Source organism: Sphaerodactylus townsendi, linkage group LG10, assembly GCF_021028975.2.
Source record: "Sphaerodactylus townsendi isolate TG3544 linkage group LG10, MPM_Stown_v2.3, whole genome shotgun sequence".
Lineage (NCBI taxonomy): Eukaryota > Metazoa > Chordata > Lepidosauria > Squamata > Sphaerodactylidae > Sphaerodactylus > Sphaerodactylus townsendi.
In genome coordinates, this window is record NC_059434.1 from 44,816,707 (window position 1) to 44,869,602 (window position 52,896).

General features: G+C 39.8%; 1 protein-coding gene across 2 annotated transcripts; it reads right to left on the reverse strand.

The window, feature by feature from the left end:
* Window positions 1-3,233: 3,233 nt before the first annotated feature.
* LOC125440300 lies at window positions 3,234-46,928 on the reverse strand. 2 transcript variants are annotated; one of them, XM_048510051.1, is made up of 20 exons: window positions 46,657-46,928; window positions 42,685-42,785; window positions 40,370-40,439; window positions 36,565-36,695; window positions 35,645-35,730; window positions 34,679-34,778; window positions 32,681-32,724; window positions 30,704-30,781; window positions 28,469-28,665; window positions 25,120-25,184; window positions 22,286-22,392; window positions 21,137-21,248; window positions 19,979-20,078; window positions 13,517-13,556; window positions 12,991-13,042; window positions 10,967-11,099; window positions 7,796-7,879; window positions 7,333-7,456; window positions 5,346-5,436; window positions 3,234-4,037 (listed from the first exon to the last, which is right to left on the reverse strand). In XM_048510051.1, exons 1-20 carry the CDS (start codon window positions 46,823-46,825, stop codon window positions 3,963-3,965), a joined length of 1,959 nt encoding a protein of 652 aa, XP_048366008.1. In that variant the 5' UTR covers window positions 46,826-46,928; the 3' UTR covers window positions 3,234-3,962. The 2 variants fall into 2 exon arrangements, with proteins under 2 accessions (XP_048366008.1, XP_048366007.1); XM_048510050.1 differs by having other exon boundaries at window positions 3,234-5,436.
* Window positions 46,929-52,896: the final 5,968 nt, after the last annotated feature.

Here is a 52,896-nt window from a genome sequence, read left to right on the forward strand (position 1 = left end):
TGTCATTCTTCTTCTCCACAACATCTTCAGAAAGCTGAATATGATTCATGCAAAAGATCTACCTTTACAGTTAGGGACCTGAAGAACCACTCTGAAGCAAAATATTTTATTTCTAGACCCATGGATCCGTCTTGTGGTGTAGTGGTGAAGAGTGGCAGACTCTAACCTGGAGAACCAGATTTGTTTGCCCACTCCTCCACATGAAGCCTGCTGGGTGACCTTGGGTTAGTTACAGTTGTTTTAATTATTTTCATTAAAAATAGAGGTTTAAAGTTCACACAAGATCCAGACAGGTCCTTTTCCCTTCTGTAAATTAGATACTGTCTCTGGCTCATTATATATATATTTAGTTACAGTTGTCTCAGAACTCTCTCAGTTCTCAGTTCCACATCCCTCACCAGGTGCCAGTTGTGGGGAGAAGATCGGAATGTGATTGTAATCCACTTTGAGTCTCCTTAAGGTAGAGAAAAGCAGGGTTTTTAAGCTTCTTCTTTGTCTCTCTTCTTGAGATTTCTTAGTCTGTTTTGTATACAAAAGGGTTATTTGTGTTAAGAAGGAGAGGAGGAGGGGTCTGGATTTATACACTACCTTTCTCTCCTGTAGGGAGACTCAAGGTGGCTTACAAGACCTTCCTCTCCCCACAACATACACCTTGTGAGGTAGGTGGGGCTGAGAGAGTTCCGAAGAACTCTGACTCGCCCAAGGTCACCCATCAGGAATATAGGAATGTAGGAGTGCGGAAACACATCTGGTTCACCAGATAAGCCCCTGCCACTCAGGCGGATTCCCAGTTCTCCAGTTCTCACAGGCAGATCTAAGGCACTACCCACCACTCCTGCTTTTCCAACAATGTATTGTTTTTAGAACAAGCACCAGTGGCACATGATGGAAGGAAAGACTACACACTCATGTTGGAAGACAAAATACTGGGGATAAGATGCTGGGGTGGGAGAGAATGAAAGCAATTTCAAAATCTAGATATTAAATGTAAGGTATGATCCTCAAATTTTAATTTCAGAGACTGCTGGCTTTCTTTAACCAGTTTTAGGGGATGTTTTCCAATCAGTTAAATGAATGGATGAAAATATTTTACAGCCCCTCAAGAAAAGTATTCTCAAAGGCATAACAATAGAAGCAGGAGGGACAAGTACTCAATGGGAGATCTGGGCCCAGGCACAGTGGCAGAGAAAAGGGCAACTAGGTTAAATTAGCACTAAAAGTCAAAATATGCAGCATGCATTGCATGCTTCTGTTGATGATAGAGAGAGAGAGAGAGAGATGGAGATGGAGTGATAGAGATAGAAATAGAGAGAGAGAGAGAGATTGAGGGATAGATAGATAGAGAGATGGATAGATAGAGAGAGAGAGAGATACGGATAGAAATAGAGATAGAGAGAGATGGAGAGAGAGAGAGAGATATATCAATAGATAGATCGATAGATCAATCTTCTGAGGGTCATTTAGGTAGGCATGATTTTTTTAAGGTTGTCTTCCAGTTTTCATTTTTCCAAATGTAAACTTATATAGTTCAGTAGCTTGTGTCTTTTTGCTTTTTACCTTCAGGTACTCAAAACAAGGTCAACTGACTAATTAATCTAGATCTGTAGCTGGTGGATGTATAAATTAATCTCCCTAGTGTTTCTTTGTAAGGGAAATAGTTGTATTGGCCCCCATTTGATCTGGGGCTGTGGTTTGCTATCTTTTTTCTCTTCCATGGCTACTAATCCCTGGCCAAGGAGGGTTTTATTTTAATTGGTAAAATTACACAGATTAAAGTCCCTCAGCTCATACACTGGGACCACATATTTGCCTTCAAATTATGTTAAAAGATCTGTAGACATATTACTCAGTATATCATCTGTTTAGCCCTCAGATTTAGTTGAGGCCTTCAGTGGAGATCAGGTAAAAAGAAACCTGTGCTGATTCTTAATATGTGCAATGGGATGTTTTCAAAATGTTTCTCTAGCTATTTAGACAGAAGCACCCTTGTTTTCTTTTTAAATGGTATCAAGTCTTAATCCTCTTGAAAGCCTAGCTACATTACAAATAAATCTGGTGAGGAAATGCATCATGAAACCAGAGAAGATATTTGGAGTTTTAGTCAAAAGCCCTGATTGCTTGGGTGAATCTCAAAGGAACACAAGAAAGGCTTAACATTCCTTTCTTAGCTAGTGAAACTCCAGGTTACCTAGCAGCTCCTTAGCAGAGATGGCTAGAACATCAGGAGGCAATAAGAGAAATAAAACCATGAACAGCCTTCTAAGAAGGTATAAACTGCCAGCTCCACAGAATTCAACTTCTAAATGCAACCAAAATGAGTTCAAAGACATATTCAAAAAATCACTGTAAAATCACTGTATTCAGTGTTCAAAATTGTGAAGTCACCCTAAATAGAGACTGAATAACAACATATGTAGTTATTCTAATCCACACCCACAATTATTTTACCTCATAAAGACAAATGGTATAAATTCAACATGTATTTAACTCTGTATGTGGTGTGTGTAAAGTACTCTAAGTCACAGTCAACTCATGGTGACCCCAGCAAGGAGCTTACAAGGCAAGGGAGAAGCTGAGGTGGTCTGCCACTGTCTTCCTCTGCAGAGTCTGCCTTGGTGGTCTCTCTTTCAAGTATTGACCCTACTTAGTTTCCCAGGTTTGACATGATCAGGTTATATTATGCCACCTTCCTTCCCATATAACAGTATGGGAACAGTACCAGTACAAAACTATATTGTATTCATGTTATTACTAGCAATCTTGGCTTTTTACTCTGGAGATTTAAATCTCACTTAGCTGTGTGGGGTATGTCATTCCCAGGCAGCTTCAAATATCACTGTGAAGATAAATACAGCAGACCTTGATTTTTGAGAATACCCTCTAACGCAAGAGATCCTGAACAACTTTTTCTTCAAATGTTCATGTATCCATCCTCATTTCAATTTTGCCACCTCTGTGTGTTTGAGTGAATTGTCTGTTAGCTCCCTCAGAATGCTTTCCTTGAAATGCTAATTAACTTAGAGACCTTTGAGAAAATGATCCTAAGAGGCCCATTTCCCCTTAATCATATTTTTATTTGGTCTGACATTTTACTCCCCAAACATTGCTCTTATTGCCACTCTCTGTAATCTGTTTGACTTGTTTGACTTAGGGAAGAATAACTAGATTTTGGAACTTAAATATTGCAAATCACAACACAGGTATTTTAAAAAGCCAAGTAAAAACAATGAAACTTTTAAAAAATCATTGACTTTTAATAAAGTATTTTACAGTTTTTTACAGTGATCATGTTCAAATCCTGAAAACACATACATGCTTTAAAAAGGCACTTGGATTCTTCTATAAAAGGCACTTGACTTGTATGGTCTGTTCAATCAGTGTGTTTTGTACAGGTTTAAGAATCTGCTATGCAACTAATATCTACATGATTAGCAATTAAAAATTACATTATAGGTTAAAATAATTATGAAACATATGCAATAATATCCTTCTAATGACATTTTGACATACAGTTACAAAAAGTAGAGATCATAACAGCTCTTGGATACCATAATGTAGAATGTTTGCAATCAGAGATGCTCTAATAAACAAATATTCTATATTGTCAATTTATATATTGTCACATTAGAATTACTACCATACCAGAAAGCAGTGTAGAAGGAAATGCAACTTTTATTTGGGAACAGTGATTATTGTTTAGAATGATAATCTGTTATTTATTGCTTAAGCAGTTTTTCACAGGAAATAAATAGACTCTTAATCCATTGCACTAGACAGGAAATACCAGTCACAAAAAAAAAATCTGGTATTACTCACAACATCGTCTTATCTTTGCATTACAAGCCAGCTAAGCTTTTGCTTCGTAACTGACATTTTAGAAGTTTCTTCATTCTACGACTGAATAAATTATTTAAACTAATATTTGCTTGACATTGTTTCAAAAAAGAATGAGGCCAATGCTGTTATTCTATCAAAGACTTTAAATTTGGAACATTTTTTATCTGGAAGTCCAACAGCATCTGTCCAAATGATTTGCCCTGTTTTAAAAAAAATGCATATGCATTGCTTAAAACAACAAATTTCATCTCATATTCAAATTGGTCCCCTCCCCGCATACTTCTTCAAGAATAATTCTGCATCGTGACAAGTGCACAAATCCACATGCACAGGTTCGTGCCTCCACACACCACTCCAACAGTTACATCCTACATTATGCTGAGTCATATTTGAATCAGAGACTAGTCTTCCCTCTTATTGTGCATTTTAATTCAGTTACCTTAATGCCACATTCTGAAATGGAAAACCTTCCAGCTGCAAAGAAGATCTACAAGCTGAGATGTGTTTGTTAACCTCTGGACATAGTTCTGAATTTCATTCTGGGATCACCTCTTTATGAACTGCCTAAAAATTTGGAGAACTATCTGAGAGCAAGAGGGTAAACTGAGTTTATCATCCAAGCCATGTAGTTCCATATAAATCATTTAGTGAGCTACCAGTAAGTAGAACTTCGGCAAATTAATGATTACAATAAAATGTGTACCGGAAACTACTTGATTAAACATGCACTGATTGTCAGGAAGACAAAGGTAATCAGAAACTGCTAAATTTTATTTTTTAAGTTCTGAACATTTACATGAAAGCTAGCTTGTTTTGAACAGATGGAACTAAATTGCATACAAAATAGCCTATTTTTGGTGCAATTGACCTTTTGACATTCTCACTTAAAGAATGAGGAACATTTTCTTTTAAATTTGGACATCCAGCCATTTGAAGCTCAGAATATGCCAAGGCAGGAGAAGTCCTGAGAGAAAACTGTCTTCCAAAAAAATGCAGATACTATCTGTGGCCACATGATTCCAAATTTTCTAATTCATCAGGTTTAAAGCTAGGCATAACTGGATGTCTGCTTCCTTCTTGCCATCTCTCAGAAAACGAAGCCTAATTTTTCTCTCTGTTGAACAGCTGGCCACTATATAGACTCTCAGAAGTATCATATGCCCCACTGAAAATGAGAAAATATATTGTGTTCATATAAGCTTTACTTTAATATTTGCTGTTGCTGTACTAGTGTATTATTGTATTTACTAAAACTCGTAAATCTATGTAGTTGTGTGCATGGTTTGTGTTGATACTACTGGACTCCAGAAAAGAACATGCTATTGTCTGAGCTACCTGAAGGCATGATGTACAGTGTGATTTTTGAATCTGAAATTAATGTTATGGCATTGGTGCCACAAGACTCTTTGCCATTATGGGATTAATATTTTAGCAGATATACTGGTGAAATCAACTAGTTGGTCAAAAAGAATGATGTAATAGAGGAAAAAAGCAAATGAATAACTTACCTGTGGGTCACTTCTCAGAGATGCTATACCCCCACCACCAAGTGAATTTTTCAGAACAAAATTTAATCCACATATTCCAGGTAACTCATACCTGTAAAGGTAACATTTAGATGTTTCTTTCACTGATATAAAATTTCATTTTACTTTTGGTACAATTTTGAAATCAGTGTAAAATTCCATTCATTTCAAAAGGCACCTCAGGTGAACATAAAATTATACTTGGATTGATCCAGGAAAACAACTAGATTTAAAGAACAAATCAAATCATTAGTAGAGCAAACAGTATATAGTTAACTGTGATTCCCTTAATTAATATATTTTATAATGAAATTACGACCTTAACGTAAAATCAGCAGAATACATCCATAAAATCAGCAGACTACAGAAACTACAGTATCTGAAATAATTTCAAGTGAAAACTAACTTAATATTCAGTATTCAAATTTATTTAAAAAATTGGAAAGTAATGAATGTTGGCTAGCCAATATTTCATATAATATCAGCATCTACAATTAATGAACATAATAATTTGGATAAAAGTGCAATTATCTTCTATTCACTATCAATCATTTGCTTCTGTTGTTTCCAAAAGCATGTTAATAAAGCAAGTTCATCAATTCACATTTGGGAGGTTATTATTACCTTAATGAAAACATATTTCTGCTAACTGCATAACAATGGATACTAACAGTAGAACCCTAAACAGTGTTAAACTGTTCTAAATCTTAAATCTTGACTGTTCTCTATTTTAAACTCTATTAAGGATACTATTGTCAATATTTTAGTCCACTTTAGTTCAATACCATTGGAGTATGGCAAGGTACAGGTGAAGACAATAGAAGTAAGAGACAGCTACTTCTCAGTCCAAATACTGGTCACAATTTTTGCTTAATAAAATGCTATATACTGTTCTAAGTGAAGGCAAAATAATTAATTGAAGGGAATGATCTGGCCAAAATGAAACACTTTTGATCCATTAATTTCAGTGAAAGAGTTAAATACGTACTTAAAAGTGAGGCCTTGACTGTAAGGAAAGTTTGTAAAAAAAACACCAGATCTTAAGCATGTGAGCATAATTCCTTCTAATTCCCAAAAGCTACACACAAAAGTGTCCTTTCTTCTCTCTTGCTGTTTTTCACTCAGTTCATATTACATATATACATCATTAAAACACACCAACTCAAATTCCTAGTTTATGGTAAATTAAAGAAATAAGTTTATTCAAAAGCTCTAATCTTTGAGAATTCATTTAACTGAAGCAGCAAATATCTCAAAGTAGGAAGGACAAGTTCAGTGCTTTGGCTGTAGCAATTGCATTTGCTCAGTGATAGATATCTGTGAGGCAAAATATATCTTCACAGATAAAACTCAAGTAGATGGTACTTATATTTCTTTTTAACATGCAGAAGTCTTCGAACAAAGAATATTTTGAAGAAGCACTGAGCACTGTTGTTTACAGATTACCAAAGTGAAAATTGCTTCAGGATTTAATCATGGGAAATCCCAGAACAAATCCATGGGAGCAGTCTGCAGGGGGATGACAGAGAAGGGACGGTGGAAAAGAGGGTGAGTTGACAGCAAAGGTCAGGAGGGAGAAAAAAATAGGGAATTGGTAGAGAGAAAGAAGCAAAGGCAGGGAGAATGGGATGTCTCCTTCATGCAATTTCTTTGCAGATCCTCACTTATTACCTAGTAAAGGCACTCAAATCTAGTACTCTGCAAATAAGGAGATCTGGAAAAAGAAATATAGTATTGCAGTTTCCATTCCTACTTGATAGTTTATATCTAATGTTACATACACTTTGTTCATGGGTTACTGCCAAAAACTATTGCTCTTTCTTCTGCATGGTTTCATGACAAACCATAGGTTGCAGTTACATGTTAATCTGACCAGCAATTGATCACGGTACTTACTCTCCAGATGAGAGTTGGAATCTGTGATCAAAGTAAATTTTTACAAACTATGTTACACTGAATGATCACATACCTTATGACCAAGTTCTCTCCAGGTTTTTCTCTTTCTAAAATATGTTCGAAATAATCTTCTACAGCTTGAGCAGTTAACGTTTTCTTCAAGTATGGGTAGTAAAGAGGATGCCGGGCTATGACACCTGTTACATACAAGTAAATCCATTATTTGAAAAAAAGAAATCATTCAGATATTACATTGATAGCAGCTCAGGACCAGAATAATTTGTGCTATCAACCCCTTCATTGTTAAAAATTCCAGAGAGACTGATGTGTTAGTCTGTTATAGCAAAAAATAAAATAAAATGAAGCCTTGTGGCACCCTAATGACTAAAACAATTTTATTCCAGCAGAATTTTTCATGAAGTACCATTCATTCTGGACTGTAGTCCATCAACGAACAAGGAAGTTTATGATTCAGGAATGTTAAAACAATGCACATGCGTACACAGATATATTAAAATTTTAGAATAATATAATACCTATATTTGCTGAATTGCCTTTGTCTCCACTTCTGGTGTAGGCAAGATCTTCCAGGCGATATGCATGGGGACCACTTGGTAGATCTACATATAACAGATTGAAACAAATAACTCATTTCTCACTTATAATAGAAACATTGATTTTGGAGGGTTTATATTTGAGTATATTTCTTTTTTGTATCAACTCATTCTCCATGTAAATGTTTAACCTTGCAGAAATTCTGATGTTTCACAGAAGCAGCCAGAAGAAATATAAGTAATTTGTGTTTCCAATTTTCACTGTGCCATACCAGATGTAAAGAGAAGAAGAGTTTGGATTTATACCCCACCTTTCTCTAAGAAGATTCAAGGTGGCTCACAAACTCCTTTTCCTGTCTCTCCCCAACAGACACCTGGTGAGGTAGGTGAGGCTAAGAGAGAGTTCCCAAGAACTGTGACTAACTCAGGGTCACCCAGCAGGCTTTATGTGTAGGAATGGGGAAACAAATTCAGTTTACCAGATAGGCATTTGTCACTCATATGGAGGAGTGGGGATTCAAACCCAGTTCTCCAGATTAGAGTCTGGTCTTAACCACTATACCACACTGCTCTTAACTACTACACCACACTGGCTGGTGTAGTGTTTGCACATTCCATCTTCACATCAGGAGAGAATAAATGTCACCATGTGGGTTTTATGTCATGTCTAATACTCTATGCTTATTCAGATTATGGTAATTATGGTATGTTGTTTATTGAATATCTCCTCCTGTTGACTATGTTGACTTGCACTGCACAATCCACTTCATGTTTCAGTGAGAAAGGCTGACTACAAATACAGTGAATAAATACTTCAGTGACAGGTGGTATGATGCGCCGACTGAAGTATTTACTGAAGTATTTACTGGTCGTATCAAATAAATGCCAAATAGACTCAAAGGTTCAAGACATCCTAATATTAGGATGTTCCCTATACGTGATGCACATCACCCAAGCCTAAGTGATGTGAAGAATAATCAAATGCTTCTTGCTCATAAATGGAGCAGGCTAATGAAGCAAGTTCAAAAGTCAAAGCTACTTTACCTGGCAAGTCTTATTGTTGGAACTTTAACTGGGCTAAGTCATGAGTTTGCTGACATGTTTAAAACCAGAAAAGTGGACATTGCCTGCATCCAAGAAACCAAGTGGAAGGGTGCCAAGGCGAAAGATATCGGAGACGGTTACAAACTGTTTTACCATCACACAGGTACAGCCAGAAACGGAGTGGGCATTGCCACCCATGAACATTTTTGTGATAAAATCACTGGTTACCCGACTAAATTACTGACTCACATCTATCAAGATTACTTCTGAACAAACTGTTGCACATATCATATCATGCTATGACCCCCAAACTGGATGCTGTGATAATGAGAAGGATACATTTTGGAACAGTTTGGATGCCAACTTGCAATCATTACTTTCAAATGAACATATTATCATTGAGAATGATCGAAATGGCCACGTGGGAAAAGGACGACAAGGATACGAACACTGCCATGGTGGGCATGGACTTGGCAGCTGAAATGATGATGGATGCAGAATACTAGACTGTGTAGAAGCCTAGCTGTGACCAACATATATTCTAAGAAACTATTTACACAGCTAGATACATATAGTAGAGGCAACCATTCCACTCAAATTGATTACTGGATGGTGCGACAACAAGACCTGAAATTAGTCCAGCATATAAAAGTGATTCCCTATGACAATAGAGCAGCCCAGCATACAACCAGACCAGCAAGGTTTAAATGGTGGGAAATTACGGAGAATAGTCACTTGGCTACTACTCTTGCCAACTTCAATGTGAACTCCAACCACTCAGTGGAAGCTATGTGGAACAAAGAAGTGCAATAAATCTACCAAGCAGAAGAGACAACTGTGTGGGGGTGGGGGGGGGGAGATCAGGAAGACAATATCTTGATAAGCAGGCATGGTGGTGAAATAAGGAAGTACAACTTGCAATCAATGAAAAGAAACAAGCTTTTCTGAGATGGCAAAAAAACACCTACATTCTGATGGGGAACTTTATAGACTGCTGAAATCAAATGCAAAGCAGGCAGTATGCACAGCAAAGAATAATCATTTCCAGGAGATGTCCACCAAACTAGCAACTTCTGAAGGAGTGAACATGGTATATCAACTTGCCAAATCATACCAACAACTGACACAAGATATTGGCCGTATCAGGGATGCTGGTGGCAAGATGCTGAGCAAATCTGTAAACATCCAGCAATGCTGGTGTGACTATTTCTCTAATATCAGCTGTGACAAATTCCCACATCCACCCATGATGAGCTGTCCTCCTATCTTCAGCCCAGTTCCACAAATAACAGCCATGGAAGTGAAGGAATCCATCAATAAAATGAAGAGTGGAAAGGCAACTGGCCCTGATGACATCCCAGTCGAGATCTAAAAGATGCTTAGAGAAAAGGGTGCCACTTTTCTAGCATCTCTTTTCAACCACATTACTGCACAGAACAAACTTCCAGAAGCTTGGACCACAAACACAACTATACCCATTTGGAAAAAGAAAGGAGACGTCTGCAAATGCTCCAATTATCGACCAATCAGGCTACTTTGCCACGCCATGAAATTTTTTGAAAGGATACTGGATCAGAGGCTCAGAAACTATGTAACAATCACACACAACCAATGTGATTTTGTTACAGGAAATGAAACCACCATTGCCATACATGCCACACAACGGTCAATGGAAAAACACAGGGAGAAAAATAAACTATTGCACATGACATTTTTGGACCTCAAAAAAGCATTTGATCGAGTGCCACATGCACGTACATGGCAAGCACTCCAGTCTCATGGTATTCCTGAAGAGTATGTTTGATGGGTACAATTACTATAAAGCCACCTTTATGCTATAAAGCCACCAGTCAAGTTCTATGTCCAGCAGGCATTTTACCACCATTCACTATAACTTGTGGATTCTGTGCATTCTGACCCTCGGATCAGACTTCTGATGCTGAAACCTGACTCTTGAACTGGTCTCAGCTCCCTGCTGTAACTTGATATCTCTGCCTGGCAGCTCAAGCCAGGACATAAAGTTCCATTTGAAGACTGTTTCGAAATGGCAATTGGTACAGCATATTTTTAGATATAGGACAAAATCAGGGGTATTAATAACAATTGTACCTTTTAAATCATCTTGTGTCTGGAGAACATCAGGTGAAACTGGTGTATCTGAAGGTGAAACTGGTGTATCTGAAGTGAAGGAAAGATCTTCCTCGAATGTTTCAACATGCTGGCCATTCATAAATATGTTAATCTGGAAAAAAAATCCTTGTTTAAACTATAAAAATGAAAATGTACTTCCAAACATATGTCCTTCATAAAAATACTCTTCTGAACAAAATGAAAACAGTCCTCCTCATAAACATCTAATAGCCAATATAGCTGAGTCAGCAGAATTTAGAAGTTAATGAAATTCAAAGAAAATAAGGGCTATCACTGATTTGAATAGAAGAGTAAATATCTGGTTTGAAACAAAAAAATCCTTTGAAAAAATATATCATGCATTTCCCACTAAATACAGAAGCAGATATTTAAGAGCTTTTATAAAGCAAAAAGGTTTCTAACTTGTTAAGTTATGAAACTGCTAATATCCTGCACTGAATTGCATAAACGTGGGAAGGAAAGTTCCAACTGGCTTTCATTCTTCATTAAAACAGAACAAAGATTTACTGCAAACCAAATAATAGCATCTTTGTATCAACATTCAAAGTCTTCAGGAAAAATCTTCTTATACAATAGGTTTACTGCAGATCAGATTCTGAAATAGTACTTCAACAACACACATAACAGGACTGTTGAAAGCGGATTCAAAATAAGCCACAGAATTGTGCAGTTGGTACAGCTGCAGAATTCATGTGGACTCACGTGTGTGTATACCTCCTTGTTAAAATATCTCTGCTTATGCAAAACTGGCACTCCTGTCTCAACCTTCTCTCCGACATGCTATGCGCACAGTGAGATTTTAATGAGGGGCTGCTTTCAAACAAGTGATGTGCTTATCAGGAGGCTGAAGTTGGTTCCTAATTACCTTTTTAATCCAGACACAACTGCTTAAAAAGATTGCTTAGCTGTGACTATTGGTCTCTGAGTAATCATCTGTGCATTCAATACTGATGGGCTTCACAGCTGCACAGAGTTTTGACTCAGAAACCTCCACAGCCAGCTTTTCAGTGCAAAACTCCTCTTTCCACAGAGGAACAGCTGTACATGTGGGAGGGAGGGGGGTTACATCTTCCTGCTCAGTTCCTTCCAAAAGGGTATGCAGCAGTAACTTAGAGGCACCTGCTGCAGGGAAGATGCGTCACCCATTTAATGACACAAATGACCACATGAAAAACCATAGTTACAGTTCCCTACTTACTTGAAGAGCCACCCTTATGATGCTGCCCAACCAATATGAAAGTTCTGCTTCATGCGCCCCCATCTTCTGAAATTAGGTGGATGACAACCTGGGAGAGGGTTTGCTCAGTCATGGCACCAAAGTTCTGGGGATCTGTCTGTCCTTTTCTGTTGCCCTCTTCTGCCAAAATTTGAAGACTTCTTTGTTTTGTTTGGTATTCCTCAGGGATCCCTTCTTGCAAACCATTATTTTAATGGCTGTTTGAATGTCTTCTGTGTATTTTGATTCTGTGATTGTTTAAATTATGTATATTTGGGGAGAGGTAGTTTTAGCAGTTTTCATTTTCACATCTAAAAAAACAGCTCTAGAAGTCTCCAAAGTCTTTATATGTAGAGTCTAATACCTCACAGTACCCCAAAATATATTCAGCCCAGTGACCTTACTAATATAAATGGAACTAGAATGATTGTTATAATGCTATGGTCTCTCTTCACAACATATATTAATCTGTACTGGAAAGCCTTTTGAGACAAGGGCATGTTAATATAGGATGCCTATGATGTTAAAGAATGAAACTAAGAAGGAAAGTACTAATCAAAAACTTTCTTACAAACCTCTAAGCACCTATTCTCTGCACAGGCAGTAATATGTATTGAGAAATTTTATTATTACATTTAAGCAAGTAGGACAGATTTCAGTTCTACACCTGTATTTTCAAATTGACCCAATTTTTTCTTTTGATGCAACAGCTGTAAGATGGCAAAGGATCAGGTTTGTAAGTATTGTATAAAGCAGAAGCTCCTACCTTCACATTCTTTTTTGGATAAAGGAAGAAAAATGGTTTCAAAACTGGAGATCTGGAAAAGAAACCAGAGGGAAAGATACAGGCTAATTAAGAGTAACTCCTCATGTATACCTTGTATATGATTCCTGTCTTGTAAATGATCCTGGTTTGCATCACAAAATGAATTACGATCCTTAGGTGATTAGGAGAACAACTCAATTATTGAAATACAGGAGTATGCCACATCCCTAATATTTCTAAGAAACTTTCATGTCACCAAATGATACCATAATTCCCTAAAAATATAGTGATTGCTCTTTCTAAAACCGTCCAGCATACAGCTTGATAGATTTTTTTTAATACAAATATGAGTTTCTTATCTAGACTTTCAGTAAGGCAAAATATACCATATTAACACATAGAATTGCCCATAAACAATAAAACTAATAATAAAATAAGACAAATTATTGGCTAGGAGATCCACAAAATCATCTGAGGATAAAGGAACAGAAAATACCGATACCATCTCATCTTATTAAGAACTTACACTTTTGGGCGTCCTCCCACAAGTCCAGTGATACCAGGTGCTAAAAAGGAAAAATTTTAAAAGTAAAATTCTAAGAATTGTTCTAAGTTAGAACTGAATATTTTCCTATGTTCAGATATTAGTGTACTCCTACCTCATGTTCCCCTCATGAGCTAGAAAACAGAAATCACAAAATTACATATTCTCAAATATATGTTTCTCAAGTGTACATGGCTGACAGTGGCCAATGTTTACATGGGGGTAGGGGTCCTTTGGGACTGAGAACTTTATTGGAGACCAGATGGAAACATCTGGGTTGCCTATTGCCAATCCCACAGTGATGAGAAAGATCACAAATGCTCAGATTACCACAAACTAGGAAAATAACAATGTAATTGACAAGGGAACTGTTCCTGTCCATCATGAACCAACACTGTTTTTATAACCGGGAATATCCCCCATGTGACCAAAACTGAGTGAGTGGTTATGGGGCAAATGAAGGATCAAGCTGTCTAATGAATAAGGCCTTTAAATAACTCATGTGAGAGATGATGCTGAGATTTGTTTGGTAAATGTTTTGCTGGGAGTGATTTCTGAGAGAATTACATTCTTAATACAACTTGAATTGTCTTGGAGCGGTTTCTCAGGCTAACAACCAACCTCACAGGGTTAGTGTAAGGAAAAATTAGGAAAGAGAGTTGGTGGGGAAAGAGCCATGTATGTTTTGCTGGGGGTGAGAGGTGTTTTGTGAGCTGGTGCAAAAAATCATTGTTTGGTCATTAGTGGGAGAGGGTGGCCACCCATACCGGGGGGGGGGGGGGGGGGCGCCAAACTCAGGTTTTGTCCCTGGGCTCCAGTTTCCTAGATACACATCTGCAGACGATAGTCCTATTCTCAGACTACGCATTAGAACTCAACATAACACTAATGCAAGCCCAAGCCTCTGCCCTTCCTTAACCCTAACACTAACTTATTATTTTTATTAAATTTATTCAGTCACAAATTGTACCCAAAATAGTAACAAACACACGAAACCTAAAACTGACCATAGCCCAAGTTAGGATTAGGGTTAAGGCAAGGGAAGGGACTCAGGCTTGCCTTAGTGTTATGTTGAGTTCTAGGGTGCAGTCCAAGAATACGGCTATGGTCAGTTTTAGATTTCAGGTTTTTGTTACAATTTTGGGAACAATTTATGACTGAATAAATTAAATAAAAATAATAAATTAGGGTTAGGGTTAGGGTTAAGGGAAGGGAAGGGACTCAGGCCTGCCTTAGTGTTATGTTGAGTTCCAGGGCACAGCCCAAGAATAGGGCTATGGTCAGTTTTAGGTTTTGTTTTTTTTGTTACAAGTTTGGGAAAAATTTATGATTGAAAATATTAAATAAAGATAATAAGTTAGTGTTTGGGTAAAGGCAAGGGCAGCGGCTCAGGCTTATCTTAGTGTTACGTTGAGTTCTAGGGCATAGCCCGAGAATAGGGCTATGGTCAGTTTTAGGTTTCGGTTTTCGTTACAATTTTGAGAACAATTTATGACTGAAAAAATTAAATAAAAATAATAAATTAGGGTTAGGGTTTAGTCCAGGACAGAGGCTCGGGTTTGCCTTCCTGTTACGTTGAGTTCTAAGGCACAGCCCAAGAATAGGGCTATGGTCAGTTTTAGCTTTTGGGTTTTTGTTACCATTTTGGGAATAATTTATGACTGAATACATTAAATTAAAAATAAAAAGTTGGGGTTAAGGTTCAGGCAAGGGCAAGGGTTAAGGCAAACCCCTAATACTTGAATTTGACCATACCCCTAATCTTGGACAGAGCCCTAGAACTCAACGTAACACTGAGGCAAGCCCGAGCCCCTGCCCTTGCCTTAACCCTAACCCTAACTTATTATTTTTATTTAATTTTTTCACTCATAAATTGTTCCCAAAATTGTAACAAAAAATAAATTAAATAAAAATAATAAATTAGGTTAGGGTTAAGGCAAGGGCAGGGGCTCTGGCATGCCTTAGTGTTACGTTGAGTTCTAATGTGCAGTCCAAGAATAGGTCTGTGGTCAGTTTTAGGTTTTGGGTTTTTATGACAATTTTGGGAACAATTTATGACTGAATAAATTAAATAAAAATAATAAGTTAGGGTTAAGGCAAGGGCAGGGGCTCAAGATTCCCTAAGTGATATGTTGAGTTCTAGGGCGCAGTCTGAGAATAGGGCTGTGGTCCGTCTCAAGGTTCAGGTTTTTATAACAATTTTGGGAACAATTTATGACTGAATAAATTAAATAAAAATAATAAGTTAGGGCTAGGGTTAAGGTCAGACCGGGCAGGCGCTCAGGCTTCCCTTAGTGTTACGTTGAGTTCTAGGGCGCAGCCCGAGAATAGGGCTATGGTTAGTTTTAGGTTTCAGGTTTTTGGGCTCCCTAGTTTAAAAAAACATTGAAAGTTTGGGGGTGGATTCCACTGAAGGTGTTTTGTGAGAGATGATGCTGACATTTGTTTGGTAAATGTTTTGCTGGGAGTGATTTGTGAGAATTACATTCTTAATACACACTTGCATTGGCTTAGAGATGTTTCTCAGGCTAACAACTTAACTCACAGGGTTAGTGTGAGGACAAAATTAGGAAACAGAGTTGGTGGGGAGAGAGCCATGTATGTTTTGCTGGAGTTGGGAGGTGTTTTGTGAGCTGGTGCAAAAAATCATTGTTTGGTCATCGTGGGGGAGGGTGGCCACCCATACTGGGTTGGGGGGTGCCAAACTCAGGTTTTGTCCTCAGGCTCCAGTTTGCCTAGATACACCTCTGAGCAGCAGCAAATGATAGTTCCAGTATGGTGATACCTTTTCTTCAGCAATGGGCTGTGAATTGGGACAAGCAACTGAAGAACAGATGTGAGGCAAGTCTTCCACAGAGCTATGGAGAAGGGCTCCTAGTCTGGGGAGGGGGGAAGGAATTGGAAGCAGCCTTCTTGCACAAAGGATCAGGCAAAGCCATCCCTATCCACCCAGGCTCCCCCTTGACCTAGGCAAGCAAGTCCATGGTATATGGAATTTGAAGACTTGTCCTGAAATAATAGGTTTTTTTGATCCTCTAGATCCATGATGCTTCAGCCACAGAACTTACTACTAACTTTTCAACTCTAAATCTGCAGACATCTAAAATCAAGTGCTCTATGGTCATTATAACAGAGTACACCAAACACAAATAACTTTGATAACAGAGGTCAATTATAATTGCTCTGTTCATTTCCTCTCAACCCAAAGAGATAAGAAATATTTTAGAATAATGTATTCAAACTACATGAAGACTGGTCTACTTAATCTGTTGAACCTAGGACATTTCTTGAAGTGGCTTCCAACACAGTCATAATATTTACATATATTCAGGAACTTTAAAATCTCAAACTGCATTAACCAGCTGTCATTATGGTGTCAATCTCCGGTCACTGAAATGTGAAATAAGGGTCAGCACATAAATTGTTTCAGCTTGCAAGATCTTTTACAGCTACTGAGCTGAGCATGTACTAAGACTTAAAAAAACCATAGCATTCCTTGTTAATACTGTCAAAACAAAATATGATAATCAGTTTTACCATTGGTATTGAAATAAGAAAACTCAGTCAACATGGGAAATATCAGATAGGTCCCTTTCCATTAATAACGGGGATTTCTTTTTTTGGGCCACTCGAATATGCTGATGTTTGGGCATTCTTAGATAGCAAGTAATGGAGAAGAAAGTGAGAATAGGCTCAGAAACTAAAATATTATAGTATAAAGATTATAATAAGGTACCCTGTGGTGACCAAACAATAACCTGTATCCAACTATGAAAACTTATAAACATTTGTTTTCTTCTGGGTGGGTAGTGGGGATTTCTACCAACTGCCCTGTCTCACTGCAGCCTAGTGAAACCCCAAAATTTTGCTCCTGAAGGTCACTGAGCCCTCAGAAACAGTCCAGGTATCCAAGTCAGAATCTGCAGTGACAGAGAAAAACCACAGAAATCACCCTTTCATTTAAGACAAGTGTCCTTAGGACTGTATGGCTGGATACAGGTCACTGTTTTATCACAGTTCTGTATTTCCTGGGAGAACATTCAGATTGCTGCAATAAGAATTTATTAAGGAGCACATTATGGCCCCTTCCGCACATGCAGAATAATGCACTTTCAATCCACTTTCAATGCACTTTGAAGCTGGATTTTACTGTGCGGAATAGCAAAATCCACTCACAAACCATTGTGAAATTGGATTGAATGTGCATTATTCTGCATGTGCGGAAGAGGCCCTTGTTTCTACATCAAATCAAAGATGACGAACTGAAAAGGATTGAAGACTAGCTGATTTTCTTTTTTCTATTTCAGGGGAGAACACTAACTAAAAATGTCTAACTAAAATTATATGTTTAGAAAATATTTGAATCTCCTCTTTCTTGCTTCCATGAACAGGAGGATTAAATGATGACACAGAGTCATCAAACTGATTCACCCTATACTCCATACTTCTCCGTGTGGTTTTAGATGTTCAAATGCAATTATTTGTATGCATTTTAACTCTGGTTTTAATTGTTTCAAAGATTTGTTTTTTGTTGTTGTTTTGGTTGTTTTACAGCCCAATCCACAGAGAGGGGGATAGTTTTGTGGCAACTGGGGAGAACTGTCACCAAAGAGGAATGGAGAGGTGTGGCAAGGAATGAAAAAACAAAAAGCTCAACAAAGGTCTGAAATTCACTGGTAGATTATGACATCCTGGGTCCAGTCACTCTCAGGATACCAAATCCGAGCCTAATGTCATAATAAAGTCTGGGAATAATGAGCCAATATTTAACAAGACGTCCCATGTTTGTAATGTACTTTTGACTGTTGCTAATACTTAAGAGTATTGTATTTACATTTATAAGTGTTCAGAGTATATTTAACAGTATTTATGCAAATATGCTTCAGAAGGAAATAAATTGCTAAGGTAAAAAAATTCTTCTGAAAGCAAACACCATCAGTAACATAGGTCAAGATGGTACTTCTGCCTCGTATTAACAACATTTAAAATCATATAGATAAGTATGCCTTTACTTTGCTCTGTTTGGTAGAAGATAAATTTATTGTCAGTTACAGACTGTGACCATACACTGACCCTGCTTCTGTAAACACAGGTTTAAATCAACAAAGTGAATTAACTCTGTCTCTGGGTCACTGCGGAAGCAACAGCAGTGTATTCACATGCCTACATAGATAATGCTGTCTCAAGCAGCATAATTATTTAACTGCAAATTAAATTCAGAGTACGTTAAGACCTAAAAAATAATTCCACATTCATAATGAAAACATTTTGAGTATTTTAACAGTGGAATTTGCATCACTGAAGAAGTTCAATAGATAAAAGTAGTGTTGTAAAAACACACTTAAAATGATTAGCAATTAGAATATCAACTTATATGGTTTGAGCTAAGGGCTATTTCATATTATTTTCCCTCTAGGACAATTTTGCACTCCAGAGTTTCCAAGTATAGATAACTATTTAGAATTGAACTTTAAAGGTGGCTTTTTCTGAGGGAGATTACTCTCATTTTAAATCAAGTTAAATGTTATAAAGGACGTTTATGGTTTGGCATTTGAGCTATGTTTAACTGCACAAATGGTTCAGTGCAACTGTGTTAATGTCAATGTCTCCAAGTAGATGCTACCATTTGGAATCAAAGGTAGCTTGATCAAAGATGACACAAATTTTTGAACTTACAACCAAAGAATAATTCTGCTGAATCAGACCAGTGCCTAGTCTAGCATCCTGTCTCACACAGTGGGCAACTCTGGAAGGTCAAAAACAGAGCAGAGAGACCAAGACTTTCTCCTTAATTAGAAATAAATCAATCACAGTTGTATGAAAGTATAAAACCTGGATTGTATACAGCTACTCCACCTAGCTAACTGCAAAGACTTCCTCCTGTAGAAGAGGCTCTTCTTCTAAGAAGCCTTTTTCTGGAGGAAGGCTTCATACTTAGCTGAATTGAATGGTAGGATGCAACCATAACAGTGCAATCCTAAATAAAGTTACACCCTTCTACACACATGATTTCATAACCCTTTTAAGTGCATAGTAAATCTGTTTAGGATTGAACTATTAGTTTTGCAGCTGCAATTAATCTGCCTTTCACAGAAAAAACTCTTTGTGTTTTGAACACCAGCTACATAACTAGCTCTAGTTCTGTATTTTAAGTAATATTAGTACATTTAAGATTGACTTTAAGCTGCCATCTATGTTTAAATAGTTGTTTAATGAATGATTTAATGCTTTCATATGATGGAAGTTGCCCTGAGCCTGTGAGGGAAGGGTGGCATACAAGTGGAATTAAAAAAACAAATAATGGCATGATCTCAGATAGATGAGAGTAAATACAGCCTAGCGATTCTCATTTTTACCCAGTGAAATAACAAAACTGCTTTATGAAAAATGACAACAACAAAAACAAGATATCCAATGAAGACAGGAAAAAGATTCAAGGCATACCCATTCCTGTTCCAGCGGGCGCAATCTCTCTTGAGAAAATTTCAACTGCCTGTTTCTGCTTATGAAGAACAGCAAGCCAAATAACAGCTTCCCGAGGACCCTGTTTCCAAGTATTAGAACTAAGTGAATTTTCTAAGCATAAAGTCAAGGTTGCTCGGAAATAAAACACAGCACATAGTAAACCTCAGCCTCTTGCTTTACTCTGTCCTAAAATTTGAACAGTGACTATTCAGATCTTTTAAGTGCCTTTCTTAAGTATGCCTGTAATGCTGAATTTACACAAAAATTAAACTGTTTGGCAATTCCTTTGCAACAAGTAAAAAGGACCTTTCTTCCCTTTGTGCACACATCTCTGTTCCTTCCTGCCTTTCCAGTAAAATGTTGAGCAGAAATGGGAATTAAAAAATAGAGGGTAACCATGAATAAAAGGAATGCTCTTCACATATGCAATTCTTTTTGTTGTTGTTGTCACTTCCTATCAATCATCCCACCAGGAAGTATCAAACTTATACGGCCATCTGAAGGCCACTTCCCTAGGAGTTATTCCCATGGCACTGTAAAACATTCAAATAAAAAGAACATCTCTCCTTCTCACTTATACACTCCTTTTTGTCCTCTTTTCCTTTCTTTCCTTTTTTTTGGGAATTATGGAACAAGTTATTTATTTATTATGTCTGTCATTTATAGTCCACCTTTCTCACTTGGGCTCAGTGTGGATTACACAGAATGAGCCAATATAATCGACAGGATGGGGTATTCAATAAGTGATGCGACTAGCCAAAAGTTACAACAGGATTAGGGTTCAGAACCAATCAGAAATATAAATATAGAATTGAAGTAAAGCATAAGACTTAACATGACAGACTGAATGATGTAAAATTACGTAGCAGAATCCCAGTTTCAGTAAGGCAGACATAGAAACATAGACCACAGTCCCTAATAATTTATAGAACTAATTTTGTGAATCATTTAATACAGTGCAGTTCTATTGCTTTCATAGAAAAGTTCTCTTGAATAATACAGTTTTGCAAAGTTTGCCAAAAGCCAGGAGAATGGGAGCCTTATGAGACTAAAGCAACTCAAAGCAGATAAGTAATTGTCTTCTCTCACATATATTCCCATCAATACAATGTTTGTTATCTTCTAGGTGGTACTTACCCCATCTAGGGTCCTCTTGGCATGTGGTCCATACGTTTCTTCAGAACCTAAAATCTGTATGTTCACTGCACTGTAGTCCTCATATCCTAGTTGGCTGAACATCATGCGAGTTCTGAAATAAGAACAATATAATCAATAAATGGTTCAAAAGAAAATTTGCAAGTGCAAATGAATGCAGTGAATTAATTGGCCAGGCATATTGAAACATATACTCCTTCCTCCTCCCCCAGTCCATTATGCCAGGTGCTTTTCTCTTTGGCAGCTCCAATACAAGAAGGAAATCAGTGTGTGTGTGTGTGGGGGGGGGGGTCCTCTTGGGAAGATTTAGTAGCTGAGCTAGTTTGCTCCTTTAACGGCACTCCCCACCCCCAGATTCTCACTTGAATGGGCAGACCTGTATTTAACCATTCACATCTGCAGTGATCTTATCTCGTTTGAGCCTATCAACTTTTAGATTGGTTAAATGTAACCCCAGGCAGCCAGAGAGCCAGCATGATGTAGTGGTTAACAGTGGTGGACTCTAATCTGGAGGACCTGGTTTGATTCCCCACTCCACACTGTGGACTCTTATCTGGGGAACTAGATTTGTTTTCCTGCTCCTACACACTTTCTCAGCCCCACCTACCTCACAAGGTGTCTGCTGTGGGGAGAGGAAGGGAACGAGTTTATGAGCCACTTTGAGACTCCTTACAGGACAGAGAGGTAAGGTATAAATCCATACTTTTCTATTTTTACTACTAACTGCGATAAATAAAAGATATTTCTATAAACAAAACCAGATCAATCTTACTGTCCTTCATTTAACATAGTGCCGAAATTCTAGGACACTGTCCAAGTGTTATGATACTAAGGTATCAATAAATCATCATTGTGAATTGATTTAACAATCACTGTGGCCAAGACATTTATTTAACTTCACTTGTACTCTGCTTTTTTTCCCTCCAGACCCATCTGATCTTCCATTTTATTCTCAGAAGTGTCCTGTGATGCAGATTAGTCTGAGAGTGGTGTAACTAGCCAAAAATCACACAGCAAACTTTCACAGCAGAAAAAGAACTCAAACCTGGGACTTTCAAATCCTAGTCTGATATTCTTACACTATACCACACTGGCTCTCACATACAGAACTACTCTGCTTTAGATGCCAACCTTTCCAGAATATTTTCAGCCGTTTGCTTTCCTTTTTCTACTGCTCTTGGTCCTGCCACTGGGCAGCACGCTATACCTCTGAATCCATCAAGGTAAGTGGCATTTACCTGAAAAAAAAAAAACAGAACATATGCCAGATGCCGTAAAATTCATAAGAGATACATCACATGATCACCTATTTACTTAGAAAAATGTGTGTTTACTGTTCTGGTTTTTTGCAGACCAAGCCTAAGTCCTATATATATAAATGGTTATCATAAGAATGTTATTGCTTTTCTAATGCAATTGACTCAGAACCTTCTCTGCTTGTTAGACAAGTATGTAGTAAAGATAACCATGGTTGCGAGCAGTGTTATAGAGCCTGCTGCCAACGTAAACAAAGTTTTAAGTAAATTCATTAAATTGTATGCTGCAGTGATGGAACGTTGTTCTGTGATGAAGCTGTTGCTGATCAGATACATCCAGGATGTGACAGAAAGGCTGGGAAAAGTAATTGAACCCATAGATTATTATCCCGTCTTGCTCATTCATGTGGAAATAAATGCTGCTGCCTAGAATGTATTAAAAAGTGGATTAAAAATGAAGGAGCAAAGGTTGTGATTTTGTCACTTCTTCCTGTCAAAGGCTTGGCTTAGGAAGCGAGAGCAGAATACTGGTAATAAATGACCGGTTACACAGATGGTGCACCTCACAACAGTAGGAAAAATGTGTTCACTAGAGCCTTGCAAATCTTATAGGGAGAGACTTAATCCTGTGGGGAAGGGAGACAAAAATTCAAAAACTAGCGTGATGTCAGTTACTGTACACTAAATGGCCACACAATCAGCCAAGGAAGCTTTTCAAACCTTAAAGTGCAGATTAATCAACATCAAACACCAGATCCTCAATAGCACAGCCTATAAGTCATGTTCCCCTCTCTATCTGGGGATCCCTCTAAATGTAACTCAGATGGCCTCTTTTCTCCATCAACTTACCAATGCAGAGCCCTCTCTCTTGCTAGGTGTAAAGTGTTGCCATTTGCAATTTTAACAGGAAGATTTTAGAAAAACCTTTATTTAGAAAGGACTTGCCTTTGTAAGATGAATTGTGTAGAATCTATTTTCCATGTATTTATCTATTGTCCCTTCTACTATTCAGATAACCTATTCATTAGCTAAAAAGAAGGGGCTTTTGAATGTCCAAAAAGTATCCTTCCTCTTAAATAATGGCATCCTAGATATAACCGAAATAGTAGCCAAGTCTTTATACCTCACCATAAAGTTGCCACTATGTAAGGTGTTGGCATGAGTTGCTAACTGTATTTGGTCTTATACCACTGTTATTCAGCTTACATGCTGCTGGTTTTATTGGTCAATTTTATCCAGAGTGATTTTCTTATCTGTTTTATTATGTTATGCCAATAAAGGAAATCTGAATCTGAAGGAAGTGACATGTCCATGCTGCCCTTTGACCCATGGGGGTTGGAGGGCAGTGTGGGCGTGTCCTCTCTCTGGAGCCTCGTAGGGAAGACAAGGTAAACAACACATGCAAACAGGCAACGCCTGAAAGTGGCACTCTCATGCCGGTGCCCTTCACACGGCGCCGGCAGGAAAGCACTGCTTTCCAAAAAACATGCTCATGGAACGTGTTTTGAAAGCAGCGTTTTCACGCCTTTGCGGGAGTGGGCATGGCGCTTCTGTGCTGCAGCAGTGGCAGCTGTGTGAACAGCGCCCCAGGGATGGTGTTTTTACCATCCCTAGGACACTTTTTTTGGGATGTGCAGAAACGGCCTCAGTTTGTCTGCATTAAAACAAATCTTGACATCCTTAGGCTTATAAATGATGCAGAACCTGCTTTAAATGCACTGTTAAAGGTGTCAGTTAAAATGCAGAAGAATATAACACTGTGTTGCATATGAACAATCCAAGTCTTGGCATTTGTAACATCAACGGGATTAATATTTTGTAATATTTATATCCTTTGGACAAATATGACTACTTAATTTTAACCACTATCTGAATTGCTACAAAATTGTTATGCATTCCAATAAATGTATTGTTTCATTTCCAAGTGTTTGCTATAGCTAGATATTTCAGGAACTAATATCTTTTAAATTTGAATCACTAAAATGAAATTAAGCATTATGCAAAGCAGAGGCATACAAGAATTTCCTGAAAGAGTTATCATTTCAGTACAATGACGCAAGTAAAGTCTATTTGTATATTTTCGTCACGCAAAGGCCCACTGCACACAGGCCAAAAACAGTGCCCCAGGCACAATAAAAACATTCCTGAGGCACAGTTTGCATGGCTGGCACCTCCAAAACAAGGCAGCACTCTCTCCCCCCCCCCCCCACAACCAGCGGGGAAACACTGTTTTTGATACCTTCTCAACAAGCGAGGCTTTTCAAAAACAGCGTTATGCACCTGGTGCCATGCAAAGGCATCAGTTTTTAGGAGCCTCCTGTTTTTTAAAAACCTATCTTCTCTCCCTGTGCAGCTCTGAAGGGACAGGGAGACATGCCCATGCTGCCCTCCAACCCCCGGGGTGTTATCATGGCTGTGGGGATGTGTCCCCTCATCCAGTGGTGGGATTCAGCAGGTTGGCACCACTTCAGCAGAACTGGTTGTTAAAATGGTGCTTGTGAACAACTGGCTATTAAATTATTTGCATCCCACCACCAGAACTGGAACACGGCAGCTCCAGGGCCGCCCACACGGAAGCATGCAAACAGTTCCAGGGCTCCATCAGTGAGCAGTATGCCAGCGTGCAGCTGCTTCACGGGCCTGTGAGGAATGGGCCAAAGTCTTTTCTCCAAATTTAAACTGTATTATTATTAAAGTAATTTTTAAAACCTTGTAAAATGATGAAGGAGGTAATCCTGTAGCTCCCTGAACTTTCACTGCACCACCGTCAACACCTAAAAGTTCAGAATTAGTTACAAAAATACATACATTAACAAATATTTATTTATACTTGCAAACTTCAGATATTATGCTACCTATGATCTTGTGCCCTGAACTCCTCCCACCTCCAATTATAGATCATTTATGAAATTAATATATACCTCTAGTCCTAATAAAAATCCTGTGACTAGCCCAAGGTCACCCAACTGATGTGTGTGGGAGTGCACAGGCTAATCTGAATTCCCCAGATAAGCCTCCACAGCTCAAGCGGCAGAGCAGGGAATCAAACCCGGTTCCTCCAGATTAGAATGCACCTGCTCTTAACCACTACGCCACTGCTGCTCCTAAGCAAATTCCACTGTGAAGCAGCAAAGACCATTTCCCACAAATTAAGTAACTTAACAGCCCCTTAGAAATACAAATTGTAGTTAGTAACTGGTACCTCATAATTTAAACTTCATGTACAGATAATCAAATCAGCTATTCCCATGCCTTAGCGAACAAAATAATAATTGGTCCTTATTTTTCCCTATCTGTGTAGTGCTTATTACATTCTGGCTGTGATTATCACATAAAGAAAAATATGTGTTTATGATCATTATAACAAAATATGGAATCTTAGATCATACTAATTATTTAAACATTAAAAAGTATTGTAGAATAAATCTGATTGGTTTGATAATGATTTAGTATATTTTTACATAAGTACAAAATATTTTTAAGTACTTGTTTTGGACAAACAGAATGTTACGAATCTAAATAAAAATAATTTTCAATAGTCTCAACGTAGAATGAATTCAAAGTATAAACTACCACACAAAGAGCTGTTGTTTAAAATCACAAAAGTTGGTAGGAATTTGGCACCAGCTATACAAGGAAAGCTACTGAAATGACAAAAAGAGCATTGCTAAGTTCAACCAACTAATTTATCTAATCCTGCCATACAAAATATTTAGTAGAGTAAACAAATGAAAAGTAGATAGGCCTGCAGTTCTTTTCCTGATATATGTGTCAAAGCATTTATAACTAGAGATATTTGAGAATCTGCCTACTTCCCATCTGTTATATTTCTAGTAGAATAGCTAACAGAGTTCATGTGAAAGTTCACTGGAAGTTCAAATGTGTCATATTGGGCCATTTACAAAGTAAAAGTTCATTGGAAGGCCACTATTGCTTTTTCGGAGAACAATGTCTAAAACAAGCTAGGAAATGTCTAGCTTTACTTATTGAACAAAATCTTTCTTATAAGCCAAACATTATTGCACTGAGGTTTTTCACCTTGAATCCTAGTAATCTAAATAATCTCCAAGATTTCTTGGTGTCAGGTGAGTTGGAAGCTGGTGAAAGCCTTTCTTATTGAAGGCCACAGATGAGCATTTTTTTTAACAGCTGAACTGGTAGTTAGGAGAATTTCCCTGTGGATCTCAAGACCACTGCAGGGAGATCCTTTGCTTTAGTGTTTCAAGTCCTTGTTTTCCCTTAGTCCTGGTAGGGATGATGGCTGGCTTCCCACTGCCCAGACAGTTGCAAGAATCTAAGAACTCTAATTTCAATCTAGTCTTTGCCTCCAAAATTCCATATTTCAAATTCAGAAGGATGTCCAGTGGTTCCTGGCTTTACAAATTATTATCAGACTACAGTTCCCTTGACACCATTAATCTAAGTCCACGGAGCCCTGAGAACCAGAGGGTTTTCCAAACACCAACAACTGTTTTCCTTTGATGCAGTTCTTCGACAGTTCTATGTGTTGAAAACTGAGGCCTCCAGTCTTTCCACCGGTGCCATCTCATCTAGCAAGATCAGTTGTTGAGCCATTAAGATCATGCACATGTCTCTTGTGACAAATGCCCATATTTGGGAAGTGGTTTCCGGTGAGAAACTGCACTCACTAGTTAAGTCCTGCTCGTTCCTGATTGGCTGAGAGAAATTGAGAGAAAAAGAGGCAACTGGAGTGCTTGGGGGGGGGGTGTCTCTTTGGGGAGAGTTGGAGTGAGAGAGACTCCAGAAAAGGGGTCTGAGCCCAAAAACCTGTCAGGGCTACTGAAGATCTAAAATTAGGGTAACCCTAGGAACGTGACTTTGGGGCTTGTTTACTCTTCCTTAAGGGGAGGTCTCCTAGATATGGCTGCAGGAAAGTGCCTGAGGGAGACTGATCAGTTTGAAGTAGAATACCAGCTTCCTGAGGAGAGAGCTATGATCCTTCTTAGTTTAAGCCAGTAGACACGGGAATTCTAGGCAGGGACCCAAACAACTCACCATTGGTCACTGGACCATTTGAGAGCCTAAACAAACTGTCTGAATGACTATACTTACTTCTTTGTGTGTGTGTGTGTTTATGTGTCCCTCAACCATACCAAAGAAATGTTTGACGTTACTGTTTATTTTAAATCAAACCTTTTGTTGTGGAGCTGTGAGCAATATGGACTCTAGTGCTGATTTTGAGGGAGGTCCTTAACGTCAGTAAGGAATAATTCCTGAGGTAATAATTCCCTGGGCTTGGAACATGTGAAAGGGTAATCCTTTCCTCCCCTGAAAACGTGCTCCCACCAAGAATAATTATACCATTGGGATAAATAATTACTAGCAGATTACTAGATCCTGGAACATCTTATGGTTTCAAATACCATTCCTACTTTGCATCTTACAAAAAAGCTTCAAATTATCCAAAAAGATCTGCTGCAGGTCCCCATCCTTTAATAAGTCAATACTGAAGCATTTCAGTGCAGTTGCCCCAACACTACTGATGTTCCACTAACCTGTATTGGTTTTTGCTCTTTTGCCTTGCCCATTATTGACTTCACAAGCTCCACCCACTCAAAACAGGTCAGCAAAGAAGAAAAATTATAAGTACTTAAAATGCTACTTGTATCTACCATGAGCAATTCTAAAACCTTGAACAAAAGAATTGGTATGGTCCTACAGAGCAGTCATGGGAAGCAGCACAGAAGTAAATATTTGTTCTTCTCCAACAGTTCCTTCACAGATCTAGTCTGGTACCCAACCAACTGATACTGTGTATAAACCCTCATCCTTCAGACTGGCAAAAGCTATACTTCTGTGTTCTATCTTCAAAGAAAATCGCACATATTAGGAACATGCTTTTCCAGGCAAAGTGAATTGTTTGTTACAGACTTAAAGATTGCTGTTTGTAGTATACAAAACAAGAATAGACCCAGTTTTTATGTACCTCTGTGTGTACCTTAAAATCACACTTGGAAAAAACAACCATCAATAAAATTGTGTAAGAAACACTGCACTCATATTAAGGAAAAAGTATCGATTAACAGAAAACACTAACCTGGAATTTCAACAACAGAAACTTGGGAGAAATCACATGTGACATCTGGTAAGAGGTATTCCTTAGGGTTACCAATTTCATAAACCAACTGTTCTGCCACTGTGCCAAAAGACAACAGACCTCCTGTTTTGGGTGGTTTGGACACAATAACACTTCCATCAGCAGAACATTCTACTATGGGAAAGCCAATGTTATGCCTAAAATGTTGAAAATATTGAACATTTTAATTATTTTTAAAACATTCTGTATTAATAAAAACAGCCAATACAGGATGGCTGTAAAGAACCTCATTAATCACTAGTACATATACAAAGAGTTTTAAATATTATAAAAGGAATTTATAATATTAATATTACATTATAAAATATTATATAATATAAAATTATATTATAAAAGGAATAAAGGATGTATGAACCTTTTAAGGAAGGGGAGGGCTTTGGCCAGGGAGGCAGGATATCAAATAATTAAATAAATTCTACTGACACAAGGAAGTACAAACTGGCACAATGCACTATTTTCAGAAGGCATTAATTCTTAGGGTTCACCACCCATTATTGAATTTCCCAGGAGATGGTACAGCACTTCAGCTTTAATTTCTGGTCAAGGTTCCCTAAAAAAAAATAGCAGCACAAATTTCCCTGAAGATAGCACAATAAGCAAACTTGCAATAATTTTTGCCATGCTCCCTGGACAACAGAATTGTACTTAAACTCATATACACAATATTCAATGTTTAAGTCCCCAGAAATGCAGGAGGGCAACAAATCTTGCATCACACAAAAAAAAATTTACTCCAACAGCCAAGTTCTTGGAATATAATTATAATAACTGAAGGCAAGCTAAAAGTACATTAGAAAATTTATGTCTGGCTTAGCCTTTCACAGTGTAACTATATCAGTTAATATAACTTTGAAAGGAAATTAACAGAATTCATATAAACTACGTAGCTGAGTAAAATAATTCCAAAGATCTTTTAAATGTAGTACTTCATGATGATTGTAGACGTTTCTTGTCAAAGGCTGACCGAGAAACATATTCAGCTGGTGAACAAATGAAAAACAAGATAATTTTGTCGACAAAGTAATATCATCCAGGTCTACAATAATTTTGTCGACAAAGTAATATCATCCAGGTGCCTTATGTTTCTTTCTTTGAGTGAACTTGTGACCATCTCCTATCCAAATTCTTGGTTCTATGGAGGACTGTGAGATCTTTATTATACTTATATCATATTTTCTAGATGCAACTGGTTACAACAGAAATTAAAAACCCATCAGACTCAAAATAATATGTGGTAGGTAGATGGAATGGAAAAAGGAGAGAAAGGAAACTGTGGATCTCACGATCCTCCATTTGCTTTTCCCAATCAACACTTTTTTAGAAAGCAACAGAAGGACACATGACAGAAGAACCCAGTGATCATCATGGAATCCCAGCAGTCTCCATAATTTAGAAATCTCACAGCAGCAACGTGTTCTTCAGCAATCTGGCTTCCCCTATTTCTAAAGACTGCTTGAGATATAGTGTACTTTTGACAGCTGTAGCTTCTGCCAGGTAGCTCTACGTTGCCAAGAAGAACCACATGATCGCCACTGCTGTAACATCAAGGCCCCTAAAATCTCCATGGACCAGACAACAGAAGCATCCATCAGATCATGCTACCCTTATTTCCACAAGACTTTGAGATCTTGTGTGATGTAGTCTTTAAGGCAGTGGCTGGAGCCACTGCTTTCAATGTTTTATGCTTAATAAAGAAGGGGAGTACAGGTTGCTTCCTCAGGAAGTTCAATTGGCAGCAAAAGCCGCAGAGCAAATTGGGAGCAAAAGCCGCAAAAGGCCACTGCTTTCACATCCTGCATGTGAGCTCCCAAAGGCACCTGGTGGGCCACTGCGAGTAGCAGAGAGCTGGACTAGATGGACTCTGGTCTGATCCAGCTGGCTTGTTCTTATGTTCTTATGTTCTTAATTGAAGTCTAATGGCTTAAAAGATGTATAATAATACACTTGTAGAAAATGATTGGATGATCCCAAAAGATTTTTTACACAAGTAGGCATTTTCAACCAATAAATTGCCTAGTATTGTCTAAACAAGGCCATCTGTATTCTGAAGTTCAAGAAAAGGACAGCTGTTTGTAAAGATCAAGAAAAGTAAGCATAAATAAAAGTTATTAAATTACCATAACTGAAAAGCAATTAAATTTTCTTTAAACAACTATCATGACAGAATTCACCTACCAGTCTGGTACAGAATGCCAGTCAGTGAATATTCCACCTGTACATTGAGCACCGCATTCAATTAGATGACCTGCAAGACTGAAAAACCAAGAGTAAAACTCTAATAATAAATTTATCAGATTTTTAATTTAACGCTAGATACCCTAATGTATACTCATCCAGATTAAAATTTTATTTATTACAAAGAAAAATTTAAAGTTAACATCAATTTCAGGATATCATCCAGAGATTGTCTTGATGATACCACCCAAATTTGGTGAAGTTTGGTTCAGGGGGGCCAAAGTTATGGGCCCCCAAAAGGGGTGCCCCATTCAACATTGTTTCCAATGGGAGATAACAGAAGATGAAGGGCTACCCCTTTGAGAGTCCATAATGCACCACTGACAGGCACCCCAAGAAATTTGCCCAGATGCTCTGCTTTGCAGGGCCTTGGCTCCATTGTAGCCAATGGGGAATTTCTGTGTAATCAGGCTGCACATTTTTGAAGATAGAGGCACCAGACTTTCAAGCTGGCTCCAGGAGGCCCTCCTGGTAATAGCATCCAGTCTTGGTGAACTTTGCTTCTGGGGGTTCAATTTTATCCTGTACGTGAAGGCTCTCTCAGAACTCTCTCAACCCACCCCCCACCCCCAGAAGCAAAGTTCACCAAGCCTGGATGCTATTACCAGGAGGATGCTATTACCTCCTGGAGCCACCTTGAAAGTCTGGTGCGTCTACCTTGAAAAATGTACAGCCTTATAACACTCAGAAATTCCCCATTGGCTACAATGGAGCCACTGCAGAGCACAGAATCTGCCAGGTTCTTCAGCAAGTTCTATGGTGGGAAAAATTAATTAACTTTTCCCACCATAGACTTCAATGGGGCTTGCTGTTATGCCCAGCTGGCTCTGTGCTGGAAATTTGGGGGGGGGGGCTCTGGGGTAGGGGCACCTAATTTCCAGCAGGGCTGCTGGTATGAGTCTCCTGAAAGGAACCAGCCAACTTTGCTAAAGTTTGCTAGGGAGGGGCAAATGCTGTGGGCAGCAGGTTCACCTTCAACTGCATATGTCCCCCTAATTCCCTCATATTTAGTGCAATAGAAGAGGGAATGCCACCTCAAGTTTCAGCCAAGTCCAAATTCAGCCTGCGCAGATTAAATTTTGCGCTCCAGATGTGTGCTTGCTCGGCCAGTCTGCCACTCTGGCTGGGGCGGTGGGGTGGGCATGCCAAATGCAGGTCATGCAGCACCCCTCTCTAACCCTCCGTCCCCTCAGCCATCACCCTAAGGAGGGTAGGATGGCTGGGGCCGCTTTTCTCAGCTGCAGTGGACAGTCATGGTGGACCAGCCTGGCCTGCCTGCCTGCCCACTGCCATGGTAGCAGCAGGGGTGGCGGCAGGAGGGCAGTGGCGGCCAGTGTGTCCCCAGGTCACTGGCACTCAGGGCAACACTCCTGGCTTGCCCCAGGGTAGTTACACCCCTGGTATTATTGTCTTTTCCAGTGACTCTTTTCTTCTCATAACATGACCAAAGTACAATAACCTCAGTTTAGTCGTTTTAGCTTCTAGGGAAACTAGGGGCTTGATTTGATCAAGAATTTACTTATTTGTCTTTTCGGTGGCCACAGTATCCATAAAAACTAAGTTCTACATCACATTTTAAATGAATCAAATGTCTTCCTGTCAGTTTCCTTCACTGTCCAGCTTTCACAAAAATGGAAAATACTATCGACACAACAAAACACACAAGCCAAAAAAAGTTCAGTGCTGCTAACACTGACAAATGTACAGATTTTCTATGCCAAAGTCAGGAGCCATACATGCACAAGATCTAGGAGCAGAAACAGTCCATATACCATACTGTTTTTATACATATTTTTCCAGCACAGCTGGAGATACCTATGTGGAAACTTGCTTTCTTCTACAGTTTCATTGGTGAGTAAATATCTATTGTGGTGTTTATTAGGAAAGCAGAGTGCATGCTGATTGCATCAAATTTACCTTCCAGCTGCTAAGAAGTTGAATTCATTTCTCTTCCAGCCAAACTATTTTTTGAAAAAGTGAGTGGAGTGTTAAATGCCATACAATTAAATTATGTACTTAATATCAAGAGGACATAATCCATATCACAATGGGTGCGGTACTTCCCTGTTATATACAATTAGGTGAAACACCAAACTGTTGTAAGCAATTCAACATCTATACAGGCCTCCCCCACATCTCCTCAGATCTCAGAAGCTAAGATTTAACAGGTAAAATATTTTAGAGATATAAATAAGGGCCATCAAAGTTATCTTTAAAACCGAATACCCTAAAGCATCAGAGTATGCTAGCAGCTTAAATACCCATATGGCACCTGCTAACACCTTTCCTGGAGCCTTCCAAGTGCTTATAGAAAATGGGTGGGCATAGGTGAGCAGTGGCATAGTGGTTAAGAGCAGGTGTACTCTAATCTGGAGGAACAGGGTTTGATTCCCTGTTCTGCTGCCTGAGCTGTGGAGGCTTATCTGGGGAATTCAGATTAGCCTGTGCACTCCAACAAATGCCAGCTGGGTGACCTTGGGCTAGTCACAGTTCTTCTGAGCTCTCTCAGCCCCACCTACTTCACAGGGAATTTGTTGTGAGGGGGGAAGGGAGCTTGCAAACTCCTCTGAGTCTTCTTCAGGAGAGAAAGGGGGGATATAAATCCAACTCTTCTTCCTCTTCTTCTTCTTTCAACAAGGCTTCTAATTAGCTATGTAAGATTTGAATGTCTTTGCAGATTTTTGAAAATGTTGCCTTTGTAGCAGCTGCCACCACAACACTGTGTGACTGAAAGTAAGCTGAGGCAGCCAGTTTTGTGGCTGGCTCTGCTGCCTGTAGCAGCCATTTTGTGGCTGCACCCATCATGCTGCACCCATCATGCAGTATCAAAATTTCATTGATCCCAAAAGTTCGAAAAAGATTAGTGACTTGTGCTGCAAAGCATAAATGTAACTTTAACGTTTCTGGCAATGTTTAATTTTTAAATTAAATTCAGTGAAGATGCTATGTGCCTGTTTAAGGAATACTTGTTTGTGTTAATTTTTTTAACCTAAAAAACTCACATTTCAGGAAAAAAATCAACAATTTAAAAACAATTCTGAATTTTTGGTGCCACCTTGTGGAAAGTTGTATTATTTATATGTTGCAAATGGAATGAAATATTTTTGTACTTAAGAAATAATTAAACAGGGGGTTGAGTAAATATCTACAGGTGGAACCATGAGAAAAACAACAAAGAATAAAAAATGAAAAATGCTAAAAGCTCGTAAATATCAATGTCAAATGTTATGCACTAACATGTTACTGTTGTTCTACTGAAAGAAGTGAAGGAGAGGAACTCTCACCAAATTTCCTTCCACTTCTAGCCCTTCCTGGCCAACACTTTTTGTCTGAGACAGGCCACTGTCTGATCAACACTTTTTGGAATGATATAGGGAAAGTAAAGGCAGAGCTTCTTGCAGTATCAATAGAGTACATTAAAAAAAACTAACTAATGCAATAATATGTGGATATGTTTGTTTGACAGAACAAAACAAATATCCTAAAATCTTTCATCGAAGCTTTCTATGTCCTTTAGAAAGGCAAAAAGTACATCCATCTAGAAAGCCAAAATTGGTAAATATGAAAAATACCACAAAGAAAAATCTAAATAATCTCCGAAGGACAACTTCCTAATGGAGATATTTTATTTCAGCATGTATCAAGGATTACTCAGTGATTCCTGATTGCGTAATAGCAATCCCCATCCAAACGGAAGGGGGGTTGATTTTTTTTCCAACTACAGTTTAGCAAATGTCTACAATCAATCACACTACTCTTCAGCTCATATAAACTCATGAGATAGGTGGGGTACATAGTAAAAAACTTATAATAATGAGCAGTAATTATATATTATTCACCAGTAACTTACTTCTGTTAATTAATCAATCTCAGTCTCATATTTTTGTGATGTAAGAAGCATTAATTTATACGTACAGAATGGATTAGTGGTCCTAATACAAGGCTGCTGTCAACACATCTGCCAGTCACCACAATATCAGCTCCTAGGTCAAGAGCTCTACTTATTGGTCTTGCACTGAAGGAATAAGAATTGCGGTTATGAATGCACTAGCTTCATTTTTTTAATCTTTTCACAATTTACAGTTATCATGAAGGTAAATCTATACTAAGTTGATTTTATCTCCATTTTATCATTAAGATTCAAAATTCATTTGTTACATGGTGTCCTTTCCACTAAAGAGAGATTCTGAGAAAAAATAGTGTGCTGGACTTCACTGTGACCATATTCAAAGGATTAAATGCAAAGGAGAAGTGGGAGGAGGAGGAAGAATGATGAACTTCAGTGACCAGAATTTATGTCACAACCTAGCCATAGAGTCAAGCCATTGTTTCTTAGACTACATTTTCTGCCAATTGCATTAAGGCAATAGCAAATTATATCACATATGGAATATGAAAATATTGATTACAGCCCAGTACACTGAGAACAAGTACATCCAGACAAACAAAGCAATCACTTGCATTCTAAAATATTTGAGAATGAAGGTTCAAGGTGGTTCTTAAGTCCACTAAACAAATGGCATATCATACAATCCTATTGATACAAAATCATCCGTATTTTTTTAAATGAAAATTCTTGCTCATTGGCTGTAGGTGCGCTTGCTGGTTCACAAAGAAACAACTAGAAACTGTATGAGTTTCTGTCAGCCTGACAGCTAGAACACTGGCTACTGACCCTACAAATATTTTTGAGAATTTATAATTGCTCTTTAGTGTGTGTCATCAGACAAACCATCTGTCATGTTAGGAATCCATGTTAGGTAAATCAAGATACAAAATTGTTCTGAGTGCTCCAAAAGCTAACTTAAGGCAGGCAAGCAAATATGTACAAAGTCAACCATCAAAAGCACCTTCTCAGATACCTTTAAAAAATTAACTTACCCCAAATATGCATTCATGCTGTGAATACTTTCTGGAAATAACCTCCCATTTTCTGCTTCTAGGACAGCTTCTTTTACATTTTTTACCTGTTAAAATATTCCAATGTATTAATGTAATAAAAAACATTTTTACACTACAGTCCTACCTCTAAAGTGAATAATGTTGTGCAAAGTTGATTAGAAAACCATTTAACCAATAATCAATACTTTAAAGTCAGTGACATGTATTTCACTTTACCTTTCTGACACATAAACTATAATGGATCTGCACATTATGTCATGATTGTCTTTCACCTTGATCCACTAATGAAAGAATTACCTTGATCGTCAACTGAAAACAAATCACAGATTTCAAAGGGACATATTTCCAGGTACACTTAGAATTGCAGCCTTATTGTATAGCTTATTCATACTGAACTCCCATTTATTTTAATGGATATGTCTAGAATTCACATCATCGTGTAATGTCACTAACAGTTTGCATTTTTTAGTATATTTTAAGGCCTTCATTCAAAAATACTCATGGCAGTTTACAACTAAGAATATAAAAATTACAGTATATTTAAAGTTAATTAACTAATGATGACAAAGCCAGCATAAGGGTATTTAAAACCAAAATAAAATAGATTTGTTCAAAGGTCCATCACAACAAATATATTTTTGAAGAACACCCCCAAGCCTGAAATGATGCCAAACATCCTGCCTGGAGTAAGGAATTCCTCAGTCCTGGATGTTATTTTTGATAAAAGTAGCGGTTGCTTGCTACATAATGTTATCAAATACACAATTGTTGTGGAGTAACTCAGCCATACAAAATTTTCATCAATACAATTTTTGGAATATTAGTAAGGGTAGTTTTTTTTCTATTGTACAAACTTATAACTCAAATAGAATAGTATTTTTTAAACCTCAACAGAATACCTCTTCAATTAAATTATCGCCAGTAACAACTGCAATCTTCATATCAACACCAGCCTTTTTCGCCACTTGTTGTAGAGCAGCAGCACATGCAACTGGATTAACTCCACCAGCATTGCTCACAACACGGACACCTAAGCAAGACACAAGGTTCCAAACCATAAACGCTGCATACACAGAGGCAAAGCAGAGCCCTTCGGGGATGGGGTGGTATAGAAGCTCAATAAATAAATAAATAAATAAATAAAATATGCCAAATCAATTTCTTCCTCAAGTTATTTTGTTTGACACAGCTGGGTGGCATATGTATGTCTGATTTGACTAAATTGTGCATAGCTATTTGATTGCTTCCCTGCAGTGAAACTGGATTAGCATTGATTCTTTTTTCTTTCTTTCAGGCCAATGATGTGTAATAAATAACACTAACTTGTTTAGGTAGGCAAACTAGCCCATTTTTGTGAGCTTTTGTGGATTATTAATCTGCATGACTACTACAACCATCTTCTGAGGCCGTGCTGCAAGTACCCCTGGTATTCCCTCAGTGATCCTTCTTTCTTGTCCTATGTTTAGCTTTTTGACTAGAAGAAGATTTATACAGTTATTTTGAGGTTTCACACAAAATATAAATATATGAGTTTAGCAAGATACTTCAAAAATAGACATCAAACCATCAATCTGATCAGGGAAATAATTTGTTTAATTAACTAGCTAACTTTGTTCTTCCATCCTTTCAGTAAAGGTTTCCCATAATGTATCAATTATGGGAAATATTCCCACCCTGCAAAGCAGAAAACTTTAACATCAAAGATGATTCAGAAATTTTATCAGAAAACCTCTTTCATTCCAAACTCTAGTGAAGAGAATTTTAGCTGCTATTAACTAATTTAGAACCACCAACTGGTAATTCTTAGGAACCATGGGAACTTAATTAAGTAGAAGGGTTTCGGGGCTGAGTGGAACCTCAAAACCTAAATCCTGCCTTAGTTTTCCTTAGTTTCCAGAAGTTTTTGAATTATCACATTTCTACCATACAGGTGAACACTCCAAGTTAAAAGATGGGCAACCCAATCCGGATGGGGGCGGGGAGAGGTTGAACGGCCACTGGAGTCAGATCAGGCTTGTACTTGATGCATTTGCCGGAGTAAGTGGCACTTATGCCAGGTGGGAAGGCAAATATGGAGGAGAGCAGGTGCTGCAGAGCTCTGCTCAACTCCACAGCATTTAACCAGCTTCCAGCTGCTGCTTCCAGAGTTGTGTTGGCCTCATGTGGAGCCCAATTCAACTTGAGGGTGTTTCAGGGGTGTTGCCAGAGGCAAAGCAGACATTACTCGGCTCCCACTAGGCTTTGGTCCCAGGAATGCTGATGGCAGGCAAGACAGACTTACACCAGCCTTTTGGGTTGAGTAACTCTGTTTTCCCTTATGGAAGGCTTTTAGGCAGCCAAGGATTCTTGGGATTCTCCTGCCTCCCTTCACCACCTGGAAGCTCTCTGGAGGGGGAACAGCAGCAGCTCCCTCCCCAGCCACCTCCAGGAACTGGATTGGCCTGTTACAGTACCAACGTAAGTTTATTGAAAATGTAAGTGGTGTAGGATACCATTAATGTATCATTTATACTTTTTTGCCATCAAGTCACAGCTGACTTATGGTGATCCTGTAGGGTTCTCAAGGCAAAAGATGCTTGCAGGTGGTTTGCCATTGCCTGAGCCTACATCACCCAGGTATTATTTGGAAGTCTCCCATAACAGCCAGAGTCAGGCTGTCAAATACCAGCCAGAGTCAGGGCTGAGAGTGTGTAACTGATCCAAGGTCACCCAGAAAACTTTCATGGCTCAAGTGGGGATTTTTGCTAGCAAACATATGGAGAAGGAAGAATCTGCTTAGAGAGTGTTTTTCTACACTTCCTCCAAAATAACAAAACCAAGATCTTTATTCCACTTTAACTGAAACTGTAGTTGATTACCACTATTAGAATTAGGTAGTAAGCCACATATCTTGTATCATGCTGCCCTTCCTGAGACATCAACTCCTCAAACTGAATGAGTTTCATCGTCTAAATAGTTGTGAATTTTTTAAATCAGCATGGTGTAGTACCTGTAATTAAGACTCTAATCTGGAGAACCAGGTTTGATTCCCCACTCCTCCACATGAGTGAACTGGATTTGTTTCCTCCCTCCTGCACTTGAAGCCTACTGGGTGACCTTGGGCTAATCATAGTTCTCTCAGAAGTCTCTCAGCCCCACAAACCTCACAAGGTATTGTGGGGAGAGGAAGGGAAGGAGTGCACAACAAGTTGTTAAGAACAGAACTATTATAATTTTAAACTGTTTTCCTCTCAGATTTTTTTAATCCAAAGAAAAATTTGTAATGGTAGTTGAATATATCCTTGGCCGTTTCCGCACGGGCGGAAAATGACGGCCTGGAGACGGTAAAAACACCGTCTCCAGGCTGCCATTCGCGACGGCGCGGCTGTAGCGCCAGCAGCGCCAGCCCGCCGCCCGGCTGGTTCCAGCAGCAGTATTCGAGAAAGCTAAGAAGCCGTTCTTTTGAATGCGCCCGCCGTGGCCGCTGCGGCGAGCGGCAGCGGCTTCACGGCGACTCCCCGACCCAGCACTCACCTTGTCCCTGGGCCTCCGGCGCGTCGCTGAGGCCTGGGGACACGCCCCCCTGCCCTGTGCTGCTCGAGCAGGCGCGCAGGGCCAGGGGGGCGTTCCCCAGGCCTCAGCGACACGCCGGAGGCCCAGGGACAAGCCGGGTCGTGCGGGCGCCGGCGCTCCATGGCACCGGCTGCCTGCCTCTTCCCGGGACCGTCCGTGTGGACGGTCCCAGCGTCTTCGGGTCGGCGCGAGAAGCGCCGACCCAGCCGTTTCCGCCGCCGTGCAGAAACGGCCCTTGTTCAAGAACTATTTCAGAAGGATTGGCATTGTTTATAATCCCCCCTGCTCACCCAGGTTAGTTTCACACTGTCCCGATATATTTTCATAGATGTCATTCCTAACCCTGATTGGACCATTTACATTGTGCAGCTGACCAGTTAATCCAGGAATTCTTTTCCTCCCATGCATCATTTAATATTATCCGCCATTTCTTTAGACTTTTCTCTTTTTACCACTAGGTTGGCTAAAAGACAATTTAAGTAAAAACATCATATTGACCGCATTAATGTGACCCATTAGAAATACTTCAGAAGTCTCCCACAAAGATAGTTTAGTTTTAATGGCTCTAACTACTGCTTTGACATTGTTTTTAAAATGTTTTGACTACATATGTTTTTAAGTGTGTTATGTCACCTAGGTGGCCTTGCTGAGGGAAGAAAGGTAGGGTATACATCTTGTAAAATGAATTAATTACATTAAAGAAATCTGTGGGCTTTTCAAAGAGGGGAGGTAATAGCCAGGCAGCCTTCAATCATGCCAAGATCAAGCTAAGAACTCCTTGCTCCCGAAACATTTAGTACTGAACTTGAATTGTGATTTGCACAGGAATTGGACTGATGATTCTTTGGGAACCATCTTGGGGGAGAACAGCAATTTAAAATGTAACTAGTAAATAAAACAACATGTAGACTAACATGGCAAAAGTCTAGTATTCTAGGATGCTAAACTATATGATAACATTGATTTTGATATACTAGCAACACACACACAATTTTAAAATTGGCCATTGTGGGTTTTCCGTGCTGTGAACTACCAGACCATGACCACATATCCTGGAAAACCCACAACAGCCAGTTGATTCTGGCATTGAAACCCTTCGACAAATTTTTAAAATATTGCAACAATCTGAAGCATAAATGTGTTTTATCATACCTTTCTTATGAATATCTTTTATATATGGAGACATTGCAGTTAATACAAAATCAGGTGTATATCCCAAATCCTGAAATAAATAAAACCAGAGATGTAATGCTTTTTAGATCACAATCCATTAGAAGATTAAGTACACATAGGTACAAAATACACTAGTATTTGTGTATCTTGGTAACTTCCATACATTCAGAAATATACAATTTCAGAAATATATATATTTCCAATCCAGATGAAAAATATCAGGCACATAATCCAATTGCTAGTTATCAGTCCTACTGTTATTAATTTGTTATGATCCCACAGTGCAAGCATCATGAAAGTTGGGCTTAAGAGGCTACACTATAGTATAGTGCATCAGTAAAATAGCAAAGAACTTGTTCTAACCACTCATTTAGGACATAATGTTTTCTACTAACCTATTATTTTCCCACCTTCATCTCTGGCATGATTCAGTTCAGTGACACTGTGCTCCAAAAGTCATAGAACTTTCTGTGGGTGGTATTTCCTAACAGAAAGATATAATTAAACCTAACCTTATGTCTAACTGATGCTTCTGATCAATGAAAATGCCTGCAAATGAGGGATAGGTACAATGTAACACTTTTTCTATTTCAGAAACATTTGGGACAAACTCCGGTAAAATACTATAATGGATCATCTTGTGACATAATCCATGCTTGTGGTTCTGTCAGCACACAAAAGTCATATATATGCAAATTAGCTGTTCTCAGTGTGGTTGAATATAACTAGGCTCCATCAGGCCATTCACAGACAAGGGAACTATTCGTGGGAATCTCTACACACAGAGAAAATATGACTTCATAAAATTAAGAAAAAATAAGTTTAAAAAACACAGGCTGTCAAAGACTAATGGTGCTCTCCTAAGAACACCTTCCTGGAAGTAAACTCCGTTAGATAGATTTAAGTAAAAGTCTAAGTAGACTTACTTAGTATGGCAATGTAAATATGCTTTATAAGAGAAAGGAGGCTGAGAGCATCAATTAAATAAATCAGCTTGCTCGAGTTCCTGGAAACTTAGACAGCCATAGGAGCTAAAAGTCTGAGTAGCAAAGTAGGATTTTAAAATCTGCATTCCCTTCCCCACTATTACTTCTCATGGGCCCAAGCCTGTAGCTGATAATACAAGTGACTAACCCCCATTGTTATGATAATGAAAACAACATTCTAGATGCACACCAGCAAGGTGATTTTGCACACTTGTGGAACTCCAAGAAAATAAATTAACCCAAAAGAGGAAAGCTTCTACAATTGGCCAGCTGATTACTATATCAGGTTTATGAACATGGATTAGGACAATACAGAGAGAAGGAGAAATCAGCTAACTTAATAGGATTACCAGGTCCAGTCCAGCAACCAGCAGGAGACTGAGGGGAGACAAGAGTAGAATCAGCCAATAGTGTGTACTGGACATGGCCCACCCACCCTAGAGGGAAGGGAGGGAGAGGGAGGGGTGGCATGCAAGGGAAGGGGAGTGAGGGAGGGGAGGGGTGAGGGATAGTATGCAAGAGAGGGAAGGGAGGGGGCCGGCATCTGGAAATGGCCCGCCCACCCTAGCGAAGGGAGAAGGGAGGGAGGGGGAGGGGGCCCGGCATCTGAAAATGGCCCACCCACCCTAGCGAAGGGAGAGGGAAGGGAGGGAGGGGGAGGGGGCCTGGCATCTGGACATAGCCCACCCACCCTAGCGAAGGGAGAGGGAAGGGAGGGGGGGAGGGGGCCTGGCATCTGGACATAGCCCACCCACCCTAGCGAAGGGAGAGGGAAGGGAGGGAGGGGGAGGGGTGGCATGCAAGGGAAGGGGAGGAAGGGAAAGGAGTGGGTGAGGGGTAGCATGCAAAGGAGGGGAGGGAGGGATTACAATTCCTAGGATTACAGTTATCCAGGCAAATGACTACTTTGGAAGATAGATCATGTTGCACTGAAGTTCCTCCCATCCCAAACCCCGCCCTTCTCAGGCTCTACCCCTAAAGTCTCCAGGTATTTCCCAATTCAGAGCTGGAAACCCTATTGAAAGGTACTTCAGTCAAAGGGAAACATTATGTATCATTACTGGTCTTAAATGTACATGTGGAAGACCCATTACTTTTAAATATAGTCCAATGAGTTTTCTGGGCTCTAATATCTGCATAATGATGGAGCAAGAGTACACCTTAGATTTAGGTAACTAGAATTTTCACATAAAGCAAATTCAAACAGTTTTTACTACTCTAGCATTTTAAAAATTCAAACTGCTGGGCTCATTTTTCAATATGATATTTGTTTGACTGTTGCTTAAAGAACAGAATAAATTTACTTACTGGAGATTTGGCTTTGGCAGCAGTTAGCAAAGACATTGTAATTTCAGAAAGGTAATCAAAAACCAGGAAATCCAGCTTCCCTCCATACAATAACTGGGGAACTAATAAAAATAAACAATTAACTTTAAGAACCTAACTGTAAGGTTAAAAAAATCAGAAATAATTCAGAAAACAGATGTAACAAAGATTAACTGCTAATACCACCGATAGTGAACTGAAAATTGGACCAAAATACGTGCATAATTATGCTTGGATTTAGGAATTAAAGGAGTGATTATGCAAACAATTAAAAGAAAATGTATACCCAATTTCCAGTTTTTAAAACCGAAGGCAGTAGGTTCAACCCCATCTGAAATGACCAGTAAACCTTGGTCCTTATTTTCTGATGTATACACCTGTCTCCAATGTGGTGAAAGAAATACACTATGAATATACTCAAAGACATTCTTTTATTTCACATGCCAGACTTGAACCTGCACTGAGAAGAGGCTTGGACTCAAATTTTTCATCAATATATCTAATTCTCAGAATGGCCAAATAAGGAGAAATCAGAAACCTTTGATGGCATTTCTTTATATAAAAAGGGATTGCTTCTGATCACCTTACATTTAAAAGACATGATCAATTTGTCATTATAATTTTATAACTCACAATTCAGAGAGTGATTGACTGGACAGTTAGTCTGATCATAATTGATCATTTGTTATTTCCAAAGTAGTCCTGGTGGGATCTTTCTGTCAGGCCAGTGGCCAGAAAAGATGCCACCATTACAGTGACCTTCTCATTCTTGTCATCCTGGAGAAACTGTATACATGACTTATCTGTATTATACTTCATTTTAGCAATTAGGAAGCAAAGAATGTGAGCACTGGCTTCCTTATGTAAACAGCAGTGTAAAATGATATGTGGTATTGCATCAGATAGTATAGAACTAGAAGAGCAGATCCAATCAGAGAATGAAATATGGCGAAATCTTCTAGTCATCAATGCTGAAGGGAAGGAGTTCAGTCTGGCTAAGAATATTTATATTTGGATAGTGGAACAAACCTGAAAAAAATGCCCCAGGCAAGGAGATACAACCAAAATCTTTTAAAAGTTGGGCAGTTAAATTCTCCCCTCCCCCCAGATAAGAAAAGCAGCACCTATAGCTTTAAGAAATGTATGCTGGCCCCTGCCACACATGCAGAATAATGCACCTTCAATCCACTTTCAATGCACTTTGCAGCTGGATTTTACTGTGCGGAATAGCAAAATCCAATTGCAAACAACTGTGAAAGTGGATAGAAAGCACATTATTCTGCATGTGCAGAGTGGTCTCAGTGGTTGTTGAAGGCAAACACAACAGTATTGGCAGGTGAGTGCGTCCCCCCTCCAAAAAAATCCTTGTGGGTTCTTTGTTGTGTAACTGGGCCATAGTTTTCCTGAGTAAAGAATTCCAGGGTGATTGTCTAGTGGGAAGAAAGGAGAGAAGGAAGAAGGAAAAGAGGAGAAGCTATGGGGGCTTTCAGCAAAGGGAAATAGGAAATTGTGAAGATAAAATTATATGCACCTGCATTTCTGTCTAAACTATTAAGAAACAATTTCTATATCCATTTACATTAGTGTCATCTAACGGAAATCTCTATATTTCCTGATTCGCTATACACTTCCACAAAAGTAAATATGAATGAATTTAATACTTTTCCATGGAGTGGAAACAGCAGGATTACAGTCAAAGCTCTGCTTGTGCCCTGAGCTTGATCCCCATGGAAGCTGGTTTCAGGTAGCTGGCTTAAAGTTGACCCAGCCTTCCAAGGTCAGTAAAATAAGTACCCAGCTTGCTGGGGGTACAGTATAGATGCCTGGGGAAAGGTACAGCAAACCACCCAAGAAATATAGCCTGCCTAGTGAATGTTGTGATGTGACATCACACTATGGATCAAAAATGACCCAGTGTTTGCACAGTATTAATACCTTTACCCTTTTAGACCCTCCCAAGTAAGCTATCTTAAAATTGAAGCCCCATAGCTGACTCTAGCGTATATATTCCCTGGTGGGGGCATGAGTTCTCCTAAATTAGCTTTGAACTACAAAGAACAGTTCCCCTGGAGGAACCATACAGAAACAGGAGTCCTAGAGTGGTTTTAGAGAGTCGATACTCTCTAGCATAGCCTCCAACATGGTGCCCATGGGCACTGTCCCACCCCAACCCCCTTGTGTCTTGCTATGGCCATCCAGGGGAATCCAGAAGACTGTGGCACCAAAGAGTTCCTTTCTTGTGCTTGTGCTTTGTTTAGGTACTAGTATACCCTTTCTCATGGTTGTGTACGCTGCAGCAGAAGTTGCAGCAGTGCACAACCGCATTGTAAAGTAGTGCAGATTCTCTTTTAAGATTAAAGAGTCCTACTTACCCGCCGGCTTCATCAAAACCATTATTGTCTGTGCTGTGAAACATCAAATGTTGATGAAATAGTGTTTCTATTCCTCTGGACGACTACTAGCAACACTTTTGCTTTTCCACAGTTGCACCTGCCATTTTGTAGGTTCCATACTGCTGTGGGAAACAAAATGGCAGGAGCAACTGTGGACAAGGAAAAGTGTTGCTAATAGCTGACCGAAGCAATAGAAAGGATCTTTTATATAAGGTCAATTCCGCACACGCAAAATAATGCGTTTTCAAACCACTTTCACAACTGTTTGCAAGTGGATTTTGCTATTCCGCACAGCTTCAAAGAGCACTGAAAGCAGTTTGAAAGTGCATTATTCTGCATGTGCGGAATGAGCCAAAGTTCAATGTTTCACAGCACAGACAGTAACGGTTTTGACAAAGCCTGTGCATAAGTAAAACTCTATAATACTAAAAGTATCGGGGGGGGGGGGGGGACAGAAAGATGTGACAGATTACCTATAGGATGAAAAAGGTTGGGATTCCTGCTTTATACTGTACCATACAGATTAGGAGAAACTGATAGTCACCTGAAAAGGCAAAGGGTTAGATGCCACTTTGGGACTGAGAGACAGATGGGAATACTGTTGGCTGGTGTCCTATGGATCTTCAAATTGGATTTTTTCACCCTTAATACAGCATAGTCTACAATTAGCAGAATGCACCCATATTATGCAAATTACATTAATATCATGCCATATATCCAGCTCTAAATCATGTCCATGCTTCAATGTGTTTTCTAGGGAGTAAATCTGGCAGGGTGCCCCTTCTATTCAAATATGTGTAAAAATTGGGTTGCATTTGTACGGCTTTGAGTGGCTGTACGGAGTAAATATGAACTTTAAGACATTAGCGCCATCTACAGTTTTATCCCTCAGCCACTTTTCCCGCATTTCTCAAAGAACAAACTTTGATCTCATTATGAAAGCAAAGCTCTCATGGAGGTTGCTTGTGAAAGATTTTGCAGGGCCCTCCTTTTCAATTCCCCCTGCTGTGTTCTCCACTCCATCCCTAAAGATTGCAAGGTCTTATTTTTGCAGCCTAATCCTATCCATTGTTGGAGGTATTCAAGTTTCAATCGGTGTGTTTTTTCCTCCAAGTGAAGTGTCGGTGTGTCAAGAATTATGTCAAGCGAGCCAATGCTTAACTTGGGGGCATGATAGGAGCTCCTACAGAGTGGAGAAAAAATCGGGGAAGGAAACGATTAGTGGATTACGTACAGCGTATTTAGAACGAGTTGCAATTGTTATAAATGAATTCGTTTCCCCCTTTTTATAGAAGGAAAACGAATTCATTTATAATGATTGCAAAATGTACTATGCAGAATCCACCTATTGCAGCAGATTAGCTAGCCTGGCTTCCCCCAGAAGAAAGTTTGGAGAAAAACACAGGAAGAGGAGACAACAAGGTCTCCCTGCCCATCTTCTGCTTCGTCGCAACCAGCAGGGGCAGCCGCTGTCTATCCAGTGACATTGGCCACTCCATTTCGAGGGGACCTAGCAAGACTCCGGCTTATTTCAACCACCGAGCAGCGCGCTCCTTGGTACCTGAGGCCGCCGTGTCTCCCCAGAAGCCCGAGGCGCAGCCGATCCGCACAGGGCTCGGCTGAGGGGCGCAGGGCTCGCTGCTCCAGAGGCGGCAGTGGCGTCCCTGCCCCAACAGGCGAGGGGCAGCCATGGCTCCCCGGAGCCCCAGTGCAGCGGCAGCGCTGTTCATGTTGTTTCCTCGCCAAGCACGGCCTGGGCGGGATCCTCCAAGGGAAGTTGCGCCAAGGAGGAGGAGGAGGAGGTCCGCTCCCGGTCGTCCCCGCCAGTCATCTTTGCCCTGCCCCTGAGGACAGCGTTTCCTATGTGAATGAGCCCTGGAAAGCTGCAAAAGAAGCCGTCGTTTGCTCCCCTTGGGAGATAGAGGGAAGGGAATGAACAGGTGAAGCTTTTGCTCTGCTGCCGGCCTGTCAGCACCACGGTTTGGGTTTGCTGCTCTTTTGGTAAACGGAGAAGCGCACACAGTTTACTGGTGAAAAGTTACGGAACGTGACCAAAACTTTAATGGAAGCTGCTTTGCCTTTTGAATTTGTCTCTGTTGTGGAACTATTTTGGGCAACATATTTGTATAATGAACAAAAGGACTGGGTAAAAGTCAATTCCGTATTATTTTAGATGGGTTCTCATGAATTCATATCATCTGTACTCTGAAATGTACAGACCATATTGGCAGCACCACAAAAATCACACATCCATGTTTTTGTGGGGCTCCTGGTGGATCCTCACTATTTTTGAACTAGGTCACACTGAACTGAATGTCAGATCCAGTGACATTGGTATAGATTTTTTTAAGGGATGGGAGTGCGGTGTTAGGGGCGGGGCCACCCAAGCCACGCCCCCAACCTCAGTGCTTATAAAAGCAGCTCTCTGAGGCAAGGGGCAGACTCCCCTGCCCCTGCACCACCCTCCAACCAGCTGGCCTCCCAGCCTGCTGTCCCTTCTGCCCTCCCCTCTGGGCAGAGGCATAACTAGAGAAAATGGAGCCCGGTTCAAAATCTGAGTTTTGCGCGCTCCTCCCTTCCCATGAGCGGCTGCTGTGATGCTGGAATTCACCCCCAACAGCATCACTTTCAATGGTATTTAAACTAGGGAGCCCAGATTCTTCTTTTAAGTCCACCTCAAAGGGAGAATCTGGGGTCCCCAGTTAAAACAACATTGAAAGTGATGCTGTTTGGGGCTGAATTATCCCCCACCTTGAAACAGCATCACTTTTAATGTTTAAACTGGGGACCTCAGATTCTCTTTTAAATCCATGCCAAAGGGGGTGGATTTAAAAGGAGAATCTGGGGAAATCTGGAGTGTGCCTGCCGTCAGGGGTGCAATTGTTAAGCTAGCAGCGCCAAACTTTCAGGGTATCTTTAGGAGACTCTCCTGATGATACCATCCAGGTTTGGTGAAGTTTGGTTCAGGGGTTCCAAAGTTATGGACCCTCAAAGGTGTAGCCCCCATCTTCTATTAGCTCCCATTGGAAACAATGGGGGATGGGGGCACCTCTTTTGGAGGTCCATAACTTTGGACCCCCTGACCCAAACCTGGGTGGTATAATCAGGAGAGTCTCTCAACAAAGCCCTGAAATTTTGGTGCTGCTAAAAACTGCGTCCCCTGCAGGCCAGAAACCAAAAACCCCCACTAAAAACACTGAAAAATACACAAATTGACATGTAATGGGGGGGCGGGGTTCGAACCTGAGGGAAAAAACCCTTACCTATGTCCTTGGTCAGATCACATATCATGTTCATGGGCCCAGCTTACACTGGATGTAATCATGGACCTACTATGCCAAGGATGCTCGCTGAATGACTTTGGGCCGCTTATGCACTCTCAGCCTAACCTCCTTGTTGTGAGCATAAAATAGAGTGCAGGAGAAAGATATTCGCTCCTTTACTTATGTTGAGGAGAAAGTTGGTTGTGATCCAGAAGAATTCATATGTCCTCCCATTTACATGTGAGATGTGGCTGGACTCTTGTATCAAAATGGAGAGCATATAATTGAGGACTGCAGCATTGCTTCGCTATGTATATGAATGTGTGGTTTGATGGGACACTTTGAAAGGAAAAAAATACCAGCGGCAAAGAGTTGGGTTAACTGTTCCCTGCACATTACTTCTCTACGTTGCAACCACATTTTTACATCACTGTGGTGCCACAATTGAGCAGATGTGTGATTTTTGTGGTCAGATCTGGGGCTTCAGCTATGTAAGGTGAATTGATGATGAATTTGGTGTGAACTGAAACAAAATCTCAAGAATTGACAAGGATCTGTGTTTTGGAACCATGTTTTTTGCACCACGAAGCATCAGATCCATGATTGTTGTGCTCAGATCTATGGATATGTGATCTGGTGGTGATTTCAGGGTGTGAATAATTAGAAAAATACACCTCGCTTAACGAGCCTCTATATACCAAAGTGCTAACTGTTAATAATGAAAACGTGAAAAGTATGAGAAATATTACATCAATATATGAAAAAAATCATTCATTTATACACCACATTCATATCTACAAACTCTCACACAGTTGATACCTCTCTACAGCAATTAAGTAAACATAGCAATTACATAACACAAAATAATGCTTTGTCTAGTTCTTCCGGAGTTTCCAGCGGTAGCTGAAAATGGAACAGGACTTGTACATAGCTGTCATTTTTGGTACAGTATTGAAGCAGATGCAGATACAGTGAAGGTGAAGCTCTAAACTTTAAACTTTAGCACCCTCTGAAAGTTTCTCTTGTTGCTCCTGTGCTGGAAGAAAAGGTTAACTAGAAACTGAAAAGTTTAGGCCTAGTCTTGTATTCAAAAATATTTTATTTTCATAGATTTTTCTGATTGAATTGTTAAACACTGGCTTACCAAACAGACCAGCAGAAGGCATCATTCCACTACTCATTCTGGCCTTCTGTTGAAGATATTGTTACGCTATTAGTAACTAGCTGTATAGTAAAGCTACTAGTAAATACTATACTGTATAGTAAAGCTACTAGTAAAGACAGCAGTTTTGTTACAAGCACAGGTACTTATTTAGCTTCACCAGATCTTTTTAAGAAAAATTTCACTTGCAACTAAAACCAGTAGAATAGCCAGTCCAGTCCAGATTACGGACAGGATGTACATCACCTGTTAAATGTATTATTTTATTAAACTATTTATATCCTACCTTTTGACGAAAGCAGTTCATAAGATAGGTGACAAAACAGTTAAAATCCATAATGATTAAACTACAAAACAAAGAGGAATGTAGCATAAATAATCAAAGGGTTGGATCCAAAAGACTGTTTGTGCTTATGCTTGTCTGTAGAAATTCCCTGGTTCTCCATTCTCACTGTAAGTCACTGCACTACATAACAAAACTGTCCCTGCAAGATGGACAATCATGAGGGGTGAATTGAGAGTTTGCAATGAGGGGCCGACTGGAAAAATTACCCCCTCTGCTGTTAAAAACTGACTATGAATTCAACCCAGTACAAATAACCACCCTGATGGGGAAAGAATAAACATTAGCAATCAATAAAATAAGTAAAAGATCCTAACAGCTGTTCTGAAATGTTTTACCACTGTAGCAAAATGCAGGAGAGTAAGGGGGGATATAAATCCAACTCTTCTTCTTAAAGAGAATCCTGATTTCTCATCACTCCCCCTACCAAAGATAATATGGGTACATATTGAGGGCTGCATGGGTAAGTTTATACAGAAGAAGGTGATACAGTGGCAAGGAGTCTCAATTGTTTTGCAGCAAATTGGACCTGGAAACTGGTAATTTATGAAGTGAACAGAGAATTGGCATAATGCAATCCATGTGGCTAATTCCAGTTAACAACCTTGCTGCCAAGTTCTGAAATTAGTTGTAGACTCTAGATATTCTACTTTTGGTTGGAACAAAATTTAGAAACAAAACATTAAACACAAAAAGCATCTGTTACAACAACTGTTACAAAGCCACAATTTAAACTTGTAAAAAAAAGAATAAAACAGAAAAAGCAAGGCAGATATTAAAACAAACAGCTTGCAAAAGATGAAAAATGAGACAATAGTTAAACAGCAACAGAAACAAGAGAATCCCTTGTGGTCTGAGCACCATTCCCCAATACGGCAGCCATTTGATGCTCCAAGAAAATGGGCAAGGCAATTGTCTATCAGTCTTGTGGCTGACAGGAGGAGGAGGAGGTGGAGGAGGAGGAGGAAGATCCCCCTCTCTCTTCTATAGAAGACTTAAAGGGGCTTACAAACTCCTTTCCCTTCCCCCCTCACAACAAACACCCTGTGAGGTAGGTGGGGCTGAGAGAGCTCAGAAGAACTGTGACTAGCCCAAGGTCACCCAGCTGGCGTGTGTGAGAGTGTACAGGCTAATTTGAATTTCCCAGATAAGCCTCCACACCTCAGGTGGCAGAGCGGGGAATCAAACACAGTTCCTCCAGATTAGACTACACCTGCTCTTAACCACTACGCCACTGCTGGTTGCTAGAACCCTCAGACACACTTGAAGCAACAGTTGCCAAAGGGACTGGAGGTCAGAGAAGCTGCAGGTTCCATACAAGAGAGGGAAGTGAAGGGCCCAGAAGTTTGTGTGCATGTAGCCATTATAGTTATATTCAATTATTAATTCATGTGTATTAAGTGGCATGGCACATAAAGCATACAGTAATAGAAGAAGAGTTTGGATTTATAGCAACTTTTCTCTCCTGTAAGGAGTCTCAATGTGGCTTACAAACTCCTTCCTCTCCCCACCACAGACAATTTCTGAGGCAGGTGGGGCTGAGAGAGTTTTGAAACATCTGTGAGCCCAAGGTCATCCAGCAGGTTTCATATGTAGGAGCAGGGCATCAAACCCAGTTCTCCAGATTAGTCTACTGCTTTTAACCTCTACTCTCAAGTGGTTCTTTAGAGAAAGTACCACTTGGCTAGGCAGCGAAGTGGTAGGTTGAGCTCTAAATAAGGCTTTCAGAACAAGACTTGTCTTCACTATTCATCAACGGTGAAGGTGACATACAGGCATTCTGGGATAGGGTGTTCCAGAGGTTGGAAGGTCATAACTGAAAAAACTCTGGCCGTTTCTGCACGGCCCCCTCGCACCCCCACGCCGGCAGGAGTTCCGTCGGCGTGGGGGCGGGAGCCTGCGCGCACGCAAGCGTGCGAGCAGGCAACGGGGAGGCCGGCAGAAGGCAGGGGCGACTCCCGCCGACGGGAGCCGCCTCTGCCCGCCCACTTACTGTGTCTTCCTCGCCGGCCTGCGGGGCGTGCCCAGTCCCGCCCACGCTGCCCTCCTGGGACCCCTGGAGGTCGGAGGGACAGTGTGGGCGGGGCTGCGACGCCCTGCAGGCGAATGGAAAAGACACAGCAAGTGGGCGGGAGAAAGCAAAAGCGTCTTCCCGGCGGCGCGGTTCACACCGTGCCGCAGGGAAGACGATCCCTCCCCAACAACAACCCTTTAAAGGGTTGTTAATAGGGCGGTTTGATTACCTGGGGGGAGGGAAGGTTAGGTCGCCAGCTGCTGCATTGCAGCAGTGCCTGTGTGACCGGGCGCCTGGGGGCGTTTTGGCGCCCCCCCCCCCAGGCTGAAGTCAGAACGGGCCGTGCAGATACGGCCTCTGTTCTGTGTGCCTACCAACTTCACTTCATGCAGTAAATGAGCTATGGGCAGGTCTATATGAGTGAAGGCGACCCCATGGAGGAAAGTGTTTAGAGCTTTAAGGGTCAGAACCAGCTCTCTGAATTGCTATCAGACACAAACTGGTTGCTAGCACAAGTCATATAAAGTTGTAGAACGATGATCAAGTGGTGAGTCTCCACATTCTGGCAACTGCACTCTATGTCACCTAAAACTTCTGAACATGTTTCAAAGACAATCTAATATACAACATGTTACAGCATCTGTCCCAATGTTACCAAGATATCTGTAACAGAAAAGAACTGCCTTGAGTCCCAGTGGAAAAGGTGGAGTATAAATAATTTAAATAAATAAATAAATGCCTTGTTTCACCCTCTGCCATTATAAACAACATACCATGAAATCAACTAGTAAAGCTTTTTGCAGGATTGGAAAAAAACTGTCACCTACTAGTCTCTTCAGACTGGACATCTGTCAATGGTGCAGGATCTGAAACTGCTGAAAAAGATGGTAAGCTTTGCTGTGCTATTAACTTTATCAGCCTATGGGAGACTACTGTGGACTTAAGCACCCTGCATATCTGTTAAAAAAGCCCTTGATCCTGCTGAAGGTGCAAATTTGCATCTAGAAGTGCATCTCTTT

Coding starts and splice junctions, on each gene's coding strand:
- LOC125440300 (XM_048510050.1), bottom strand. CDS start 46,825: ATGAACAGCGCTGCCGCTGCACTGGGGCTCCGGGGAGCCATGGCTGCC. Junction 42,786..46,656: donor GGGAGACACGGCGGCCTCAG/GTACCAAGGAGC, acceptor TATTTTTATTAG/TTCCCCAGTTATTGTATGGA. Junction 40,440..42,684: donor CTGCCAAAGCCAAATCTCCA/GTAAGTAAATTT, acceptor TATTTATTTCAG/GATTTGGGATATACACCTGA.